This window comes from Paroedura picta, chromosome 6 (assembly GCF_049243985.1).
Source record: "Paroedura picta isolate Pp20150507F chromosome 6, Ppicta_v3.0, whole genome shotgun sequence".
Taxonomy (NCBI): domain Eukaryota; kingdom Metazoa; phylum Chordata; class Lepidosauria; order Squamata; family Gekkonidae; genus Paroedura; species Paroedura picta.
In genome coordinates, this window is record NC_135374.1 from 32,836,277 (window position 1) to 32,897,224 (window position 60,948).

The following is a 60,948-nucleotide window of genomic DNA, read 5'->3' on the forward strand; positions in this document are numbered from 1 at the left end:
TAAACTCTGCATTAGCAACTAGTGGATTTGAATTCAAAGCTGCATTCTGATATATTTCCCCTGATGATGCTAGACATTCAGTCATGTCCAACTCTTGGTGATCCTATAGCTCAGCTGTCTTCATTTCTCCTACAAATATAAATATCTAATAATAATACTTAGCATTTATATAGTGTTTTTCCAAGACTCAGAGCAGTTTTCCAATAATCTTTACAACAACCCTACATTGCAGAGAGGGATATGAGAGAGGCTTAAGCGTCTACACCAGTATAGCTTTGCGATGGCTCATTTAACATGGGCATGATGCTAATGTGATGCCATGCTTGTGGGAGCGCAGGGCTGGCACAACAAGACCAGAATAGGTGCCCCAAATAGGGGGTGTCAGAGGCACTTTGTGCATGGGGCAACAAGACTTATGGCACAACTGCATGCAGTTTCTCTTCAAAACTGGAGGTGGGGTAGCAGATAAGGGACAGGGTGGAGAGGGTAGCTGCTAAGATAACGCAGCCTCTTCCTGCAAGCAGGCAGTCTAGACAGCTCAGTGAATGATCAGCTCCTTCCTCACAATTAGTGAGCATGGCTCAAGGCAAACCAGTAAATGACTGAGCACCACTGATACCACATTTCCCTGTAGTTTCTGGGCGTCATGGGGTAGTTTGGGAGCACTTTCATACACATTGTGTGACTGCAGGGTGCAACTACAGCATTTCCAGAGTTGACTTTATTGTGGTTTCCAGAGTTGATTCTAGGAGATGAAAAGGCAATTAATGATAGAGGCAAATGAGGTAGAAAGCAGGTGAGTGACATCAGGATCCTCAAGGGGAAAAGGCCAATTATGATCCATCACAGATTATTTTAGCCTACATTTTATTCACCAAGGTCTTTGGACACAACTGACCGGTGGTGCAGTTTTACTGATTCCTTTGCCAGGATGGATGTTGGCATTGCTCCCTACCATTTTAGTGGACACCTGGCCAGACTATCCTTGCCAGATAAAGAATGGTTTGTGTGGCTTTTGCAGAAATGGAGATGGACCAAAGAAAGGAACTGAGTCTGGGATTGGCCACTCAGTCTGACTGAATCTGAGCCTCCTAAGATAACAGCTGGCTCACTTCACTGCACCATGGCTATTAATAGTCTATATTTTGACCTAATCAAGCAATAAAGACTGCAGTCTGAGAAAAGGCCCATGATCCATCTCTCCTTCCAACAGCCCAATCAGGTCTCTCCTCTCAGCATCAACCCCCCCTCCCCTTCTCCAACTGGGGGAGCAACATGTTTCCATTCCATCCTGGGTTCTCTCTTGTGCCACTTGGAAGTATGAATGCCTATTTTTCCAGGCTTCCCCATGGCCTGGCAAGGACACAAAAGTCTGCTTTTCTTTTCCATTTCACTCTTCCCCTATAGCTGTGCTCTCTTCCAGATGCCTCCTGCCCACTTGCTTGCTTCCTGTGTGTCATGGGATCTGTTGTACAATTCATACTCAGCATCACTTTCTCTCTTTGGATTTCTTGCCTAGAATTTTTGCTGGCTCACTTGGTTCCCTCCCCCACTTCATTGACAAGCAGCCTTCTTCAGACCCCCAAGCCATGAGCTGAGGGGAAGATTGCCCAAGGACCAACAGAATTGAGCCATCCCCCATGATCCCCCTTACCAGAAAATGGGGAGTAGTACCCTCCTCAGACTGCTCATTTTCTCTTACAGTGAACCATGGGGACAATGCTGAATGAGGGCCAGAAACAGGTAATTGGGCTGATGGTATTTGGTGTAGCATTTTGTGTAGAAAGGTACTGAAATATTGCTTTGCTTGCTTGTTTATAACTCTGCTTCTCCTCAATAAACTCTAACATTCAATTACAATTTTTGTTTTCCTTTCTCAGCCTCATTTGACGCTCTGCCACTTTTCATTTTGTTCCCAGACTTCTGGTCATGCAATATTCAATCCCCTGCAACAGAAGCTAGACCTGAGTGCTGTTTACATGGATTTACCCACGTAACCCACAGGTTTACCCATTGTTTTCCAAGCACATTTGGCAATACTGCACAGGCACAAAAATCGAGCATTGCAGTTGATCTGGCCATTGAAAATATGCAGAGGCAAAGAATGACAAGCGATTCAGAATGGCATATGCACTGGGGAAAAATTCAGTACTTTCATGTTTGAGTTTTTCAAATTCAGTACAACACGAATTAACCGAATCACTGATTCCATATATTGATTCAAGTTTGGCAGATTCAGGAAATTCAAACTGATTTGTCTGAATCAGTCTTCAGACAGCTGACCCTGGTGGAGAGAAGGCTCTCCGGGGATCAGCTGTTTGATGGCTCTGGAGGCCCTTTAAAGGCCTCCAGCTGAGTTGGGGTCTGCTGAGCCAGCATCAGAAGGTCAGGAAGAGTGGGTGAAATGGCTGACATGTCACCTCCATGCACCCCCCTGACCAATCCCTGCATGCAGCTGTCTCCAGGAGGGTTGGGGAGGCAGGGCAGAGGGTTCTCCCCAGTCTTAGAGGAGCAGCTCTTCAACAGGGTCTTTCTCTCCCACAGACCTTTCTGAGGCTGCAGAGATCCCACTCTCCACAGCTTCAGAGGGCTCTGCAGGGGGAACCTTTAAGGACCCTGCCAAAGAGATGATCCTTGGGATCAGTTGCTTGGTGTGGTCTTTCTCCCTTGCAATCAGATGAATCACAAATCAGCTGAATCAAGCCCAAATTAATTCAGGCTTCTCTAATTCGGCTGGTCATAACTGATGGGATAGGTGATTTGGCTCAAAAAGTACTTGTATCAGCCTTGATTTGAGTATTTTGGACTTATCTGAACCAAATCACCCATCTCTGTTTGGAAGCAAGTCCCACTGAGTTCCATAGGATTCAGCATTATAGCCTTAGTTCTTAAACTGAGCCAAAGCCACTATAACCTGCAGTGACCAAGTGGCTCCTTTGCAGGGGGAAGGCACATGGTGCTATGCTCAAAGAAATAAAAACTTTGCCAAGTAATAAGAAGGTGGTCCAATCAGGCATTGTGTATTATTGAGAGCCTTTGAGGAAGGCTCCCCTGACTATTGTGTTCCAGTCAATGTTTAAGCCAGATGCATTGCAAGGGCAAATATGGATGTGAATTTCTACAGAAGGGAAAATGAGATTCAAACTAGATCTAAAATGGGGCAAATAAATGTCACCTAGGTCTAGTTCAGCTTCGAAAAATGGCATGGCACGAGGCAAAAAAACCCTACAGTCCATTATGCTCCCAAACTTACTGGCCCCCTGAAGCTCTTCAAAGAGCAGTTCCTCACAGCTCCTGTGTGATGTCAAGGAAAGAGAGTTGAGGTAAAACCCAGGCTAGTAACTTCTCCTTTGAGCCTAACTTGAGGATCATCTGAAGTAAAAAGTTAGCAGTTTATCATCCAGTTCCCCTTCCCACTTTTCTTTTGTTCCTTGTGAAGATGAAAAAGGAGGGTTACGAGTATTTGAATATAATGTGGAGCTTGTCTTTCAGCCATCCTCACAATAGCCCTAAAAGGCAGGCCATTGTTATTCCCACATGGGGCGGGGGAGGCAGAGGCTGAGATGGGGAGTTTTCCCAGACTACCTAGTGGGTTCATTACTGGAGTGAGACTTAAACAAGACACTCCCCAGAGCACACTCTTGTTGCCACACTAAACCTACAGCGTTATCACTACAGCAGCCTGTGCAGAGCAGGTGGAACCATTCCTAAATGCCGCACGATGTTTCCTGTACTTTGCCAGCATCCAGTTCCCCCTGGCACCCAGAAACTCTCCAGTTGCCTATGACACAAGCAGCAGTTAGGACTTACCTCTCTACCTTGGCTCAAGCAAAATGATCAAAACTAAATTGTCATCACCAGGTGTGCCGGATGCAGATTGTTTCTAGAATGACTTTGGCTGGGTTCAGACTAGAAGGGCCTGCTCATGTGTCTCAGGGGCTGTGTTGCTAGTTGCAAACAAGGAGCCAATTTTTCAGGGATCAGTTCAACTCTTTGTGGACCATCCATGTTCGTTCAACAGGTTGCTTCACTAGATTCCTTCCTAGTGGTGCAGTACAGCATATTTCCATGGCCATCTCCACTGCCACGCCACCGAAAAAAGCAACTGCTAATGTGAAAGCATGGCCCTAACAGGCTCAGCAGCCAGTTTTCATTGTTTACAGTGGGGGGTTTCTTTCTGGCCATTTTCCTTGAAAGGTAAAATGTGTGCCCACACCAAGCCAGGAGGAGGAGGATTACAATAGGCAGGCGTATTGGATGTAGAGCCAAGTTGCAGTGTGGGGAATCAAGGTTGAAACCACTGGGATGGATCTTGAAGTCTTAAGCAAGTCACTATCTTGCAGACTAACCCACTTTAGGGGAAACAAGGTATAAACATTCAAATTCTAGCTAATAAAAAAAATAATAACGAAACCTTTCTAGCTCTCATTGGTTGTTTAGTATCACAGAGGAACTGACCTATCTTGACAGAGAAGAAGTCCCTTCCCTTTTGGTAACTGCATGATTTCTTCTTGCAGACCTTCATGGCTGGAATCCACTGTTGTGGGTGTTCTGGACCTGTAAGAATAGAGCAGTGACTTTAAAAGCCTGCAGACTTCACTTAAAAAAAAAATCCCAAGGCTCTCACAAGGTCATGGTCAGCATTATCTGGTTGTCTAGCAACCCCGTACATCAAAGCATGAAGATCAACTGAGACAGAGGGAAAATGGGAGACTTGTGGGTGGAAAGTGGTGTGAAAGGGGGTCAAAGTGGCATGGCGAAAGAAAGAAGAACGGAGGTGGGGCAGAGGTGATGGGAGGGAACAGCGGCAGGAAGATGGGGTGGGAAATAACATTGGAAGGAAGCAGGTGGCTTAACAACAGGAGAGAAATTGGAGGCCAGATGGGGTGGCAAGATTTCCCCTCCCCAATGAGCATTTAGAGTACTTTACCTCATTCCATCATTGGCTCTGAAATTCTCCTATTTTTTCCCACTACCAGTTTTCCTTCCCTTGTATTTTGGATTTCGTTGGTGTTGTTTCACTTACATAGAAATCTCTGAAACTATTCTTTAACCTGCTTATTTTCTTTATCACCCATAAAGGCTGACAATTGCTTAAAATCCATGCTGACTCAAGACAAACAGAACTGTTCTTGTTTTGCACACCTGGAGGAGGAGTCAACCATATATCCTTTAAGGCAGGATGTTCTTTCTGCATGTATTATTAAAGCGGAGGCTGATGCTAAAAGGGGATGGCACGGCTGCTGAGTCACTCTTCTGGTGCTGAATGTCTCCTAGGGCTCTTGGGAGTTCTGCTGAGTCATAGATTCTGCTCAGCCAAAGTTATTATGAGCAATGGGAGCAGCAACTGTACATTGTACCAAAAATCTGCATGGGTTCACCTTTCCACGGCTGATGTCACAGAGCAGCTTATCTCCTGGCATGGCTGGAAAAGCTTCATCTGCACCAAGACTGTGCTCAGTTCTGAACAGAATGTGCCATTTGCCTCCTGGCCAGGTATGGGAATGGCTGTTGGCAGCTTCTAACTGGTGTGATTCTCCTTTTTAAAAGAGAAATCCAAGCCGGGGGGAAGAAGCTCAGGGATATGTTTTTGTTCTCCCTGATGTGCGTGAGTGAAAGGTAGATATTAAAATGCATACAATGGTTACAGAGTTGGTTAGGAGTATGAAATATTTCACACCAAACATGATAAATTGGGGTCTGTCCTCAAGTTAATAAGCTATAAGGGCGTGCAATCCTATGACTATCCAGGAACTGCCTAGAGCAGAAACTAAGACCTTGAGCTGATGTGACAGGGACAGCCCCGGCTTACCTGAGGCTGCACCATTGCAGATGCGGTGAGCGGGGCCGGAAAAAGAATGAACGCGCACCTGGCCTCCGGAAGCCTGTCGAGGGCACAGGAATCCAGGGCACCAGGTGTGGCTGGCCAGCCCTTTCGCTGATGAGGGGGCAAGGAAGAAGGAACCGGGCAACCCGCTCATCTTTAAGGGGCTGCACATGCACCAGGCCCCCTTCTTCCAGCCAGCTGGTATCAACACTTTCCACCCACCCTCCCTGTGCTGGTTTCTTACATGTTGCAGTTATGCTTGTTTGTCACAGCTGGTGGTCTGGGCATGGGCGGAGCTGTTTTTGGTGGGCAGTCTAAGTCTGTGCAGACTGCCTGGAGTAGGAGTCTCCTTGAGAGATTGGTCAGATGCCAAGCAAGACCTACCCTGGTGGGGGTGGCCTGGAGACATGCGGTTCCAGGTAGTAGAGGGTTGCCACCTAGAGGCTTGCGCTCACTGGCAACCAGCAACTGCTGCCTTCCAGGAGGTTCCCAGATGACTGAGTGTGCCTTGACAGCACACTCCTCTGGGAGGAGAGGGCCAGACAGTCTGTTGACTGTCTAGAATGGGGAGGCCTCCTTAAGAGGCTGGACACATGCTGAGAAAGGCCTGCCTCAGAAGGCGCAGCCAGCCAGGCTCAGTGCCAGATGGCAGAAGGTGGCCACTCAGAGGCTCATGGCCATTGGCACCCAACAGCTGCTGTCCCTCCATCAAGGTGGTCCCCAGATGGTGCGGGTTGCTGGCTCGCTGCAAGAACCAATGGCCCAAGCAGTCTGCTGACTGCAAGAGGACAGTTATCCCCATGCTGCACCCTGCTCCTGCAAATAAATAAATCTGTAGTCTTGTTTTACTCTACTGACTGTCTCTGAGTGCTCTTTTGGCCCAAACCATAATGCATATGCTGGCGTAATGCTGCAAACCTCTGATGGTAGGACTCATGTCATGTGCGTACACCTGCTTGGCTGTATCTCCTACACACTTAGATGGAAATAGTTGATGGGAACTTGAGAGATAGGACAATATGCACAAAAAGGAGCACTTTGATGGGACAACTGGGACAACAAAGATATCGGCAACACTGTCGTTTCTGGAATTCCTACAGGTGTTCCACCTCAGGACCCAAACACTGACCTAGTCTTCCATTCCTCCATCTGGGAACATAGATATTAAATCCAGTACAAGCAAACATGTCCAGTGCAGAAGGCAATTCATGCAGCCATCCCGTTGGCACCAGTATGTTTTGGGAGCTAAATCCTTGGAAGTGTCCCTGCATGACAGTGTGTATAGAGAATATCAACATGCAGCAATGTCACCCGTCTCTTCCATTTTGAAAATTCATGTAAATGTGACCAATTGCAACCTGTTTGCAAGGTTTTTAATATACAATTATTTAAAGGTACACTCATCTGTCAGCCTTAATCCATTAGAATATCACTGGGAACTATCAATATTAATAAGCAATAAAAAGAATTCCAGTTTGTCATACATCATATAAATACTTCGCTTTTATGCAGTGTTTCAATGCTGACCGTGCTGTAACAGCAGCTGATATTATTATCCTAGCATGGTAGAAGTGTGGGTTGAGGCAAAGAGAAAGTGTCTTGCCTAAGGCTATGCAGTGATTTTGGGGCAGAGATAATTTTTGAACTGGCAGCCTCCCAAATCACTTTCTTACTCAGTACACTAGGGCAGGGGTATTCAACCTGTGGTCCTCCAGATGTCCATGGACTACAATTCCCATGAGCAAATGCTGGCAGGGGCTCATGGGAATTGTAGTCCATGGACATCTGGAGGGCCACAGGTTGACTACCCCTGCACTAGGGCACTTCTCATAACATGGCAGTTTTTCCATTCCTGCTCTTTCTTTAACTATGGCCCCACTGTTTCTGGGTCTGCCTGGGTCCTGTCAAACCAAACATGAGCTGGGAATTCTGTGCTGAAACCTTATTCTCAGATATGTGGGGCTCTGACTGGGACGGGGGTTACAGTGTGCAGGGAAAGGAGGTTTAGGATTTTCCCCCATATTGTTTTCTGACAAGGAATGGCCCTGGAAAGCTGCTATTTTCGCCACTGTAGAAATGCATAGATCATTTTACTAGTACACATGCAGCTAGAGATGCCAGTCTCCAGATGGGACATGGAGATCCCCTGGAATTACAGCTCTTCTCCAAACTACAGAGATCAATTCCCCAGGAGAAAACAGATGCTTGGACTGTACGGCATTGCACCCAACTGAAGTCCCTGTCCTCCCTAGGCTCCATCCCCAAATCTCCAGGAGTTTCCCACCCTTATTCTGACATCCCTAACCGCCATCACCTGCTGGTGGCCAAGGGGTACCTGGCTAGTCTATCATCAGTACAAGTTCCCTTAACAAGGCAAATAGCTGCTTCCCAGGCCCAAAACAGTCAGCCAGGAAAGCTCCATGAAAGATGGGGGAACTAAACCTGTCCCCTCTCCCCTCGGTGGTCCCAATTTTAATAGGGGGCCCCACACAACTACTAATTAAGTTTAAAAAATCCCTGGGACCTCTGTCTTTGGAGAAATGATATGATAGAACAAGGGGATTCCCCTACAAACCGTGTCATATGCAGTTTGGCCTGAATGTAAGTGTTTTGATCAGAGCAGCCTATCAACACTTCTTTAACCAGTATTTAATTAAATGGCCTCCCATTATTTTCCCGTTCAATCCTAGCTGTAGAAGCAAGGTGAGAAATTCATTCTAAGAACACCTTATACACAATCCTGTGCATTGAAAAGTGAGGGAGGACTGCAGTTAATGACTTTGGTGATTGGTTCTTATTATTGGAATGGGAGCCCATCATTGTGGACATCAAAATCTGTTCCCATGCCGAGGCACACTATCCAGACAGGAGCAAGTAGGAGATGGCTCCAAAACCTATTAACGTCTCTCTGTTCCTGTGTGATGCATCCAACTCAGCATGCATTACAATTGGGGAAAATGCAGCATTTATCAGTCAATTGGACTCAGTCTTATAGCCTTAGCTCAATATGCAGAGCCTTGGCCACACTCAGCTCTTGCTATCTGAAACGATCTTCAGCCTTCCACAAATAAGGCATACACAACTACTAATAAAGGCAGGAACAGGACATTTTTATTTGCAGGCAAGTGCATTAAATCCTTGGAAGTGCAAAGCATTTAGATTTTTAAAAGAAATATACTGACATTGATCTTCTCCAGCGTCTTTACGCAGTCCATAGTTAGGCATGCTGCAAGACTACTCTGTCCTGCTTCAATGGGACCTGCTCTCAAGGAAGTGTGCTGACAAATATCAGGCTGCGACCATATCTAGAGCAGTAGTTCTCAACCTTCCTAATGCTGCGACCCTTCAACACAGTTCCTCATGTTGTGGTGGCCCCCAATCATAAAATTATACAAGTGTTCTTTCACAGAAATTAAACCAAAACTGACCAATGACATGAAGATCCATTGTCCATGATTGTATATACATTGATTTTTTCCCTGGGATTTTTCAGTTCAGTTCTGCCTCTTGCCCCACCATGCTGATCTTGTGGCAACAGTGATGGCGCCTCCCTCGCCCCCCCCCCCCAAGCTGCTTGCCCTTCTGGGACCCCTGTGAAAAGGTTGTTCGACCCCCAAAGGGGTCCCAACCTCCAGGTTGAGAACCACTGATCTAGAGACTCCATATAGCAACCAGAGACCAAAGCAGGATGATTCTTATGGAGGGGGAAAAGGAAGAAATTATATATGAAGAAGGCTTATGTGGTCCAATGGTTAAAATATTGGATTTGTATTTGTCTTTATTTTATTACATTTGTATATCACTCTCCCCTGAGTCTCACCATGCACGTAGATCATGGCTTTTCTATCATTTCCCCCAACACAAAAAACTGAATAATGTCTTATTCATAGAAACATATCTCCAAAATCTTGTTGGTCTCTAAGGTGCAACTGGACTTGAATCTAGCTGTACAACTGCAGATCAACACCACTTCCCTCTGAAACTGTTTCATACTGTTGCTCTGGAGGGCCAACAAACTGGGCATATAGGTCAAGGCCTTCCCTGAAGCTACCTACAGATGTGGATCTTCCTTTTAGTCATCAAGGTTAACTAGTATCTATGAGGTGTAGCAGGAAAGCCACCTGTTATGAGAGTCCTCTGGGTTTATTCTGGCATGAAACCTAGTCGACAGCAGTGATAACAACACAGTCATGAAGATGCAAAATGAAGCAAGGATTGGTTTCAAATTCAGTAGTAGTGGGGTAATTGGGGAGAATCTGCATGCACATTATGTGCTAGAAACATTAAACTTTTGCCCACTGTTGGCTACTCTGAAATTTTTGCTGAAATCAATAGGATTTCTGTAGAGGTTTTGGACGACAAAACTGCCCTTTAGGTTGAGATAAAATGTATAACAGAGATACATGAGAGACTAGAGCAAATGGCCCTCCAGTGGGAGGCCTGTCCCATAAGGAAGCTCAACAAACTCATTAGTTTGTGGTGCTCAATATCTGAGCATCTCTAAGATTCTATACTACATAAAGTCTTATGGGTATTAGTGGGGGAGTCAACAAGATAGTGGGAATGAATGGCTGTGACTAATTACTTAAATGGCACTTCTAAACATAATTATGTAGCATTGAAAAACTAAATGTAGATATAAAGGACTCCATGCCGTGAAGGAGATAGTGACAAAGTGCATAGCTCCCGTCATTTCCATGGTTACCCAGGTGCACATGAAGTCAAAGCTCAGTCTAAAACAGAGGGGAATAGTCTTGTACTGCTTTCCCTGTTCATTACTCTCTTTGAATTGGTAGAAACCATAATAAAATCCACAGCATTTTCCACCTAGATCATCACACACCGAAAAGATAGCCTTGCATTTCAAGGGACAGCATAAAAATCCAGACATTCTTATATTTTTCCAAGATAATATTTCCCCTGCCTTTCATTGCATATTTTTAGTTATAAATTTGCAGGCAGGGAAATATTATAGGAAGACTAGGAATCGTAGAATCATAGAGTTGAAAGGGACCCCCTGGATCATCTAATCCAACCCCCTGCACCACGCAGGACACCCACAACCCTATCACTGACACTGTAACCTGTCACCTCCTTGAGCCTTCACAGAATCATCCTCTCCATCAGATGGCTATCCAGCCTCTGTTTAAAAATTTCCAAAGATGGAGAATTTACCACCTCCCAAGGAAGCCTGTTCCTCTGAGAAACCACTCTAACTGTCAGGAACTTCTTCCGGATGCTTAGATGGAATTTCTTTTGAATTAATTTCATCCCATTGGTTCTGGTCCGTCCCTCTGGGACAAGAGAGAACAACTCTGCTCCATCCTCCATATGGCGGCCTTTTAAATACTTGAAGATGGTTATCAGATCCCCTCTCAGTCGTCTCCTCTCCAGGCTAAACAGACCAAGCTCCACCAAACTTTCCTCATATGTCTTGGTCTCCAAACCCCTCACCATAAAGTTGGCTGAGGGAAAGATTCTGGCAACCAGCCACTCTTAAAAATAAATCTCGCTAATATTATCTGATATGTGGCAGTGTATGAAATTTCACATTCAGTATCTAACAAAATGTTTCAAAAACACCAAGTCCAATTTAAGGTAAAATTCCACATTCCAAATTTATATTCAAAATTCAGATCTGAAGACTGACTTTCCAGATTACAAATTTTTCCAAATTTTAACATTTTAGTTCAGCAACATATCTGAATATTCCACTTATTATTTTAATGTTTAATATTTTATTTAAAAGCCTTTATAATATTCTAATATTCATGTTCTGTAATGAAAATGTTGAAAATGTTGAATTCACTGCCAGGGGATGTAGTCATGGCCACAGCTTTAGAAGTGGGTTAGACAGATTTGTGCATGATAGGTCTATCCCTGGCTACTAGCAGCCCCAAGGAACTCCCTATCATGGGAACCTGTTGAAATGCGGTGCACTATTTGGCCCAAGGACTACTCAGAAGGGCTGGCCTTTCTACACTGCAAGGTCCTGGTCATATGCTTAGGAGAGCCACCTGGTTTCAGCTCAGGAATTGCAGACTCTACCAAGAAACCAGTTTAGACCGGTTTCACCTCTGAGAAGCTCAGGGGTCTTTGTTCCAAGTGGGACCACCCACTTCCCCTTCAGACTAAAAGAGGAGCTGAGCTTTTTGTGCTCAGAGACAGAGACAGACATTGCTTCTTTTTCTTGTTGTCTCTATTGTAGTTTGCTCTGCATTGAAATGGTTTTGTTTTATCAGAATGTAAGAACTGAACTGCTCTGTAACGTCTTAAATTCTGTGGCCCTAGTCTGGTGAGAGACCAGATTAGTCAGCATTATATATATTTATTATGTAAATGCAAACACGTAAACTTATTTTTAGCCTCTATCCAATGTTCCAGCATCTCCTTGAAGCTTCCTTCTGGATCTTAAGGTAAAAGCTTATACTGCACTCTCTCAAGGCAATTTCTGTTTCGTTCCTCCAAATATCTGGTAGCAGAGATTCCAACAATTAGTAACCAAAGAATGGTCCACTCTCAACAAGTGGTACCAGAGGATGGTCCCTATTACAACAGTACTGTTACATTCAGAGGCACTAAATCTCCAAATCCCAGAGCCAGGAGGCAGTATCAAAGGAAGAGGCCCTTGAAATGGGTCAACACCAGCAAACATTCAACAGTTTTGGCTCAGGATATTTGAAAGAGGACCTTTTATCATGGGTGACACAACTCTGAGAATCTTTTGGGGTCTTAAAGAAAATTGGTAGATGTCGCTGAATGGGCATTTTAATACTGGTCCCAAGCATAGAAACAGCTACCTGTCATGTTCTACCCAGATCTAAGGGCCATTTCGCACGGCTTCAAAATAGCACAATGGTTGCTAATTGGAAACGCTACTAATTTGCCATAACCCACGACGTCGTAGACAATCTGCAACAATCCTGAAACCGACCCGCAAAAAGCGCTTCGTTGTAGCGCTTTCAGGGGAATCCAGAAAAGTGGATTCACCCTCCGGATAGCGATACACTCCTGCAACCAATCTGCAACAATAGCGCTAAAGACCTGTGCGTTACCATTGTTGCGGGTTCTTCAAAGTCCCTCCTCCTGAGCCTGTCCTCCAAACTTCCGGCGAAGCGATCGCCATTTTTTTTTCTCCGAGCGAGCGGGGATAAACGCACCAGCGAGCCTCTTTCTGTTTAGAGGCTTCCCTGGCTTCAGTCCTTCACCTTTAGTCACTAAGCACAAACCACATAAAAGCCCGTTTGCTGAAATAAAGTCCCTTTATTTTTTACACATTAATTCAGCCGAAAATCGGGCCCGTGAGGGGGGGGGGGATTTTTTTTTTATCACTCGAGGCAGCGTGCCAACGATCATACAATCAAACGACAGCTCACATTAGGCAGCTGGATGGGTCTCTCCGTTGCAACGAATCTACCTAGATTCGTTGCTATGGGTCTGTTTTTTTAAAAAAAAAACCTTTCTTAAAGGGAAAGGGGCTGTTTGGGAGCATGCTAACGGCTGCCCATTGGCTGCTTGACGGCCAGGGGCGGGACGAGCTTGGCAATAGCGCTTCCTTTCTAGCGATTTCTGCCGAGACCGGAAGCCTGTGGGAAACGCTAAAAAACGCAACTGATTCCACTACAAAGGCAGGTATGCATAACGACGAATTCCACTATTTTAAATGGCGATTTTTCATTCCGCAAACAATTTGCAACAAAGATCCCCGTGCGAAAAGGCCCTAAGTCCTTGGGCCTTTTCAAAGGCTTTAAAGACTGGTCTATTTATTTGGGCTATTGGAGGATAATAGGTTTCGTTTTAGTTATGGTTTTGGCTGCTTCTCACTTCTTTCATTGTGCCTATGTCAATTGATTTTATCATATTTTAATTTTATTTTGTACCTCCAGTTGAGGACAATAAATGCCCAAACTCTTCTAAACAAAAAGGTAAAGAAAAAAGTCTCCTTGATCCAATCAGCCAGTGAGAGAGAGACACACACTGTACTACCTGTGGGAGATGCTGCAGTTTCAGTGCTGAGAAAAACCCCTCAACAAAAGAAGACAAGACAGAAGAGATGGGTTTTTTTATACACAGCTTCTCACTACCTGAAGGAGTCCCAAAGCAACTTACAAACACTTTCCCTTCCTCTCCCCACAACAGACACCCTGTGAGGTAGAAAGGTTAGAGAGAGCTCTAATAGAACTGCTCTGTGAAAACAGCCTTAAGAGAACTTCAGGGTTTGAGCAGATTGTTTGAGCAGATGATGTGTGGAGGCTATAAGCAGCAAATGAGAAAGGAAATAGAAAGTGTTTTTTGCACTGTATACTGAATTTCTGGTGGCACTAATAGAATTAGAGGGTGTATCTGTTTCTTTCACTGAGAAGGGAGGGCAAAGTGAGGCAGATGTCAGACTGTTTATGCAATGTCTGCTAGCACTAGGTGACATGAGATGTGGCAGCTGTTCTGCTGGCCACTTTCTCACTTGCGCACTTTTTGTCACCAGGCACACCATTTCTGAGCTACAGATGGCTAAATAAAATTCAAAGACATCCAACATTTTGGTATCTCACTCAGTCAGTTTCCTACAATTGTACACAGTCGTTTAAAAATAAAACATAGTCAAATGTGCTATCCCCCCCATGCAAATATTTCAGCCATTGTCTGCTCAGTGAACTGGAATTCTGTAGGACATAGGCTTAATTTTACAAACTATTGATAAGAAAATCTATGTCCAAACTATTTCACCACCCAGGTAAGGGTTCACTTGAAAGAACACTCCTCCATGCAGAAAATTCACCACATCAAGAAAATTAGCATGTCAGGGAGAAGGCTAGAGTAGATATTTTGTTTATTATTATTATTAATTTATCGTATGGCATGCGTGTTATGTAGCCAGGAGGTTCGAGGATTGTCTGGCAGCCAGGCAAGGGAGGAACTCTATCCAAATCTTTGGAAGGCCTCCCATCCAAATACTAGCCAGGGTTGGCCCTGCTACGTTTCTGAGAAATGACAGGATCACGCTTGCCTGGGCTAGCTATTTATTTGTTAATTTCTATACCACATTCCCTTGTAACTCAGGGTGGTTTGCAACATGGTCCAATATATATTGCTTTGATATAATATAATGGTTGAACACTCCAAAATTAGTCCCAGTAAATTGCATCAGTTAATGAACATTTAAACTGTAAACCATTTAAACATTTAACCATAATGCAACAACAGATTGGCTGGACTGTAGGTTACCTCATGATGTATCCAGTGGACATTTCTGATGGAAGGGGAGTCTGGAGGGCCCAGCAGGTGTTATCAGCTCACTGGCCCCAACCCAAACTTTGGTGAAAGAGCTCCATTTTACAGGCCCTGCAGAACTGTGCTAGCACCGGCAGGACCTGGGTCTCCTCAAGCAGCTCATTCTACCAAGTGGAAGGTATCCCCTGTGCAAGCACCGGGTCATGTCTGACCCTTGGGGTGACGCCCTCTAGCGTTTTCTTGGCAGACTCAATACAGGGTGGTTTGCCAGTGCCTTCCCCAGTCATTACCGTTTACCCCCCAGCAAGCTGGGTACTCATTTTACCGACCTCGGAAGGATGGAAGGCTGAGTCAACCTTGAGCCGGCTGCTGGGATCGACCTCCCAGCCTCATGGGCAGACAGCTTCAGACAGCATTTCTGCTGCCTTACCACTCTGCGCCACAAGAGGCTCTACCAAGTGGAAAGTGTACATCTATTCAGGCAAGGGTAGAACTTTCACATTGACATCCTAGTTTTCTGTATGGAGCAGGGCTGCCAAGCCTAGCTTGGGAAATTCCTAGAGATTTAGTGATGGATCCTGGGAGAACAGGGTTTGGGGAAGGGAGGCTCCTCAGTGGGGTATGATATCATAGAGATCATCCTCCAAAGCAGCCATTTTCTCCAGGGGCACTGATCTCTGTAGTCTGGAGATGAGTTGTAATTACAGGAAATATCCAGATGTACCCCACTTAGAGGTTAGCAAAGGAGGCTATATGGGATGCGAGACCATGAATTTCTGGAGATGAAGTGTGGAACTGCCATGTTATTTCTTGTGGTCTTATTATAAAGAGTTTTTCAACAAATGGAATTGGCAATAATGAGACGGAAACGAGAGAGAAGAATGTGTTCTGGAACTAGTAAAATTGTGCAGCTAACTGACTTGCTAGCAGATGCCATTCCGTTTCATTTTGTTCTATTCTGATTTATTCTATTCCTTCTAGTTATGGTCCCATTGCAGAGGTTTACTTAGGCCATTGTGCTTGTATTCTTTGATGTATTGTTTTCATGTAGAGACGCTGCATGAATAGTGAGATGCTGGATGTAATGTGTCTGGTTTTTCCTCCTCTTTGTGCATGCATCATTACAATCTATTTTTTTTAAAATGTTGGCATCAGTTGAATTTATTGAATATTTTCCCGCTTCCACTCCATTTCCCTTTGTACTTGCGTACTCCCTTTGTTGGTTTATTGCAGGAGGCGTATTTCTTTCTCTCTTTTTCCCTTATGATTATGGAGGACTATTAATCATGTCAGACTAGACCTAGAATCTGAAATTTGATGGCCAAGAAAAAATAGCTTGTTTCTCCTCCTGCCTCCTGATCAGTATTAGAAAATAACAAGAATGCAGAAGCACCTTAAAGACGTACAAAATTTGTGACAGGGTACGATCTTTCATGAGTCACTGCTCTTTTCGGCTGCTACAGAGGGACTAACATGGCTACTCATCTTGATCTGTCATCAGCGTTGTTCAACAAAGGATATTTTTTCCCACTGTGATAATTTAATTTGGGTGTGTATGTAAGCTTCTTTGCATACTTCATTTCTTTTAAAAAAATACAGACATCCTGAGTCCCAGAGGTAGCCTCAGTTGAACTTCAAAATGGTTTCTGTGTTCCACTTCTTGTTTCCAAAGACATGAAGCGATGAACATACAATGGTGCAGGCAGACTGTGGAGCTGCCTCTGGCACCCTAGTTGGCTTGCTCAGTTGAGCAGATAGCGAGGAGGCAGGGAAGAGCAGAGAAGGCAAAGACAGACAGACAGATAGCAGGTAGGCAGGCAGGCAGGCAGGCAGGCAGGCAGGCAGCAGAGTGGCAGAAGCAAAGTACATCACCCCAGTGAGGCAAACAACTGCAGGGCAGTGGAGCTGACTACTAGCATGGTCACATGTCAGGGGTTCATGGTAATTGTAGTCCATGGACATCTGGGAAACCCCTGCTCTGCCTCCCCATAGGTTGATAGCCCTACCTACCATTAATCCATCTCACAAGGGAGATATAAAAGAACATGCTTCATTCTTTAACCATGAACTACTGGCAAATGAGTTGAGGGATGAGCAAAGAGGTTATAAATTGTGAGGTGCATATTATGTATAATATGAAATATTTCCTTTCTTTTGGCACTGTGTCTTATTTGGGTAAGTGATAAAGAAAACACAAATTTGTTTTAACTTGGGTTAGGGTAATCATAGTCCCAAAAGAGAAAATAAAAAAAGACATTTTATTTCAATGGAAGGCTAATATCGAAGTATATGTGCTATTCTCAAAAGCCAAAATATACAAGCTAATCATGAATGCCCTTAAATGTGTGACTTATAGATGACAATTGCACATGGACACATTTTTAGATACTTGGAAACCGTTTATAGATGCTTTTCTTTAGACTTGCCACCATTGTTGTTTTGCTGTAGTTTTATTTATTTTCTGTTTGGGGGTTGTAATTTAAAAAATAACATACATTTAAGCCAGAGTACACACACTAATCATGAGTGCAATGAAAAAGGTCGATTTTGCAGGACTGCTTTCTGTTGCTCAGTGCTATGGTGGACATAAAAATGAAATGTGATGGGAACAGAAGTCGCCCAGACTATTCTGTAATTACTTGGGTTGGGGGAATCATTATTTCATTGGCAAGCAGGGCAGGTAGTGGAAAGACATTTCTTTAATTTAAAATGAGAAGGGGATGTGTGCAAAAGGATATATGTAAATAGATTTTTTTTTTAAGTTAAACCTATTCCTTTCCTTCTCCTTACCTCCTCGGTGCTTCTAGCGTTCCCCTTTTTCTCCAATTTACTTAACAGCAACTCAAACAGCCGTTACTCTGTTCAATGGGAATACATTTGGTGAGGCAGCAAGAACACAGATTCTGCAGGTTTTTTGCAGATTTTGCAATGCTATCCCCAACAGAGATCTTATGTAAAACACGAGCACTATCCCCATGCAAAGTAACTGCAATATACATCTCAGGATTTGGCAGGCTGGTTTTCTTACTTGATAACTCTTCATGAGTCAATCGCCCTGCAGCTGTTTCATGGGCTTCTGTAGGCAGGCCCCCTCTGTGTTTGGGCCACCGTTAGATGAGCCTTGGGAAAGCCACATGCTGAACATTCCTACAGGCTGCGCAACCTTTGTTTGATCGATTCAGCAGGTGAGCAATCTGGTGTTTGACTGCACAACTATGGAGACTGCCTGTTAACATAGAGTTTGTTGATGCCCATTGAGATCCATTATTTAGCACAATACTCAAGAGACACTGGGCAGAGCATCAGTGTAGCACCAGTTGCTACAAATATATGAGTCACAAATATACAAATACCAGTTAGTTTTTTTTAAATGCTAAATTGTAGATTTACACGAGGGCCTGTGAAATAAAGATTTAAATAAGCTGCAAAGCTTTGAATAAGGCTCAAGTTGGGATGATGGACTAGTATTACTATACCTTCTGCTATGTAACTTTTACTATAGAGATTCTAACTGAAAACCTACAAAGATGCCAGGGGTAGTCAACCTGTGGTCCGCTGGCAGGGGCTCATGAGAATTGTAGTCCATGGACATCTGGAGGACCACAGGTTGACTAGCACTACCTTATACCATCCAGCTCAGTATTACCTGCACTGACTGGCTGTAAAACTCAAAGTCTTCAGGCAGGAGCCCGGTGTTCACAGGTTATGCTGAATGCTTGTATGCTCCACAAGGCAAACAATTCTTGTGTTACAGTCAGCACATACACACTTGATACAAGCTCCACATTTATCCCGGTACTGGTTCCTGGTTTCAGTTGCTAAGTGAACAGGAATTGGATTTCTTAAAACTGGAGAGGATGGATGAATGATTGATTGATAGGTATTGCCTTTAAGTCACAGCTGATTTATGACAACTTTGTAGGGATTTTCAAGGCAAGAGATGTTCAGATAGTTTGTCACTGCCTACCTTCTGTGACCCAAGACTTCATTGGTGGTCTCCCATCCAAACATTGATACACAGTTTGTATATGCAGATTGTAGATGAGTTCCCTGTAACACCTGGGCCCACTCCACACATGTTCAATAATGAATTTTCAATGAACTGTAGAAGTAGATTTTCCTGTTCTACACAGGAAACTCCAGCTGTACAGGCATATAAGTGCATTATCCAATGTGTATAGGAATAGAGAAAGGTCTTTAATGGCACCTGCTACCTGAGTGATGTTAGCTGAGAAGAGGAATTGAATCTGAGACTATCTGTACTTAAAGCACATTCTATTAAACGGTGCCAATGACATATGTCTGTCAGTCCCATGGTGGGGAGTCTTCCAGTCCCAGCTCTTCTCTATTGCCATTGCTCTGGTGGGGAAATAAAATTTATAATGGCCATCTGACTTATGGTGTGATGTCACTCCCAGGAGAACCCTGGAAGTGATATCACCAAAAACTCATATATTACCATAGATGTTCCAGAAGTTAGGTACAGCATCACTTCCTGCCTTTTCCAGAAATGTTACACCAAAAGCCTGATGCCCCACCCATGTCTTCACCCTCCCCTCAGATTCCGACTTGGTTGCCTGGCAACCTTGTTATAACATCGCTATGAGGTCCATTCAAAGGCATTATTATCAGTGTTATTATTAACTGTTTTCCCCCTTTTATTTAAAAAAAATGTAGATTAGGCAGCTTTCCTCTCCACTGAAAGAACACCTCTTCAACATTTTAAAAACAATCTGTCTCCATACCTACATAGCTGGCATAGTCCCCCCCCCACTATCAAACATGAGTAATACAAGGAGATATCATCACCATACTTTTTCTGTAGGGGCCCACTGAACATTCCACAATAAACTACCCATTAACACAGATTAACAAAGAACAGCCTTATATTTGCATTTATATTTTGTATTTATACTACACTTTTCCATATAAATATCTACAAGGCAACATATGGGTGGGGACAGGAATCGATACAGCTATAAAATCATGACCACACACTACAAATACCAACAGCAAGCAGAACAACAGCAGCAGGAAGATTCAAAGAGGAGCAGGAAGATTCAAAGCCTTAAAATTCAGAGGTTGTTGATATGCCAGGATAGACCAATGAGTCAAAGTCATTCCTGCCTGACAGGTGCTTTCGGAGGTCTCAGGCTGTGACAGAGATATGCTACCTGAGGTGATTTGAAAGTGAACCCGCGATGCTTTATATGCAAAGTGAGTGCTCTGCCAGCCCCTGGAGCTGAAAATTATCTTCAAATTTGTTCTATGGGGCCACTTGACCAGAAATTTTGGCTACATCTCAGAAGCTTCCTGTTCCCAAATACTCATGAAAGTATCTTCCCAGCTATTTGCCCTCTGCTTTAGCATCTAGGGTTGTCAAACTCCAGGGCTGGAAATCCCCCAGAATTACAACTGATCTCCAGTGTGCAGAGAGATTTCCCTGAAAAAAAATGACTGCTTTGGAGGGTGGATTCTATGGAATTATATCCCACTGAGGTTCTTCCACAGTCCAAACCCCGCCCTCCCCTGACTCCACATCCCAAATGTCCAGGAGTCTTCTAACTCAGAGTTGACATCCCTAGCTAACATCCGTTCTCTTCTTAGTTCACAACATGAACTTCTTGGATCCTCTCCCTTATTAACATGGCCTCTCCTCCTCTTCAACCTCTGTCTGCTCAACTTCATTCCACCCCCTCATTCTTCAGCACCATCCTCTGTTCTTCCATGTTGGGTCAGTGCCGGAAAGCTGAAAAAACCCAGGTTCATTTGACCTGACCTATAAAAAGGCTTTGGCACCTTTTGTTATTATGAGAAATAACAGCTGCAAAATGCAAAACATGGGAGGGGAAGTGTCTGTTGTCCTTGATCCAGAAGGACTTGTAAGATTTCCTGTCCTGCAGGCACAGGATTTCATCAGAAGTCCGGAACAAAAAGGGCACAGGAGAGGGATGGGGTTTCTTTCCAAATATCTAGCAGACTGCAATTAGAGATAAACAACTCTGTCAGACCGATGAGCTCTTCATCCTTATTGTGTTGTGTCCAAACAAAGTTAAATAAGTATTATGCTGAAAGGGATATATTTGGGGCAACTATGTACTGAAACTTGGGAAAGGATTGTCCCCCCCCCCTTCCTCCAGGAGAACCTTCTGATCTTTTCCAACTTCCTTTCCTTTACAGGCCCTAATTTTTACAGTCCTCTTTCCCTGACACACCCCCATGCAGTTGGACATAACTATATGTTGTTGTTGTTGTTGTTGTTGTTGTTGTTGTTGTTGTTGTTGTTGTTGTTGTTGTTAGGTGCAAAGTCGTGTCCAACCCATCGCGACCCCATGGACAATGATCCTCCAGGCCTTCCTGTCCATAACTATATATGAGTGCCAAAACCACCTGTGGGCAAATCAGAAGTCTGTTTCCCACAAAAATCACATCACGTGGAAAACACAGTATACCTGAGTGTTTACATCATTCTCACTTACTTGCCTGGGAGCACTTCATGGAAAGGAAACTCCTGTCTGGCAGGAGCTGCACGTGTTCCCTCTCATCCCACCCTTAATATCAGTTCCAGAATCCTTTTTAGGCCTCTCTAGTCCATGGAGTCAATCGCTGAGGCTGATCTATGCTTGCTGCCTTCAGCTAGTGCAGTTTGTGTGGTTGGGGTGGGTAGTGGTTCGAGTATTTTCACTTCCTCCCCTCACCCAATGCCTGTGCCCTTTACAAAAATCACTTCTTTAAAATATTTTTTCTTTAATAGGGGCTGAGCTTCAAAACTATCTGTAATGCCCTTTTCCCCCTGTCTTTCTTTAACATAAAACTGTCAGCAGACTTTAGATATGCAAGAGGGCAGAGCACTAAGCTGCTTAAAGAATAAAATAGTTTTATTTAGAAAAAAAATAATTTTTGTATAGAAAGAGGAGGGGGGAGAGGGTGAGACCTAATAGTCTTACTGTTCTGTTCTGTTCATCCTGTCTGTTATGGAAGCAAGCAGGGAGGGAGTATGCTGAAAGGAGCTGGAAGTCTCCATATGAGCTAATCAGGACACAGGAGGAGACTAGTAGAAAAACATTAAAGGTAAAGGTAAAGGTATCCCCTGTGCAAGAACTGGGTAATGTCTGACCCTTCGGGTGACGCCCTCCAGCGTTTTCTTGGCAGACTCAATATGGGGTGGTTTGCAGTGCCTTCCCCAGTCATTACCATTTACCCCCCAGCAAGCTGGGTACTCATTTTACTGACCTCGGAAGGATGGAAGGCTGAGTCAACCTTGAGCCGGCTGCTGGGATTGAACTCCCTGCCTCATGGGCAAAGCTTCAGACTGCATGTCTGCTGCCTTATCACTCTGCATCACAAGAGGCTGTAGAAAAACATTAGGAAGTTCTTAATCTAACTATGCTAGGATTGTCAGGTCTACTGGCCAAGTTGGAGATCCCCCACTTTCTGAACATATCTTGCCCCCCCCCCAATACTCTTTCCAACTCACTGAAGCCTGGAAGAATGTTGCAATGTGCTGATGTCATGTTAGTGTCATGGGGGAGGAGGTGATGCTCTGGTTTGGGGGCAAAACTCTATGGTTTGAAACAAATTCTACTACAGAGTTTTGCCCCCAAGCCAAAGTGTCATCCCCCTCTCTGGCATCTCCGACATGCTGACATCACTTCCATCAAATACGTGAACGACAAGTGAACCCAAAGGACTGGTTTTGTTGTTCTAGCAATGAACTATCCAATCTTGATCATCATGCTGCATATATGCTGTGACACTGTTTACTAATTTGCTACTAATTTATCCTCTCCTTTTATCTGCACTCTTATGATTCTTGTTCCATTGTCTGAGGAAGTGTGCATGTACACAAAAGGTCACACCTTGAAGAAAACTTTATGGGTCTTAAAGGTGCCTTTGGTCTCAACTTTTGTTCAGTTATTCCAGCAATACTTTTGTCAACTCAAAGAGTTCCTGACTCCATGTTTTACCATGAGGAGAGGGCAGAATTACAGCCGAGGATATAATCCTGAATCGTGTTTCCTAATGAGGGTTCAGCCATGGCACAAGCGATACAGCCACAGTAAAGAATCTCTCAGAGCATGTGTACAGTGCTTTCCCACTGCTCTTAACTACATACATCCAGCCACAACACAACTGGCACTCAACCTTCCTATATTTTCGTGATTTTGTGATTAATTGTAACAATATATACTCCAATTTCTAAATCAGGATTCAAGAACAAATTATGCTTGCCATCAATTCAAACCTTCCTATGAATTCAAACACTGATATCTACTGAAAGAGCATAATTATAACTTTATGGGTACAGGATGAGGAGTTTAAATGTGAGAAAGCTATTAACTTGGTCAATGACTCAATTATGGCTTAGATGTTTGTGCCAAAGCCAAGACACAAAACTGTCACTTCCAGGATTTAGAGCTGGGTTTTTTTGTACCCATTTTTAATTCCCTGCTCATGAGGCTGGGAGTTCGATCCCAGCAGCCGGCTCAAGGTCGACTCAGCCTTCCATCCTTCCGAGGTCGGTAAAATGAGTACCCAGCTTCCTTGCTGGGGGGTAAACGGTAATGACTGGGGATGGTACTGGCAAACCACCCCGTATTGAGTCTGCCATGAAAACGCTGGAGGGCGTCACCCCAAGAGTCAGACATGACTTGGTGCTTGCACAGGGGATACCTTTACCTTTACCTTTTAATTCCCTGGAGGAGTCTCAAAGTGGCTTGCAGTTGCCTACCCTTCTTAATAAAAAATATACCCAAAGTGGAATCTGAATAAAACCATCCCATACAAAAAGGTTTCACTGGGCTCTCAAAAACTGTCCAGGCTCTTTAGCAGAGAGGAGTTCCACAATCGTTGAGTGGACTTTGAGAAAAGTTTTTCTAGCTGCACAAGTTTGGAATGTGTGAGAAATATTTAATTTTTTTTCTTTTTTTAGATATTTATACCCCACTTTTCTCCCACTTGGGGACCCAAAGTGGCTTACAAGATTATTCCTCTCTCTTCTATTTTATCCTCTCTGCAGTCTACACGTGAGGTGGGTTAGGCTGAGAATGCCTGACTGGCCCAAGGTCTCTCCAGTCCTGGGCATATTGGGGATCTGAACTTGGCTTCCCCAGAGTCTAGCTGGAAACTCTAATAAGGTTGCCAACAAGCCTTGAGAGAAATGGCCTGTCCCTTTAATAGAGGCTTAATGTGTGGAAATGGGGAAAGGAATCTTTTCCTGGCATAGGGTTAACTAAGGTCACCTTTAGCATACTATTAAGCTTAAAGGGACCAGGTAGGCTGGGGGTGTTCTAACCTTGACATGATTCTGGCTGTCTTCTTATGATGAGGATTTCAGCTGGTCGCAAACACCAAGCTGAAGTTCAGTGGAGGAGGCAGCCTTGCAAATACAGAGGTCACAAGAACATGATAAATTCTTATTTGGGTTATCACCTATCAGCAAAAGCCCCCAAGAAATTTTTATGATGAAACCAGAGTTCAGTGCATACAGTGCTAGGAAAGAAGAGAGATCATTAGATTATATGAGAACAAAATAAATACAGATACTACAAGACCCTGCAGCAAAGTAAACTGGATATCAATTTGTTGCATAAACAAACAGATGTGCTCATCTAATTAAATAGCTATATCCTTGGGTTTAAGCTTGCATATGTTTTAGCTATAGATGGTGAAGAAATGGATAAAATGGAGTGGGGCGTGGTGCAGTCCCGAAATGGGCTCATCTCCTAGCAACTACTGTGGATCTGGAATATTTCACATGATGCAATGAAATGGAACAGCCCACACCACATCATCCAAATGCTTCATTTATTTCTGTCGGGGCACAATTAGTAAGAACGACCACCAGCTACTTAATATGAATGCATAACATTTGTATAGCCGCTTTCTAAGTGTCCAAAGAACTCCACATATATTATTTCAGTAATCCTTATAGGCAGCTATTACTGGTTTCAGTAATAACCAGGTGGGAAGGCTTTGGTTGAGAGAGATAATGGCTTCCCTTGGCTTAAATCATAACTGACAGTGCAGTCCTACGTAGAGTTACAGCCTTCTAAACATATTGCAAGTGTCTTCTGTGAATACTTGTTTGAAAGTGCTAAACTGGCTCACTGTGTGTGTGTGTGTGTGTGTGTGTGTGTGTGTGTGTGTGCATGGTGTGTGTGCGCACATGCGCATACATGCCAGGTTTGCCAGCCATTGTCAACTGGTGGAAGTTAGGGGGGGTGACATGATGGGGAGCCATTGTCAACCGTGTTACAGCACTTTCAGGGGAAATCTCCAGAGATTTTGGTGATTCCTAGAGTGGAATGATGTCATTTCTGGGTTTTCTGCAGAAGTGATGTTACGCCATTAACCAACAACAGTTTTTGAACCTTCCCAGAATGAGTACTGATCTCTTGACTACATAGATCTTTTCTCCTGGGGAAAATGGCAGCTTTGGAGGGCAGACTCTATGGCAGGGATGTCAAACATAAGGCCTGGGGGGCTGGTACTGGCCTGTTCAGGACTCTTATTTGGCCTATGAGCCAATGGTGCAACACAGAGCATAGGAGGCTGCTCAGGAGGGGAAATAGGTGGAGCCACTCCAGTTGTCATTTCAGCACTGCAAAATAACTGGTCTGCAGTAATCAAGTGGCACTTAAGTGGCAACATTCATTTCAGTGGCAGCCTCAGAGGTAAGTTGGGAGCTGCTGCAGCCGCATTCATGCCAGCTCAGGGTTCCAAGGCATCATCACATGCCTCTCTGCTCTGCTGGTAGCTCCAAGGATGCTGTCCTGGATGGCCACAGAAATTGAAGTTTGCACATGGGGAGAAGATGACCCTTAGCAGGGGCCTGTTAGCAGCCAATGCCACTGTGTATTTGTATCCCCCCATGCAGCGGCTAGCCTTTGGCCCAAGAAGAGGGTGTTCCTCTCTGTAGATTTCTGTAGCCTAGAGATCAACTGTAGTTGTTTGAGATCTCCAGGCCTTACCTGGAGGCTAGCAATCCAAGCATTTGCTCATTGCTAGTAACTGAATGAATCTAGTGAGCCATTATCTTTTTTGTCCCTTTTGTACTTTCTGGCCACTGCAGATCTTTAAGGGAAAAGGGATTTAATATTTGGCTTAGATTTCTTCCAGAGAATGTCAGTTCAGAAGCCTTAACTACAGGAGAAGATAATTGAAAAATTATTCTGTGGGTTGTGAATCAGCCAAGTGCGAAAATTGTTCAGAGGATGCTCTGCTCAATGCAGCCTGGTGTTACAGCCTTGGTGCTTTTACCCAGCTGACAAGCAATTGGTGACTGAAAATATTCAGAAGACTGAAGCAGAGCAAATATTATCCCAATCTTCAAAAAAGAGAGGAGAGATAACCCAGGAAACTATAGGCCAGTGAGTCTGACCTCAGCTGCAGGGAAGATAATGGAGCAAATTTTAAAGGAGGCAATCAGCAATAATCTGAAAAACAATTTGTTGATCTGGGGAAGTCAGCATGGATGTGTCTCCTACAGGTCCTGCCAGAACAACCTGGTTTTCTTCTTTGACTGAGTGATGGGCTTATTGGATCATTGAAACTCCATGGATGTTGTTTACCTTGATTTCAGTAAGGCTTTTGACAAGGTTCCCCATGATGTTCTGATTGGGTAAACTGGAGGGCTGGCTAGAAAACTGCATCCAAAGAGTAGTTATTTCATCAGAGTGGAGGGGGGGCGGTGAGCAGCAGACTGCCACAGGCTCAGTATTAGGTCCAGTACTTTTCAACATCTTTATCAATGATCTGGACAAGGGGGTAGGGTGACTCCTCATTAAACTTGTGAATGACACCGAATTGGGAGGAGTAGTGAATACCCCAGAAGAGAACTGGAAAAGGGGACAAATGAGAACAAGATGCAATTCAATAAGGAAAAGTGTGGAGTTCTACATCTGGATCACAAAAATGAGAAGCATGCATACTGGATGGGAGATACACTTCTGGATAGGTTAGTGTGTGTGAATGTGATCTTGGGGTACTTGTGGACTGTAAGCTAAATATGAGCAAACAGTGCGATGCAGTGGTAAAGAAGGCCAATGCAGTCTTTGGCTGTATCAACAGAGGCATCACATCAAAAACACAAGATGTTCTAGTCCCACTATATACCACATTGGTCAGACCACACCTGTACTGTGTGCAGTGCTGGAGGCCTTACTTTTAAAAGGAAATGGACAAAATTCAGAGGACTCAGAGGAGAATGACGAGAATGATCCAGGGTCTGGGGACCAAGTCCTCTAAGGAAAAGCTGAGGGACTTGGGACTGTTCAGCCTGGAGAAGAGGAGGTTGAGAGGGAACATCATTGCTGTCTTTAAGTAGTAAAAAGGTTGTCACTTAGAGTAGCGGTCCCCAACCTTTTTCCAGTTGAGGACCTCCTCCGGGGTTGAGGGAAAGCTGCCGGCCCGGCTGCGCGCAGGGGTGCTAATGAGCATGTGTAGAATAGCCATGTATGTGCGTTTTCGCCAGCAGGGGCGCTAACGCACATGCGCAGCAGCTCTGCATGTGTGCATTAGCGTTCGCTGGCATGCCGGAGGCCGCACCTGCCTCTTCCCCCCATTCTCACAGCAAGAAGCTAGCCGGGCCGCGAGTGAAGCGGCTGCTTCACTCAGGGCCTGGCGAGCTTCTCGCAGCGGGGGGGGGGAGAGGCAGGTACGGTTACTGGCAGCCCGGCACCGAGGCCTTCGCGGCCCGCTACCGGGCCGCAGACCGGAGGTTGGCAACCCCTGACTTAGAGGACAGCAGGGAAAGGTTCCTGTTGGCAACAGAGGAAAGGACCCAGTAATGTGTTTAAGTTAAGTGGAGAACAACATCAGCTACAGATCAGGAAAAAAATTTCCACAGTCAGAGTAATTCAGCAATCGACTGCCTAAGGAGGTGGTGAGCTCCCCCGCACTGGCAGTCTTTTAGCAGTGACGGGACAGATACTTATCCTGGACGCTTTAAGCTGATCCTGCATTGAGCAGGAGTTGGACTAGATAGCCTGCATGTCCCTTTCCAACTCTATGATTTTATGATTCTATTCCAGTTTAGCCACTAAATTAAACTTTCGGTAAGGTGCGTGTGTATGTTTCTAAAAAAAGATCTGTATTTCTGTTTAGTCATCCATGATGCAACCCATTATTTAAACCAAAAGGGAGAGAGCAAGAAAGATATTGCATTGGGTAAAAAAGTACAGCTGAAGCTTGGAAGAGACCTTTGTGTTCTGCATTTGATTTATGGCTTGAGTGCAACAAACACAAAGACTTTTGCAGGGCGGTGTTTGATATTCTTTCCCAAAAAACAAACCTTGACACGTTCTACTGCCGAAGCAAACTCTGCACATTTTGTTCCTCTTTATCCAACATTGCATACTCCTCTCAGGAGAGTCAAGTTCCCAGACAGTGTTTTACAGGCACTGCTTCATTGTGAGCCCTGAACACTGTCACTGTTTTTCTGATATACTGGTTGAAGAGGGAAAGGGAGTTAAGCATTCAGATAATGCCTGGTCTGAAACGGCATCAGTTTTTTTCAAAAGCAGGCATCCTGCTCTTGGAGTTCTCCCCAAAGGCCTTTTTTGGCACAGCAACCAACTGCAAAACTCAAAATTGTGTTTTCTTTACTGCCGGTGGGTGTGCATAGTGTCTTCATTTTTATTTTGTTTTTGTTTCCAACATTTCATTGCATTCCATTGTATTAATTTCCTACATTAATGTTTCAGTTCTGTTTCTCGGGGGAGGGGGGAAACACATTTGTAGCTGAGATCATCTTGCTTTTCATTAAACTTAGATAATTAGCAGGAGTAGCACCCCTTTCCGGTCCATTTCCATAAGACATAAGGTCGCAGTTTTAGGGACAATCAACATCCTTGCTTGCAGAACAAGTGGAAGGAAGTCTGTGGGACCTTCAGGAGGCAGGAAGTCTTACAGGGCCAGTATAAGGAAGCAATTCGCACCCCAGAAACTGCAGACAAATAAGCATGGTAGCTACAGAGGCTAGCATTTGGCGCTTGAAAGAAAACAAATACTGAAATAACAGAACTTGTTGGCAATCAGTTTTCATATAGTTTCAGAGGGCAGCCATTTTGTTCATTAGTAGAACTGCTAGATTCAAGCCCAATAGCACTTTAGTGACTGACAAAATGTCCAGAATATAAGTTTTTGTACTGAGAGTCAAAGAAGCTTTGACTCCTGAAACCTCCTGCCCTGAAAATGTTGTTGGTCACTAACGTGCAACTGGCCTTGAATTTTACAGTTTAAAAATGTGCATGCTGTACAGAGTCACAGAAACAATCTGCTGAGGACTGCAGCTAAGACTCAAGAACTCGGTACACTTGCATGCATTGCAAATAACTGCAGTAACACATTGCCAGTGATTCTAACACACTTGCAGAGAACAGGAAATCAGCACTACAGACAGACTTCTATTAGCCTTTGAAAAAACCAAGGGGAAGCTCACAGACTAGCTAATGGCAATACTTTCACAAGCTTGCCAAAAAAATGGCAACTGAATCACACTTTCTCTCACACGAGTCTGTCACATAGCAGCTGTATAATTTGCAAAGTACTTGAAGGAACAAAACAGAACTGGCTCAGGCTGACTCCAGAAATCTTTCTCCAGGCCCCTAGTGATTGGTGGAAATAAATCCCTCTGCTTATTTGCTCTGCTTATTTGGAACGGTCCTTGTCTTTGCCTCCTGAATTCAGCTGAAACTCTTTAAACTTGATGGCAAGATGCAAAAGTAATGAGTTTTATCGAATACCCATTGCCTGCAGGAATGCAACGGGCGCTAGAAGCATGCGCAGTCAGAGGGGGCAGATGATGGCTAATGTACCGGAGGCTCTGGCAGTGCAGCGGTCAAGCGGGACGCAGCGCTGGTGGCCGTGGAATGTCGCCGGAGGTGGTCAGGCCACCATGCGCCGTTGGAGGAGGTAGGCTCACTGGCGGGTTGGGCGACATGCGCACTGGCGGTTGACCTGGCATGGCTGCTGGCGGGCAGGTCAAGCAACTGCAAACGCATGGAGCCTTGGGAGCACCCTCCTTGCTTGGCAGGAAGTGTCTGGCAGTGAGGCTGGCCTAGTGCCTCGTGGCCGGCTTCTGGAGGTGGGTGCTCCAGGGGCCGGCCCAATCCAGGTGTGCCTGGCTTTGCCGAGCATGGCCAGATTGGCCCATGCAGGCGGAAGTGCAGGCCGGGCACCCAGAGGTGACCTGGACAGCACTCTGCCCAGGCTGGCTTTTCCAAAACATTAGAGCCAGCCTGGGCAGGTTGGGATGGTTAGGATTACCAAAGTTGTTAATTTTCCAGTTTGTTCTGTTATGACTGTTAGAATTGTAGTAACGTAAAGGACTTTTGTTTCCTTTTTAACAGTTACTAAATGAAATTAAGCCTCTATCTCTGGCTTCGTACACCGTCCAAAAGGTTTCTCTCCAGCTTCTCTGCAGGTTTATGGGGTAGCTAGCTAGCTATTAGCCAACAGCCATCAAGCACTTTTCATGCATGTCTAAATACACATTTTCTTGGCAGCAATGGCAATTTAAATCCTGGGGAAAGTTGGGGAAAGAGTAATCATAATAGACAGCTGTGACAGCTGCAAATATGCAGATACATTTATTGCAATGTATTTAGAAGCTTGAATTCTCGACGTGACAATGTGAACCTCTAGAACTGCTTGTACAGCTCTGTGGATCGTTGCCTCATCTGCAAGCTCCATTGCGCATCCTGGTTGTGCATTGAAAATTTGTGTGGACAGCAGGACTGCAAATATTCTTGACAAAACTTTCATTTGGGACATGATGGCTTTCATTTGCAGAACGAGATCTTAATTCTTGAATAGGAACATTTCTTTTTTAAAAACCTGTGACAGTTGGTGCCCAGCCATGGTAGTATTCCAAAAGCTGCTCAGTGGATCTGCCCACCTCTGTAAATCCATGATCTGACTCGGCTAAAGGTTACTTTTTGAAGAACGGTACATCTCCTTTAGCATCCTCAAGTGAATGAATACAGAAGGATACCAGAGGGGTAAATTTAGAAGCATCTTGCTTGTGAAAGGATGACAGGGAGTTTAAATCATACTTCAGAATAATGGTTCTTGTTTGTTTTTTATGTTTCTGATGCTAACAATTCACAATGAAAATACACATCAACTCCTAACCTCGGGGGCATGGTTACAGAGCCTTCTGATAACTGCTTATGAAGTAACCACCCATTTTCCATTCTGAAATCCTATCTAGAAAGGAAGTTTGGCTATGACCCTAAAATGCTTAAGAAAATACCAAACAGTGTATATATTAACATAATGTCATGTTAGTTGGCAGTCTTTCTAGACTCATGACTTAAATCATTCTTTTCATTGCTATTCTAATAGTGCCATCCTAAGCCGAGTTACATCTGTCTAAGATTGTTCACTTCATTCTTTACAGATTGGTATGGTACACTTCAACTTCTCTGCAATAAAACAGGGTTTGTGTTGTTTATGTTTGTTTTTCAGAGACAATTGTGTCTGTGGAACAAAAAAGTTATTTTCACTGTATCTCTACCATGACATTGGCCCCAATACTGCACTAGAAGCATGCTAATTACACAAACATAATGAAGAAAAGAGACTCACTCTAGGGAGAATCATATCCTCTTGTTTCCCTAATTCTTTATGGCAGGAACAACAATATGTATTTTATGGGCCAAGGACTATTTCAACCTAGTCAGAGGTTGCATGAGAATTTTGTGATGTCACAAGTGTGGGACTGGCATATTATGAAAAACAAAAAGCATTTATTTATTTGTTTGTTTGCTGTCCTCCCTTGAGGTTCAGGGCAGTTTACATGAAACACAGGGGAACAGGAACAATAAATAAAACTCAGTAATCGTATCGGATGATTAAAAATAACAGCAATAGCAGAGTAAACAGTAATTAGTATCCTCGACATTTTAACAGTCCCATGGTTGGCTGGTTCAGGGTGTTTGCTTCATGGGAGGAAGGTTCAAGGGCCCAGTGGTGGACCTCAACCAAATGCCTGGTGAAAGAGCTCCCTTTTGCAGGCCCTGCGGAATTGTTCTAGCTCTATCAGTCTTGCAAATTGCACTTGAGCAAACAAGGACACATCTTGCATAGGAGGGCTGCATTCAACCCACATGCAGTATGCATCCTAAATATCACTCTAGTGGGTATGTGACCTTTCACAGAAAGACCCAGACTCCAAGATGTCACTGAACCAAATTAAGCTACTTAACCAGGGATGGAGAGGCCCACAAGCCTCTGAGAATGCTGCCTCTTCAACCTTTCTGGATCCTTGGATAGTAGCTATGAAATCTATCAGCTTGTTTGCTAGGAAACAGAGCTTTAACTAGGAGGGCAGGAGAGTGGATGGGTGAAAATTATTAGTGTTTTCATATTCAGACTAGTTAGCATGCATTAAGCATGGTTGCAACCATTTGTTTTGAATGTACAGTACTTACAATGGGTGATGGTTTATGGTTCCTCTTCACCGCTTGGTGTGTCTGTTGGGGACTAGTTGAGAACTGCATGGTAGACATGTCTTATTTGCGTATGCTTATGCACTGCCTGTTTATGCATCCTATGTTATCTGCTGCAGCCATATACATCTTTCTGGGGGTTCATGCCTTCTCCCATGTATTCATGTATCATGCATCATTCAAATTGCAGTTGGCTTTCATAGTGTATTATGCAAAAACGCCTTTCTATAAATCACTTAATACCTTGGAGCCTGTGTTTTTCTACCAATGGTTACATACCCACTGGGGTGACAGGAACCTGTAGATAGAAATAGACCTCACACTTAAGGAGATAAAATGAACAAGGAAGTATAGCAAAGAGCCTAAGGTCTTTGAGATCTGTTACAGAGGAGTTCATAACGATTGGCAAATCAACTTAATGTTTAAATATTAGGGCCTGTAGCCCGATTCAGAGGTTCTCAACATTAACTTTCTCAAAATATATTTTTGTCAATGTAACTCCAGTTAGCAATATGCATCTCAAAGCTTTAACAACTATATTGGCTTTGAAATACCTCTACTGTGAAAGAGATTAGCCCTTCCTTCAAGGATATCAAGGGAGACGTTTCTGTGTGGCTGGAACAACCAAATGGAGCATACAACAAGAAAGGAGGAATTGTGACCAATGTTGCCCATCTATAAAATGAAATCTACGCACATAAAAATATGTGTGTCAATAAATAACATGATTCAAATTTAATAGCCATATTTCTAGAATTAAATTCTTTCCTGCAATGCCACTAAAGCCATATTTACCAGTACCGCATGTTCATCATCCCTTCTGATACCTCTATGGTAGAAATAACAAATGTTGACACCCCCCCCTCCCTATGGTAGATTCCAAGGGAGAGATTAATTACATCTTCCTGTATACTTGCAGTCAATCTGCCCATTGTTTACAGCTTTACCTTCAAATTTAGAAGCAGGGACTTTTCTCATCTTGCTTGCTTCTGGCTAGAGAAAGGTCTCCAGCTATTTCAGTCCATTGCAGAAATGCCAAGAGACACAAGCCTTTTGACAGCCTCTTAAGTATTTGGCACGGGGAGTCCTGGCAGCATCCAGATCTTTTAGAGGACACCTGATGCTACCCATGTCTCCTAGGGATGCTTTCAGCAGCAAGCTTTACAACTCAAAAGTAGCTTTTGGTCTGCATGATTAATTCAGGTAAGGGGTTTTCTTTTCTTTTTTAATGACCTGTGCAATGTTCATTTCTGCAGGATTACCTCATAGGCTTTCTAACTGCCTGGAGAAAAACCTGTGCTGTTCATCTCACAGAAGCTTAAAAGTGCGTACTTTAACCAGGTGATATTATTTACCTTCAAGCCATGAAAAGTTTCAACAGCCTATTTCCACTCATTAACCCTCTGTTAAAGACACGGGGCATTTTTTCCCTCCAGGCACGCTGGCAATCCTAGTATCTCAACACAACTTAAACTCACTGAAGGTGTCTTTGTGAAGTCTGTTCTGGCATCAGGGCACAGGTCCTCGTGTATGGGTATGAAGTTCCAGAAGGAAGTCGTGGGCACAGTCTCACAGAGCACACAGCAGCAGTGCTACCAGCTCACACAGACTGCATCCCCCCTTCTGTCACACACAGGTTCAGTGGCACAGGCCAGCAGGCCCTCCTCATGCCTGGCCTTCTGTCCTGCTTCACAGCAGCACATCCACCTTATGCCTACCCAGCTGCATAAGCTAGTCTTCTCCTGCAGAGTTCCCTGCTCCAACCTTCTTATCCATGGTTGACAGCAATCCCTGGCTTGTTATGTTTTGTTGTTACCATTTCTCCTAGGGTTGCCACTTGCCAGCTCTGGGTTGGGAAATACCTGGAGATTTTGTTTGTGGAGCCTAGGGAAGGATTTCATCAGTGCACAGTGCACAGTGTCCAAAGCAACTGATCATCTGGAGATCACTGATAATAGACAGAGATCGCCAGGTGCCAGCTGGAGGTTGTGGATCCTGCTGAATCCGGATCAATTTGAACTCAGGTCTTCCTCTCCCCCCACCCCCCATTGAAACAGAAAAGTGTTCTGCAGAAGGGGAGCTCAGAAGAGGAGGGGGGAGCCAAGCACAGCAGGAGCCTCTTTCTTTCTTTTCTTGAACAAGGGTGGGGGAGGATTGGAGACAGCAGAGGAAGGGAGAAAAAAACCAAGAGGCAAATCTCTACCAAGAGTAGTTAGGGCTTCTGGAGCTTCTGCTGAGAAAAGTTAGGGCTTCCCTTTTAAGCCTGGAAACCAGGAACTGACACCCTGGCCAATCAGGGCTTCTCTACCACAGAGTTCAGGAACAAATTTGAAACAGGCAGAGCTCCATATGCTTTCTCAATCTGATTAAAATATTGAGGGTTATATCCACTCTAGGATATTGCAGGATAAAGGTAGGGTCACTCCGGATCAATCATGCTTGTTGCAGACAGAAAATTTAAATCAGACAAAATAAAAATGGAAATCACATTCAATGGAGATGGCAGGGAATGAATTAACCTGGGATTGGAATAAAAGCTCCATGCAGACTACACCCAGGTCTAGCTCAGCTATGTGACAGCTAGAGTTGTTTGGGTCTTTGTCCATGTGTCTTCTTTCCGATACTGCAACTTTGAAAATGCACATGACAGAGGATGAAGGAAAGAGCACACGTAATTCTTCAGCAGGCCAGCTGCTTCGGTTAGTCACTGTACTGTACTCAAATTACCAAAGTCTAAAATATATTCTTGGGGCATATCTGTACTTAAACTGGTTCAAAAGTTATCCACATTTCCCAGAAACCATTGGGAGTTGTAGCTCTAGATGTACAGGTGAAGGGGTATTTGCTTTGTTAAAATGTTAGTGTCCTTCCAGTCTGGGAGTTCAAGACAGAGCAGGGTTTGGACTAGATGGCCTGTATGGCCCCTTCCAACTCTATGATTCTACGATTCTATGATTCTATGACATTAAAATCATTAAAAACGATCAAAGGTAAAAGACTGCTAATACATAGCAGTAAAATAAAAAAACAATAACACTACAACTCCTTCAAGAGTCAAACATAAAACCCAACTAATCTTTGCAGCTGAGCTGTGTACAACTCTAGCATGAGAACATACATTCAGCCAGATTTTGTACTGCAAAGAGCAGAATATCTGTCCCCTATAAGGCACCTCATCTCATAATTTATTTACTTCAATCATTACAGAATCTAGTTGCTACAGCTGCCAATCCATTGCAATTCTGTGTTTTCTGGGATTTCTTCTCATCTTTCTTACAATTTTTCTGATTTCAATTGCCTTGCTAACAATATGATCCCCAGGTGCCTCCTGGAGATTGGCATCTCTATTTACAAAGCCATGAGAAGTTACTCTGGTCTCTGCTTCTCTGAGATGTATTCTGTGCTTTGGTTCCTGTTCCTGCATATTCTGCACCATCTGCACCTCCTCTTGGACCAGGTCTTTGCGCAGAGAAATCTCATTGGTCTCTGGCAGTATTGTCCCAGACAGCAGAACCTGGACTTGATAATGACTTGATAATCAGAAGAAGACATGCTGTGAAGAGGGAACAAGACAGAGAGTACATGCTTTGCAGTCATAAGAAGCCAGGTCCCTTCTCTGGCATTTCCACTTTAAAACATTTCAGGTAACAGGAAAGATCTTTCACCAAGTCATCAGACAGCTGCTCTGAGTAGGTAATACTGTTGACATACCCTGTACCTTTACCATTTGAGGCACCATGGGTAAATCATGACAGGGCCTTCTCAGTCATGGCACCTTGTGTGTGTCTGTGTGTCTCTACCGCATTTAAGATTGCATATTAAAATATTTTCTTTCCACAGATAAGGTAGCAAACAACTGCTGCTCTGCTGCATGTTGTTTGTTTTAAATGCTTATTCTTAGTTCTGCTTGTTTTATACTGATTTAAAGGGTGGTATACGTTTTACCACGATGTATCTTGTAATGTAACAGTGACCTATAAACAAAGAAAACAGCTTTTACCCATTCTATGAGTCAGAAGAGAGTAAGATGGCATGAGCCATGTGGATGGCCACATTGCCCTCTCTGTTATTTCTATCCCAAAAAACGGAGGAGGAAAAGAAGAGACTCCCACTTCCCCAGGGTTCTCTAGTAGGATCTGATAGTTTCCAGACTGGAGCTGAAAATGTGAGTCACCCCGAGCCCTGGGTGATGAATCACGGCCCATCCTTCCCTCCACCCTCTTTCTTCTCCCCTTGCAGAGAGTGGAAGTACAGAAGGAAAAGAAGGTCGGCCTGAGGACAGCATCGCCAGCTGCTTGGTGCTGTCAGGGAATTTCTCAGCCTCTCACTGTGTCAACACTCAGGCCGTGAATCCTTCACATTCTGCAGATGGCGAATGGCAAGCGGAGCAGAAACCCCACAAGGCAGGCGACAGAGGGTTATCTGCCCCCCCCACACACACACACCCACACACCGCCCTTCCTGCCCAAGCCATTTCTGACAGTTGTTGCCATGCTCTTCCCCGAAAATAAAGAGATACACATTAGGTAAGTTGATCACTTGTACTGGAGCTGTGTGGGGAAAAAAAAGTCAAGACAAGAACAGCTGGTTCGTCTTGAACTGACCAGCCATTCTGCCCAAAGGACTTGTCTGTCTCTGACCTCTGGGCTCTTGTCCTACAATGAAGCGTCTCTAAAAGGTGCACTTAGGAATGCAAATCCTCAGCATTCTGGAATGTGGAGAGCGAAGGCTTCATTCTGATGTGTTGCGGATGGGGACAGTTGTGTGATATCGCACACACCCAGCTTCCCATTGAAACTAGGCTCTCTCAGCCTCTTTGCGTTCCTTGTCCACACACCGCAGCCAGGTAGCCTGGCTGGGCACTGCATTTGTGTACTAACACAGCACGTGCAGCAGGAGTGCTTGGCCATGCCAAGTGTAAAGATGCCAAGCGTTTGCAAAGATACATGGGTAAATTCTTCTTTCTCACTAGCCTCCTGTTCATATCCAACCTAGAGGTTAGTAACTGGAGAACCCCTGGGCCGGAGCCATCCTCACTGTGGCTGTTTACATAGAGGCAAAGGAGGGAGAAAGCAGGATATAGGGGGAAAGGACTTTCCAGAGGTGAGGTGAGCTTGGTCCACCACCATCATGACATTCTCAGTATTTATGTTATTAAACCCAGGACTGACAGCTCTACTAGTCCCACTGTGCCATGACATTTCCTAGGCAGATCTTGGCATGAATAGGAAATCTTGATCTCGTTCTGAGAGCTGGCCACCGTCCTGTTCCCACTGAAGCAAAGTGATGGGTTATTTCAGAATGCACCTTCTTTTACAACAATAGCCAATAGCCAATAAAAACAAGGTCCACTAAAATCAATACTTGGGAATGAAGCTCTGAAATGTGCACAAGCAATTTGCAATGAAAATTCTGAGAATGCTCTGCTTTATTTTTGCGTACAGTTTTGTGATGCAGTGAGCTCTGACTCAGGAAAGCTTATGTTGGAATATAACCTGCCAATCTTTAAGACAACTCTGGACTAGTCACTTTGGGTTGGGAAATTTCTCAAAATTTGGGGGTAGATCCTGGGAAGGACAGGTTTGAGAACAGGAGGGATATCAGTGGAACCTATAGATTTCACACTCAAAAGCAGCCATTTCCTCCAGAGGAACTGACCCCTGTAGTCTGGAGATCAGTTGTAATTCCAGGGACTATCCAGACTCCAAGAGTCTCTTGTGGTGCAGAGTGGAATGGCAGCAGACATGCAGTCTGAAAGCTCTGCCCATGAGGCTGGGAGTTCAATCCCAGCAGCTGGCTCAAGGTTGACTCAGCCTTCCATCCTTCCGTGGTCAGTATAATGAGTACCCAGCTTGCTGGGGGGGGGGTAAAACAGTAATGACTGGAGAAGGCACTGGCAAACCACCCCGTATTGAGTCTGCCATGAAAATGCTAGAGGGCATCACCCCAAGGGTCAGACATGACCTTGTGCTTGCAAAGGCGATATCTTTACCTTTATCAAGACTCCATCTGGAGGTTGGCAACCATCTTCTGGCCCCCTGTTTTCTTTTGCTGCTATGGACAAACATAACTGGCCATCAGGAATGCTCATGCCTTGAACTGTTTACTTAGAGACAGACTGAATGCTGCCTTGCATGTTACATAGACACACACTTCTGCAAAGTGGGTGTTTCAAAGGGTGCCAGTGAAGAACTCTGACTGTGGGTCATATTTATAACCCACTTCACAGGAACAGAAATGATTGCAGGAAGCAGTGCAAAATCTGAGCCAAGAGCTCACAGCTGGGGCTAGAAATTATGCAAGGGAAAGCCCCAGTCGAGCTGTTAGGAAACAGTTAGGGACTTGGGAATTAAGATTTGGGGTTGCTGCATGAAATAATGGTAAAATGAGGATTTTGCACACTAACCACTTGTGCATCTAAGTATGCTGGGAGCACCCCATTATCTGAACTTGCCTACCCGCAAGCGTTCATTAATTAAAGTCTCTGAAGTATAGGGGAGGCTTGCCTTATGTGCTTCCCAACACCTACAAAGTCCTTTGTAACTTTCCCACAAAGTTCACAAGGTGCTTTAGAAAAATTAATGAACTGGCTTCGATGCAGTCCAATTCATGCCAGCCCAAACTGGCTCTGAGTCTACAGTGAATTGAAGCTCATTACAACCTATGCATGCCGCCAAGCAGTTGTCTGATTGTGCAGCTTTGTAGCCAGCTGAACAGAAAACAACGCTGAAAAGAGCAGGAGTGGAGGGGAATTACAGTAATCATTCTGCGTTTAAAATCGATCTGGCGACAAAACGGAAAAACTAGACAACTGCTTTGCTGTGCAGCCAACTCAGACTTGCTCAGGGCCGCGGCTACATGGTATTTGTATATGAGTCAGACAAGTGTTCCTTCGGGAGAGCTCCATATAGCCTGTCAACCAGTTCCAAGTATACTGTGGTTTTGTGGGCAAGAAAAGAACAATGCACAGGACTATTCCGAGCACTATGCTATAACAGGAGCATTGGATCATCATATTTCCAGGGACTTCACTCCTTGTCTGCATTCCACCATGTGCAGCATAAACCTCATCATAGAAGAAGAAAAAGAAGAGTTGGTCCCTACCCGAAGGAGGCTCAAAGCAGCTTACAGTCACCTTCCCATTCCTCTCCCCACAACAGACACCCTGTGGGGTGGGTGAGGCTGAGAGAGCGCTGATATCACTGCTCAGCCAAAACAGTTTTTCAGTGCCGTGGCGAGCCCAAGGTCACCCAGCTGGTTGCATGTGGGGGAGTGCAGAATCGAACCTGGCATGCCAGATTAGAAGTCCGCACTCCTAACCACTACACCAAACTGGCTGGTGGTGGTATCTAAGCAGACCTGCAAGTTGCCCTCTGAGCCCTATCTAAAACTAGGGAATACAAGTACATAGATGGTGCCCAATCCTCATGGGAGGATGTTCAGGCTGTTTAGACAAGTACAGTTTGCATATATGTTCAGTATTGCCCCTTGCCAAAAATATTTTTCAAGATTTAGGTTTGAATCCAGCCAGCTTTTTCACTAAGTCTTGCCCAGTTCCCCTCCTGTCCCACGTGACTTTTGTCCATGAGGGCCCCATGATCCCCAGGATGGCATTTTTGGGTGGTCAAGAGATCCCTCATTTTTTTTTCCACCAGCTGAAAAGTTGGCTGGATTCAACTGTTTTTTCTGACAAAAAAAAAAAACACTTGGCTTTTTTTTGTCGTATAATAACTTAGTTTACCTATGACCCTTGATTACCATACCCATGATTTTAATTTGGATTATTGCCTCTATCTTCTGTTCGAATAATCTTGCTCTGATTTGAGAGGGCCCCATCAAAGTTAACAAAAATATAAAGCCAGGTAAAGATCTCAGTTTGGTATACCAACAGAAATTCAGTCCCTCTTTTCCAGAAGATAAATCAAAAACGATCCTTGTATCAGCTAGAGCACGCATGCAGTAATAGCACAAAAACACAAGCTTCTAGCTGTGCCTTGTAGTAGTGCCTGCTGCCGCCTCATCTTTCTTCCTGTTCCATCCTGCCAGACTATACTGAGCAATGAAAAAAGACCTGCTTGCACTACCAGTTCAGATGGAAATACTGTGGGCCATTTCGCACGGCTTCAAAATAGCACAATGGTTGCTAATTGAAAACGCTACTAATTTGCCTTAACGCACGACGTCGCAGACAATCTGCAACACTCCTGAAACCAATCAGCAAAAAGCACTTCGTTGTAGCGCTTTCAGGGGAATCCAGAAAAGTGGATTCACCCTCCGGATAGAGATACACTCCTGCAACCAATCTGCAACACTAGCGCTAAAGACCTGTGCGTTACCATTGTTGCGGGTTCTTCAAAGTCCCTCCCCCTGGCTCTCTCTCCTCCGATCTTCCGGCGAAGCGATCACCATTTTTTTTTCTCCGAGCGAGCGGGGATAAACGCACCAGCGAGCCTCTTTCTGTTTAGAGGCTTCCCTGGCTTCAGTCCTTCACCTTTAGTCACTAAGCACAAACCACATAAAAGCCCGTTTGCTGAAATAAAGTCCCTTTATTTTTTACACATTAATTCAGCCGAAAATCGGGCCCGTGAGAGGGGGGGGGATTTTTTTTTTATCACTCGAGGCAGCGTGCCAACGATCATACAATCAAACGACAGCTCACATTAGGCAGCTGGATGGGTCTCTCCGTTGCAACGAATCTACCTAGATTCGTTGCTATGGGTCTGTTTTTTTTTTTTTTAAAACCTTTCTTAAAGGGAAAGGGGCTGTTTGGGAGCATGCTAACGGCTGCCCATTGGCTGCTTGACGGCCAGGGGCGGGACGAGCTTGGCAATAGCGCTTCCTTTCTAGCGATTTCTGCCGAGACCGGAAGCCTGTGGGAAACGCTAAAAAACGCAACTGATTCCACTACAAAGGCAGGTATGCATAACGACGAATTCCACTATTTTAAATGGCGATTTTTCATTCCGCAAACAATTTGCAACAAAGATCCCCGTGCGAAAAGGCCCTGTGATTTCAGCCATTGGCCTGCATTTTACCATCACCTCCATGGCCTATTTGTAAGTTTCCTTCAACCAGAGAAGCCTTCCACCATCTTGTGGCTCACCCTCCAGCTTAAGGCTCCTCCAGCACAAGGTAGGATACTGACCCCTGTCTCTAACTTCCCCGGCACCAGCAGCCGTTAGGTGGATAGGAAATTGGTTAGAGAACCGCACTCAAAGAGTTGTTGTCAATGGTGTTTCATCAGACTGGAGAGAGGTGAGTAGCGGGGTACCTCAGGGTTCGGTGCTCGGCCCGGTACTTTTTAACATATTTATTAATGATCTAGATGAGGGGGTGGAGGGACTACTCATCAAGTTTGCAGATGACACCAAATTGGGAGGACTGGCAAATACTCCGGAAGATAGAGATAGAGTTCAACGAGATCTGAACACAATGGAAAAATGGGCAAATGAGAACAAGATGCAATTTAATAAAGATAAGTGTAAAGTTCTGCATCTGGGTCAGAAAAATGAAAAGCATGCCTACTGGATGGGGGATACGCTTCTAGGTAGCACTGTGTGTGAACGAGACCTTGGGGTACTTGTGGATTGTAAACTAAACATGAGCAGGCAGTGTGATGCAGCGGTAAAAAAGGCAAATGCCATTTTGGGCTGTATCAACAGAGGCATCACATCAAAATCACAAGATGTCATAGTCCCATTGTATACGGCACTGGTCAGACCACACCTGGAGTACTGTGTGCAGTTCTGGAGGCCTCACTTCAAGAAGGACATCGATAAAATTGAAAGGGTACAGAGGAGAGCGACGAAGATGATCTGGGGCCAAGGGACCAAGCCCTATGAAGATAGGTTGAGGGACTTGGGAATGTTCAGCCTGGAGAAAAGGAGGTTGAAGGGGACATGATAGCCCTCTTTAAGTATTTGAAAGGTTGTCACTTGGAGGAGGGCAGGATGCTGTTTCTGCTGGCTGCAGAGGAGAGGACACGCAGTAATGGGTTTAAACTTCAAGTACAACGATATAGGCTAGATATCAGGAAAATGTTTTTCACAGTCAGAGTAGTTCAGCAGTGGAATAGGCTGCCTAAGGAGGTGGTGAGCGCCCCCTCACTGGAAGTCTTCAAGCAAAGGTTGGATACACACTTTTCTTGGATGCTTTAGGATGCTTAGGGCTAATCCTGCGTTGAGCAGGGGGTTGGACTAGATGGCCTGTATGGCCCCTTCCAACTCTATGATTCTATGATTCTATGATTCTATGATATGTTAAAGGCCCAAGAGAAAGGGTAGCACCTGGTAAGATATTCAAGAAGCATTTCATGTTAACAGATCCATTTCCCCATCAGCTTCCAGCTCCTTTTAGGGTCCTGCCTCAACCTTTTGTTTTTCGAAGCTTCCAGGAATACTCTCTGCACCCCACAGTACCAAAGAGTATACTTATGAAATTAGTAGGGGGTGGGGGTCGGGAAGGATGGAGATCCCTGAATTATGTTTTTAAGTTTGGATAGAATAATTCCCTGCCCTGTGGCTTTCAGAAGAAGATCCCCACTGTATCATCAAACCAAAGGTCTTTCATTCAAAGTGACCATCCTCAGGCTTCTAGGAAGACCTCCAGACACCCGGAATGATAAAACTGCCATGGAGAGGTAAACTGCCTCTGAATGAGGGAGTTCTATTTAACCATCATCACACATGCCCACCGCTGGGCCTCACCACCTCCCAGTCCCCTGCCGCAGTCTCCACAACAGTCTAAACTACTGAGAGGGACATCTCGGTTCCCGTCCACTGGCTCTCCAGCATGTGGTGGAGGCCTTCCTCAGACCCACTTGTCTCACAGGGTTCCTGTTGTGGAGAAAGGAAGGGAAGGAGATTGTAAGCCACTTTGAGATAAACCACTCCTTAAGATAGAGAAAAGTGGGATATGAACTTCTAGTTCTTTTTCCACTCCTGTTTGGGATTCCAAAGGCACCCTTGTCAGCACTATGTGCTCCATCCCTGACCTGAAATAGCCTGAGGCATTTCCTCTATTACTACTGCAGCTACACAAGCTGAGAATGAATCAGGATGACCCTCCACAAGTCCTTATAAACCCTAGCTTATGATCATATTTTTAAGATCCATGTCTTATGCTGGAAGCTGGACAGGCAGGATACTGACACTACTTGTGGATATTCCAAACACAGAAGCAGGAAGATAGTAGCAAGACTTAAGACAGGAGTGCCAGGCCTTGCAAAAGAGTATCACAGGATGCCAGTGTGGTGCAAGTGGTCGGACTGCCAGACTAGGAAAACCTGAGTTCTTCGAATCCTGACTCAGTTGTGCATCTCGTTCGGGGATTTTGTGCCAGCCTCACCGACTTCACTGTTGTGTTATGGGGAGAAATCAGAGAACTGTGTACACAGTCCTCAGGTCCTGAGAGGAAGGGCAGGATAAATGTGGGAGAGAGAATTAGCCAGCACTGTGATTCAGCTCACAGAGTACCTTTTACTCGAGCCCTCTGAGTTTCAGGCAGCCAGACTTTGAACTTCTGACAGCCTGGCAGACCTATCATATGAGCTGTGAAGCTGGGGATCCCCCTCCTCTCGGGAAGATATTTTACAGAACTCTTATCAGTCTAGACGGAGAGATTCCGTGAGATCTACTGTAAATGGGAGGAAAACTAACATAGTTCCAGCCTGGGCATGCCCTTCCACTGTCATTGATGGGTCCACTAATGCATAGAGGATGAGTTTCTTTCTTTGCGGCATATCGGTATCTGGACCCATTAATGGTTGACAGGAGTTGCATGCTGAACTCTGACTTTTGGCATGCTAAATATAGAAAGGATGCACTCTGCAAAGGTTATATTTAGCTTTGCTGCACCAGCGGGGGGAGGGGGGGAGGTGACGCAGAAGAACTGCAGCCCAGGAAGTGGGGCGGAGCAGCAGCAGCAGCAGCAGCACAGAGCTGTCAGGCAGGGGCAGCAGAAGCCCGAGTGTTAGAAACTTCCATACGCAGCCCAACTTACAGTGTAGAGTTGCCCCTCTGGAAAGGCCTATTTCTAGATGATTTTAGCATGCTGCCTCTTGGAAGACACTTCTCTGATGTATAATGACTGGAATTCCAGTCCTCAGGCAGCTATAGTGCTTTGTTCTGGCAATCCAACTGCAAGAGCACTGGGAATTTGCATGACTGTTGCTATGCTCACAGCTGTTCCATTCAGTGTTTGTCTGCAGGGATCCTATGTATAAAGCAGATGGTGTGAAATTAGGGTTGCCAGGTCCCCCTAGGCATGAGCGGGGAATGGGTGGGGGGGAGGTAGAGCTGCCAGTTCCAAGCTGGGGAATTCCTGGACATTCAGGGATGGAGCCTGGGGAGGACTGGAACCTCAGTGGGGTACAGTGCCAGAAAGCCCACCCTCCAAAGCATCCATTTACTCCAGGAGAATGGATCTGTGTAGTCTGGAGATGAGCTGTAATTTCAGAGGATCCCCTGGTCCCACCTGGAGGCCAGCATCCCTAGGTGTGATGCAGTAGTTAGGTTGTAGGGCTCAGATCTGGCAGATCCAGGTTCAAATCCCTCCTCTGCCATGGAAGCTTGCTGGCTGTCCTTGAGCCACTTACACTCTCTCAGCCTGACTTTCCTCACAAGGTTGTTCTGAAGATAAAATGAAAGGGAGGAGAACACTGTAAGCCATTTTGCATCTCCACTAGGGAGAAATGTGAGGTATAACTATTACACGGCCCAAGCATACAGGCTACATAGAATACAGTCCTAAAGACACTTTCCTAGGAGTAAGCCACATCTGCTGATGGTGGCACCCACTTGGGTGTTGCAGTTTCCCAGGATTATAATCCTGGGGGACTTCAATGTCCACATGGATTCGCCATTCCCAGGACCTGGTGTCGGCCATGGTGACACTGGGATTCTCGCAATTTGTTGCCAGTCCCACCCATCAGGCTGGCCATACCCTTGATCTGATATTTGGCTCAGGGGTAGAGGTGGATCTGGTGGTGAGTAACATCTTCCCATGGTCAGACCCCCATGCTCTGAAGGCCTGGCTGAGGATGTCACCCCATCCCCATTTTGGCAATGGGTGTATTTTAGCCCACCCATGGAGACTTATGGAACCCAAAGGATTCCTGAATACTCTGCAGGACCCAATGCCCTCTGGTAACCTGTGGGTGGCTTTGGTGAAGGACTAGCAGTCCCACCTTACAGCCGCCATTGACAAGATCGCTCCTAGGCTCCCTCTCCGCCTTCTCCTCAGGCAGGCCCCATGGTATGCCCAGGGGCTTCGTGAGATGAAAAGGGAAGTGAGATGGCTAGAGTGAGTGTGGCGGAAAACTTACGATGAAGCAGCGAGAACATCCCACCACGTGCTTATGGGATGGGGTTGAAAGTGGCAAAACACGAGTTTTATGTCATTGAAATCACACCCACAAGCTCTCACCTGGCACAATTATTTTGGGTAGTTTGGACTTTTACCATCCTCAAGGAAGGGCACCAGAATAATAGTGAATTGGATTTGAGCTGTGAGGCATTAGTGAGATTGTAAACTGGAAGCTCTGTGGTCATCTCAGGGGATGATGTTTGATGGCTCCAGGAGGCTCTCTTTATCTAAAGTGGACAAGTTGCTGAGCTCAGTGAGGGCGATCACTTGCCATCTGGCCCCCTGTCCATCTTGGGTATTCAAACTGGATGACCAACGAATAGGAGGCCCTTTGAGGGACAGTCTCAACCTCTCCTTGTCATCTGGAGAGTTTCCCGAGGAGCTAAAGGGGACAGTGGTGCACCTTCTCTTGAAGAAATCATTGCTGGATCCATGAGACCCCACCAGCTACTGCCCATTCTCACATTTAGTTTCTGGGCAAGATAATTGAAAGGGCCACCATGGAACAGCTCCTGGCATTCTTGGAGGAAATGTCAGTCCTTGACCTACACCAGTCAGGCTTCCGTCCACAGGGTGGAGACCATGCTGGTTGCCTTGATGGATGATCTCCAGTGCCAGCTGGATCGAAGCAGTTTGACTATCCTTATGCTTCTAGATTTGTTGGCCGCATTTGGTGTGGTCGACCATGAGTTGTTAGCACACCACCTCACCAGGACGGGGATTAGGGGAATGGTCTTACAGTGGCTAGACTCCTTCCACCAGAATCGGATGCAGAGAGTGACAGTGGGGGTTATCACATCTCTTTGGCCTCTCTTGTGGGGTGCCACAGGGGGCAATACTCTCCCCTCACTTTATTTAACATCTATATGTGCCCTCTAACCCAGCTGGTCTGGAGCTTCAGGCTGGGATATCACCAGTATGGGGTTGACACCCAGCTCTATCTCCTGATGGATGGATGGCCAGACTCCCCCCCAAAACATTTGCCAGATGTTTGGAAGCAGTGTCTGGATGGCTCAAGCAGAGTCATCTGAAACTCAACCCCTCCAAGATGGAGGTCCTGTGGCTGGGTGGAAGAGGAAAGAAAGAATGCATCTCTCTCCCTCGACTCTACCTAAGCATAAATCAAGCAATGCATGCATGAAGTGGACTGGGTGTAATTTCATCACATTGGAACTTTGTTGCAATGCAGTTCCATCCTTCCCCACATACAGATTGCCTCTGCAGCGCAGCTCCAGGGAGCAGGCTCCCTTGCCGGCCCTGCAGAAACGGGCTTTAGAAAAATTCCTTTGAAAAAAGGGCGGGGGAGGAGGACGGAACTGACTCTCAGGGGTGGGTGGGTAGTTGAGAAGGCAGGGAAAGGGACAGCCCAAGTTTTCCCTTCCTCACAGAATGCTGGCATAGTTGTGCCAGCCCTGGGAAAGCCCCAGGAGGGAGACAACATCATCAGGAAGCCCGAATAGAACCCGTGAACAAACAGAGGGTGAACTGAGGAAATGACGTGCGGAAATGGTCACAGTTTGGCCACTCCTGAGCTAAAGGTTCACTCACTCAAATCCCTCTTGTACTTGGTAAGTAAATAACTATGTGCCCTTTGGTGGTAAAAAAAAACCTCCCTCACTTTGCCCCCTTGTTTAGATCATTGCCAGTCTGATCACAATGAGAAAATAATGCTCTCATGCAAGGAACTCTGGCCTCTCTGGAGTGCTTTTCGGTCCCTTTGAATCCACAGAAGAGAGAAACCTTTTAATCCTTGGCATTCTGCCTGTCCAAAGCCTTACTCCCAGTATATCTTGACATATGTTTTTTCCTTGCAGCTTTGGGTAAATTCCAAATAACTTTGCACTCTGTAGTCCCTGGCAATAAAATCAATCTAGTTATTTTAATTGTCAGCTTAGTCAAAGACATTCTCATTTGACACACCGTGGCTAGCTCTGACCACCTAACTTTCAAGCAGAGGACGTCTAACAATCATTGGTCAGCCAGAAACATTAACTAAAGTGTCTTTTTTTCCAGTGAGAGAGTTTGTGTGTTGCAATCCAAGGACATTCTCATTCTCTCTCTCTCTCTCTCTCTCTCTCTCTCTCTCTCTCTCTCTCTCTCTCTCTCTCTCTCTCTCTCTCTCTCTCTCTCTCTCTCCCCCTGTAAAAGACTCGGGAAAAATGCAACGTCCAGGTAATGCAGTGAAGCTTTACTAATGGGCTAGAGAGCTTAGGTATTAATTGCACTGAGGAATAGAAAAGAGTGCGCACAGAACACCCAGGCAAAGTGCAACTGATAGCAGCAAGCCTGAGTCAAAGTCAGCTCTGAGCCATGAGCCCCTTGCATAATTGGTTTATGTAAGCAGTTAATCATGCTGCCAATATTGGGATGATGGGATGTCAGGTGATCTGCTCAGTGGCTGGTTTCTCAAAGGAGAGATTCCAAATCTCAAGTGTTCCTGGAACTGATAGTCCCTGACTAGGAATTCCTACCTTTTAACCCTAGAAGACCAAGGAGAAGACACTGCAGATTAGCACTCCTTTCAGATTAACATTGTATACTTTAGGAAACTGAAACAAGCTTCACCTGTCCTTATAATGAGAGCCAATATGGCACAATGGTTAAGAGCAGCGGTCTCTAATCTGGAGAACCAGGCTTGCTTCCCACACCTCTTCCACATGCAGCCAGCTGAGTGATCTTGGGCCAATCGCAATTCTCTTAGAACTTTCTCAGCCTCTCCTACCTCACAGATGTCTGTTATGTGGGGATCAATGGAAAGGTGTCCGTAAACCACTTTGTGACTCCCTTGGGTAATGAACAGTGTGGTACAAAAATGAACTCTTCTTGTTCTTCAACAGAAATAGTCCCCATTTTACAGCACAGATATTTTTCTTCATCTCTTTGCTGCTTGATTCCAACCAATAAGGGATCCCATAATGGATCTGCTATTTCCATGGCTCCCAGTAGCTAATCAGCTCTGCTATCCAATTACACTCCGAACATAATAAAGAGGAAAACGTCCCCGCTGCTGAGACAGCCAGATGGTCCTGTTACATTGTGTTGGTAGTTTTGTTGCTCAGCTATGCGGCATGGCTAGCTGCTGGATATTGGCCCAGCTGTCTTGGGATCTATAAAGGATCTATTCCTTCTCCCTCCTGACATCCATCTCACATAGGGGTAGCTACTTTTGACCCTTTTCTCAGGGCCCTATGAAAGACTGCTGGGGAAGAGGGTGTTTTTCAGAGTGCAAAGGCATTGATGAAAAAGACCCATCATTTGGCTCAGTCCAAAATGATTGCTTGGATCACTTTATACTTCCAATGGCAGAAATCAGTACAGGATGTGCTATATCAGAGAAAATGAATTCAATGTCTAGCATGCAACAGTGTATCTAGGTACAGCAGCCAGGGCATATGATCTGGGTGCCCTACTTGATGGGGTGCTACTGGGTTATTTCAGGCCCTCGCAGGCAGTGGAAGCCATGCATCCCAACCAGTCCATGTCCCTGACGTCTGTTGTGGTGGATGTAGGACACGTTGGTGGCATGTGTGCCAAATGTTGCAGATCCAAGGCTGGGCAAGGTGGCCATTCACAATGGTGCAATGCCCAACAACTACCCAGTGTGAACTCCCATGGTCTTCTCTCTGGATTGATGGCTGTTTGTGCCCCCATCCTGTTGTTTGACTGTTGCCACCCCCAGAGTAGCAGCGGTGTGGGTTGGTCCTGATGGCCACCAGTTCCCAATCCCACCTTCCCAACATCAGGGACAAGCCAAGGGACTTGCAGCTTGAGGCAGTTGGCCCTTCTGCCTCTGCTCTTGATGGGAGCAGTGGGGTGTTGGATGCTGGCGTGGGTCCAGTTCTCAGGCAGGCATTTCTCTGTGGAGGCCCTGCCTCCTGCATCACCAAGCAGGTGACAAGCAGGACAGGTACGCCACTGCCAGCAGGCAGAGAAGACACTTCAGCATTATGAAAAATAATGACTGGTGTGAGAATAGAGGATTTATAGTGTTCAATTTTGTTGATAGGTATGTTGAAAATAATCACCAGAGCTAAACCTTAGGACAGGCTTTCTCAACCAGGGCTTCTTGAAACCCTGTGGTTTCTCGAATGGGTGGGAGTTAATTAATTATTTTTATTTGTTAACCATTTATCGGGTGATACGACCATATACGGTCACATCCACCCACTTCACCATTCTCAAAATGGCCAATGATGGGCCTAGAGGGGGTGGGAAGGGGATGTGTCCCAAGTGAGCCTGGACTCAGCTATGTTTCCCAACCACCTTCCACATGATCACACCACTTCTGGGGTTTTGCGAAGCCTGAAGAATGTTCCAGGGGTTTCTCAATGGTAAGAAGTAGAGAAAGGCTGCCTTAGGAGGTTGTGTTTGTGTGTGTGTTTCCTGTCAAGGCTCAGCTGACTTATGGCAACTCCTGGGGGTTTTCAAGGCAACTGACATTCAGGGGTGGCTTCCCATTACCTGCCTCTGCATAGTGTCCCTGGTATTCTTTAGCATTCTCCCATTGCAATAGGGTGCACTTAGTCAAACTGAGCTCTGGTCGTTCTCTCTCTCTCTCTCTCTCTCTCTCTCTCTCTCTCTCTCTCTCTCTCTCTCTCTCTCTCTCTCTGACCAGTAAACATTTTTTCAGAAGTCTTCTGTTTCATGGTAACATCTATGTATGTTAGTGGGAGATTCAATATGATATGTGGAATCTGGAATAACTTGTTTCCTCTTTTCCAAATGCTGAGGATATGCTTCGCATGTAGATGTTTCAGTGCTGCTTGTGGTAAGATTTCCTTCCACTTTAAGAAGGGTTTGGTCTGCATGGCCTAGCTAGAACTGATTGTAACTGTGCTCTCTCTCACAGGCATATGCAATAAATGAAGCTCAATAAATAAAGCTCAATACAGACAGGTTCTTAGGAGTTAACGAAGGAAGAGGAGAATTTACTTGTGCTTTGTGCTGAGATTTCACTTTCTAGTAGACCAACTCTGGGAGTTAATTTTTGTCCATGATTGAAGATGTTATCCCATCACTGTGGCCAGCACACACTGCACAGAAGTCACCACTTCTTCTCTGGGTCATCTTTTCTGGCTCATTAGTTTCCTGCCTGGTCTCAACTAACCTCCAAGACCTAATTCTAAGGCAGGTCATCGAGGTGCTGAATTTTGTTATCTTACTTTTGTTTGAACTTCTGGCTCTTTCCAAAGAAAGGTTGTAGAGTAAGGTCAAGGCAGTCAGTTTGAAGGCGGATTAAACTAGCATAGCATGTAAAGAATACAGGTGCTTGCACATAAATGTTATCTTATAAGGGGGTTTTGTTTCCAGCTACTGCTGAATGTTTGATTAATATGAAAAGAAGACGGGGTGCTCAAGGCGAGCTCTTAATTTTATTGCTATGTTTGATATGTAAAAAAAATCCACCTTGGAATAAAATGGAATATCTGTTCGACATAATATATTTCTGGTAAGGCTTTGGAGGAGGAGCATGTCTCATGGCTTAGGTGCCACTCAGCGCTTAGCACCCACTCAGGGTGGCTGTCCTGCCCCTGAGGGCCTTGTCCTCCAACCAGCTTGCCTGTCTGTCCAGTGACCAGCCAATCTCTTTCCATCCCCCACCCCTGACCACTTGCCACTGAGTCTCAGAGGCTGCAGATCCCTGCCGTGTGAGAGCTGCCCCTGCTGGTGAGCTCCCTAACAGCCGCCTGAAGCCTTTCCAGGTTCTGGGGGGAGGGGAAGGCTGTCTGCCTCAAAGGGTTATTGCAAGGATTAAGACAGGGAAGGGAGCATATACAGTACACTAAAATCCTTGGAATGGAGGGGCGGATTAAAAAAATCAAACCACAATGTGTTCATCTATAAAATATATAATAACAAAGAAACATATCCACAAGAACCAGGCAAGACTTAGAATGCTTAAAAGGAAGACAAGCATTACGCTCACTTTGTTTGTGTGAAAACAAATTGTAATACTTGTTGGGATAAATAAACACTGAGCACCTTAGATGATACAAATGTGCTAAAAATATCATTTCTCCCTCATTTGGAAGCACAAAGGCCACGAAGAGAAAAGAATCTTCCCTTCTCCTGCAACAAGACTGTTCCTGGGCAGAATCATACACTTGTTAAGATGCACATATTAATGGGGAAAAATACTGCAGTGATAAAAACACAATAGGCAATACAATTGCCCCCACCCCACCCCCAAAGTGCTAGAAAACACACAAACACACATTTGGCTCGTACATCATGGTCAGTCTGAGATAAGAGGAGACAGGACTAGATTTGGAAAAGCTCCTTGCTCCACCCAAGGTGATGGTCTGAATGCTCAAAAGAAGGAAAGTGGCTGAACCTGAATGACCTGAAATTGACACTCCTTGCCATCCCTTTCACCCACAAGATCAGGCGGAGCATGAAGATGAGCACGGTCCAGTCCTGCTTCTCCTGGGGATGAGTGTCACAGTGTGGGGTGCCCCCGGGAGTGAGTGACATTGAGGAAGGAGCTGGAACTGGGGAAGGGCTGTGCTTCAGTGACAGACTGTCAGCTTGCCAGAAAGGTCATTTCAAAAGGGTGTGTCCAAGACAATTTCTTCCCTGTAGATTCTGCATAGGCAAGGCTTTGTGTGTGTGTGTGTGTGTGTGTGTGATGGGGGCCCTCACCAGTACAGAGCACTCACGCCTTTTGCGGGGAGGGATATTCTTCCCTGAGGCTGAACTGATAGAAATTAATGCTTTTGTAATCAATAAATCTAGATACTCACAGGAGCTGCAGAACACAACTTCTTTATTTTGCAACCTTGCTCCAACTAACTTAGGAAAATGAAAGCAAGGAAAAAGAATAAATTGAGGGGTGGAGTTTCCCTCTACTCCTAATAAGGTTTCAGTTATCTATTATCTAGTTTACTACAAGTGCACTCTTATATATGAACACTGGTGCCATTTAAAACAAAAAAAGCAAAGCACTGTGGACAGGAGATACAAGTATAGCTCAAAGTCAGTGTACTGTTATAGATGTATTTAATGCGCTGTTAAAGTAAGTTTTGTTGTAAAACCAACAACTCAATGAAAAACTGACACATACAATCTGTTTCTTCCAACTCTACTGAGCATTGCTAAGTCTCACCCTTTCAACCAAGGCAGTGAAACTTCCCTTGGGATGCCTCACTCACTGAGTGATCACATGATCCCTACTGCAATCACAGGATGCCTTCAGCAAACCTAACAGTACAACATTTATATGTACAACACATTTATATTAATCTGCTGGAAGATGCTGTCAGCCAAGTGTAAGTACAAACGAACACTCTCAAAAGAGCACAGCTGCACTTGAATATACTGAAGGAGCAGAGGGGAAAATAAATTACTTGCTGATACTGTTACTCGAGGGGGGGGGGGCTTGAAGCAGAAGATGAGAGGTACCCGTTGGGCCATTTTTTAAACTAGCACTTTGTTACTTTCACCCCAGCCAAGGACCTGATTTGGTGAATTAAATATTAATTTTAAAAACCTCAAGTACATAAGAATAAAAGAAGCACTAAATGGCTCTTCCTTAATGGATGACTGGATTCCATTGAAAAAACATGAGTTCAGAAACTTTATTTCCAATCAACTCTTATCAAGACTTATGAGTGGCTGTTGATAGATGAACATCTGTTGCATCTAGATTCGGGTGGGTAGCCGTGTTTTGTTGCACCTCTTCAGCGAGTGGCGGCTCCAAGTCTAGTTGTAGCAGATGTGGCTTTGTGTCCAGATGTGAGTCTGCGTCTAGATGCTTCAGATTTTGATCTTTGCTTCAAGCCGTTGATGGCCTTCTTAACCCACCTGAGATTATGTGGCACACAAATTCGAACTCCATCTCTGTTTATAAATCTACAAGAGGAGAAGAGGAACGTCACTATGTTTCCCCTTTGTTTTTGATTAAAGAAGTTCTGCACAAAATAGAAAGAATGCTGAGCGGTTTTTAGAATCTTGAAGGCCTTTGACAGGATGGGATCTCTAAGGAACAGGGAAGGGATTAGTTGAAATGATATATATTTGCAGCATCAAGGAGGCTGTAGAAGGATATGGCGGGCAGTTAAGCATCCCATCCTCTTTGTGAACGCCTCTTCTGCACATTTTCACCTCCGTTCTTTGCAGCAATTCAATAGTGGACCCCCCCGCTCATTTCCAGACCTTCAATCCAGAATCTTCAAAGCTGGATTTAAATTAGTCAGCAGAATTTGACTAAAGAAGTAAAGATGATGGTTTGGATAACTTAGAAAAACCTCACTTATGTGTGAAGATGTCTGTTATTATATCTCCAATATAACTGCTTAATTGGCCAGCCAAATGAAGTGAAAAGAAAGACCTCATACGGGACAAGAGAAGACTTCCAGGGCTAACTATGGCCTGAGTTTTCATTGGATGTCACCATCAGTTCTAAGAATCTTCTATTGTGGCACTTCAGGTCTGGCCTTTGTTTTGGGGGGAGTTCACCTCTTGAGGATATCAATTTCACATGCTGACTCACTTGCTCCTAGGTGGATAGGTTTTTATGAAAACTTGGTTTTATTATCTATTTAAAACTATTCCACTGTCAGTTAATTCTAATGGCATCCCGATGAATGCTGCTTGCTTATGCCCCCCCCCCCACTCAAAGCTTATGGCAATCAGTGCTGCCGTGCCTGTTTTTTCACCGCCTGCACAACTCCTGAGCCTCACCAACTTCCCTTGAATGTGTACTAAAGCTAGATTTCAGTTGATGCCGCCCAACACCAAGGGAGTCCCTCTTTAACTTCCTTTGGACGTACAGTCAGTAAGCAGCTGGCTTGGAGGAACTCCTTTTACTGTTAGGTGCCTCAGGGCACTTGTCAGACTTTCCTACCTATATTACAGCAACTCACTATCCCTGTCAATCTAGTTAGGGTCTCACCAGTCATACAGTTGGGCTTCTTTAACAAAAACCTTTTCACAACCTTGGTAAAATGGTGAAAAAGAAGTCCCATCAAAGCCTGTCAGATGGATCCCCACCACCACCAATTCCTGCTTACCCTCCGAGAGTGTTCTGCTAAGTCCATCCTGCCATACCCAGAGGTGGGAATGAATGGGAATGCCAAGCAAAAGCCTTGCTACCATAAGTAGAACCTGCTAAAGTATGGCTCCACTACCCATCCCACCAGCAGCATTGCCTTTCCTTCATGGATGAATGGCTAGAGTATATGCCTTGTCTGTCCTTCCATTGGAGGAAGGTGTGGCCAAAACCATCCCTTGCTCCTACTGAGGGCAAAGAGTATGAATGCCACATACAACCATCACACAACTAGCTGATGTTCACTCGATTTGTAGGATAGACTTCACTAGATACTTACATCACAGCTTTAACTGGAGACTCTTGCTCTTCATAGCTACTAATGTTATTGATTCTTATAACTTTGGTGTGCAAGCTTATACATTGGCTCCGTGGCATCATCTGAGAATCAAGGCTTCCTAGAAAACAAGAATTACGTCTTATGTTTGAGTGATCCCAAGTATTAACAGTGGAAGGATTTTATTGTTGTTAGAACATGTGCAGTTAGAATCATAGAATCATAGAAACATAGAGTTGGAAGGGGTCACACAGGCCATCTAGTCCAACCCCCTGCTCAATGCAGGTTCAGCCCAAAGCATCCTAAAGCAGTTCTTACACCCCTAGAGGCAGGGTTATCAACCTCAAGGTGGATCCTTTAGCTCTCCCAGAATCACAACTGATCTCCAGACATCAGTTCCCCTGGAGGAAATGGCAGAGGGCTGACTCTATGGTCTGTGTCCTACAATGACACTACAGTTTTGGTCAATCCTCATCATCATCTCCAGCTGACCTTGGCTTTTTTCATGATTCCCACCATAGCTTTTTTCTTGGTCAAAGGGGATTATCCACCCCCCTTTCACCTATAGAAAAGCTATCTGGATACAACCCCATATTTTGCTGATTATTCCCAAGTGGGAAATAGTAGAACTATGCCCTACACTAAAACTGTGCTCATAATTTTGTTTCTTCCTCCTGTTTTTATCACAGCTTTCCCTTAAGGAGCTCCCTCTATTTCAGCCTCACAAAAAAAAATAATTGAGATAGATTAAGCTGAGTTATATTGATGGGCCCAAAGTCATACAGTGAGCTTCAAAGGAGATTTGACCCTAGGTCTCTCCTTTTCCAATTTGGCCTCAGCCCACTGTGTTGCCAGAAGACAATGCAGATGCCAAGAACAAAATGCAGTTAAGAAAAAGAACCAAATTTGAGTCCAGTGGCACCTTCGAGACCAACAATTTTTTTTTCAAGGTATAAGATTTAGTGTGCCTGCACGCATAAGTTTATACTTCGAATAAAACTTTGTTGCTCTTAAAGGTACCACTAGGCTCAAACTTGGTTTTGCTGCTTCAAACCAACACGGCTACCCACTTGCAATTAAGAAAAGTTTTGTAGGAGTTGGATCTTATATGCTGCTTTTCTCTACCCAAAAGAGTCTCAAAGTGGCTTACAAACGCCTTCCCTTTCCTCTTCCCACGACAGACATCCTGTGAAGTAGGCAAGGCTGAGAGAGCCCTGATATTACTGCTCAGTCAGAACAGCTTTATCTGTGCTCTGGTGAGCCCAAGGTCACCCAGCTGGCTGCATGTGGAGGAGCAGGGAATCAAACTCGGCTTGCCAGATTAGAAGTCTGCACTCTTAACCACTGCACCAGGCTGGTTTATCTTCTGCTTTGGATGGCTATGATTAGATACCCTGAATTCCCCAGTACAAAAGGGGGATTATGATAAGATCAGGCTGCTCCCCCCCCCCACACACACACACACACACGTCACTCCGTGGTCAGAACTATATTCTGGACTATGTTGGCCCCGTTAATATTCTTTCCCCTTTTTTGACATTAGCATTATTGGCTGCGTGATTCATTATGGGGTAATGTTTTATGCTGCTATCTTTTAGTGATTTGAATGTTATTATTGATTAATTAGGGCTAGAGCTCTATTGTTAGATTGTTTTATTTGTTTTATGATGTATGGGGTTTTTTATTCATTATATGTAAACCACCACAAGCCAGCATTGCTGGGAGTGGCGAAATATAAATATAAATAAATAAATGAGGATTTAAGTCATAGGAATGTGCATGCAGGTTTAAACTGGAAATGATGGATTTCACGCATCTCCTTCTTTTGTTTTTTGAAGGGAAATTATAGCTATGTGGGGACCCAATTTAGACCGGAGACACACCAGAAGGGGAGTGTGTGGTGAGGGGCTTCCCTTCTGTCCCTCCACAGTTTTACTGATCAAAATTCCCTTTCCTGAAGGGACTTCAGCCGAAGAAGCCTTGTGCTCGCTTATTCGTTGCTTTCGACGGTTTATTGGGGGGGGGGGAATGGCGATCGCGTTTCCAGAAGCTGAGGGGGTGAGAGCAAGGGAGGGACATTCGTTCTACCGCTATTTTGAGAACGCACATGTCTTTTGCTGATGTGTTGCAGATTGTGCTCAGAAGTCAATTGCTTCTTTTGGGAGGAATCCACTTTTCTGGATTCCCCCCGAAGCACTATAAAATTCCAAATGTTGCTGGAGTTTGGTGGGAGTTTTGCAGTTTGCTGACGATGTCATGCGGAACGCTAAAATAATAGCGTTAACAAACTGTAAGACTTCAGCTACAGTTAAGTTGTGCGGAATAGACCTGTAATTAGCTGTTTAAACAGGGAAGAAATAGAGATCCCTGTGTTTTACTCATGATGTGTTTTTAAATGGCTATAGTATCACAAGAAGCCCAGTTCAGGCAGCCACATAACCAGAAGAGAGTACTATCACCTCCTCATGTCTCCAAACTTGAATTAGCAAACCTCCTGCCCCTGCCACCATAGGGGTAATTGCGCTTTAAAATAACTTAGGAAGATCCAGTCATCGGCCTGTCTTTGTTACAAAAGCAATGGCTTTCACAAAGCTCTTTCCTACATGCAGCCTCCTACAGATTCCAAGTATATCTGGAAAGCAAGAAGACACCCGCTGCTAACCTTTCTGTGTGCAAAAATTCACTTGGGATCCTCCTGCAAGTGGGACATGAAGGAACACCATGCCAATTGAAGCCATGCGCCCATCAGACATAATTTGCAGATTCCATACTGGAAGCTCTGTTCTCAAGTGATTGGAGTGAGGCGTGTAGTGCAGGAAGAAGGGTCTTCTGCTTTCCCCTTGTTTTACCAGCCTAAAACAACCCTGGGGGTGCTTTTTGCCCTATTGGCAGTGACACATGTAGCCCACTAGCTGCCAGTTGGGCAAATTGTGTCCCAAGGTAATTTTGGGTCAAGGAACGCAGTGTGGTGGCAAAGGCAGAAGTCTACTCTGTTCCCAATCCCAATTGGGGTCCACACCTGGGAAGATCCCAGTGGAAAATTCATAGCTGACCCTTGACTACCTGAGGCACACACATGTAAAAACATAACATGTGTGTGAGGCCCTGAGTTTATCCTCTGGATATTCTGCTCAAGTTTAAAGTTGGTCTCTGGCCCAAGGAGCTTGCCTCTGACAAAAATATCTCTTCCATCTGACAAAAATATCTCTTCCACCTGACAAAAATCTCTTCTATCTGAGGAATGAGCCAACTGGAGTAGAAAGATACAAGCCTCAGGTTTCATTTGCACCTAAAAACAGCAAATCAGGTACTTTATTGGCATTGAAAACATACCTCTGACAGTGCCTCCACTGAAGTTGTCAAGGAATGATAGGGTCAGAAGGGCTACCATATAGAGCTTCATTGCTGATCTATTCCCTCGATGTGATGGACGAGCATAAGATCAGCTAAGGCCCCCTTCTCTACTTATAAATCTCAGTGGACACTTCCTCCGCAAGAAGTGTAATGGTGAGGATGACTGGGGGAAAATCTGAGACGCTATCAGTCCATTCATTTTAACTGAGAGGGGAGGAAAATCCCCCCTCTTCTCTGCTCGCCCCTCATCGTCTGCTTTTTCCTGCCACAATGTGGTTACATTTTTAGCACTCTACAACTTGGTTTTATTTTAGGCTACAAATGAAAGTTCTTTCTGTGCAGTGGAAACCTGCAGTGGTTCTATAGTCTCGTCGCTACGCTCTAGGCCTATGGAGTCAATATGACCAAATCATATTGGTCGTAAAGGTTGGAGAGGACTTCAAAGATCAGTCATTTTGACCTTTCTGCCCATATTACGGCAACAGTCACTATTATTAGCTATGAAAATGTCCAGCCAATTTCGCTATATTGATTTCCAGTGAAGAAGACTTTCTAATTACCTAGACAGATTGTACATTCTGGTTCTAATATGTACTGGCTTCTGCTCAAAAAAACACTGCACAGATAATCGATTGATCATAGATAACATTCCTTTGAACCTTAAGAGGCGGTTGCAATTTCTGCTGCTTCACCACTACCACCCACAATACCAACCCCCGAAAACAAAATTTCAAGGGAGAGCTCATTGGGCTGCAGCTGGAAGCGGGAATCAATGGAAATAATCAAACCCTCTTTTAAAAAAAATACTTGTCTACAGGACTACATCACTAGATGCAGGCTAGCATCCCTATGTTCACTCACAACACAATGAGATGTTGGAAAAAGCAATATCTGGTGCAAAAAGAAGACCCTGCAGGAGGCAGCAAGAAGACAGATAGGACAGAGAGGTCAGCACCTTCTCTCCTGTTAGTGTCATTCCTTGTCTTTCTCCAGGTTATTACTCTTGGGGCAATTTCCTCCTTCTCGGAAATGCCACACTCAGTCTTTCTTGCTCAGCGAGATATGTAGTTAGGAACTATCTCTGTCTCTCGCCTTTCCTATCAAATATGTTAATGCCTTTAAAAACCTTTTCTCTACTCTTTAATCAGGTTGGGCACTGTTGCTGTGTAAATTACTCTAACAGAAAACAGAACCTATCCCGGGCTATATTAAACAATTTCACAATGAATACAAATAAACATTTCTTATCTCTTCTTTTTTATATATATATGTATATAAGCACAACCAGAACGGCCTCCAGATTGAACCGTTTTCAATTGGGTTTTCCTCAGTGGTTGTTTTTCTAAAATATAAAAGCATATAATTAATACAGGCTTATCAACCATTTTTACAAAACAGAAGAGAACATATTTAACTGAACACAGTCATTATTCTAGTCTGCAATAGTGCATACCTCCTATAATTCTTATAAACATACAGTCATTGTTTCTTTAAGTATCCTTATATATATGTATAAATCAAAAGCCAACTTTTTGGTTATTATCGTAAAAATTATAAAAATTATAAAAATTATACTAAAGGGCCAAGTCTTACCAACTTTTTGTATAGTTAATGAAGTCCTGCAAAAGGATCTAAAATAAAATAACACTGCTTTAAAATTTATAGATTTATAAATCTATTATCATTTGAAAATATTGTTTGAAAATATTAATCCTAAATAATAATCTCTTACCAAGTTTTCCTTTTAAATTATATATATGTGGCCTTTGGCTCCCAGGTTTTTTTTTTTTTTCGTGGTGTAAATTACTCTGCCAGCAAGAGGCACCCACTATAGTGGCATGAACCACTGCCAGGAACAGAATGATGGTCATAGGGGTTCTAGTTCTCTGCTTAGCCAATATGCTCAGCAGGTGATCTTAGCCAGTCACTGACTTCATCTAGCCTACCTCACAGAGTTGTGATGATAAAATGGGGTGGCTTCCAAAAGTAATGTAAGTGTCTTTATTTACAAGATGGAGGTAAGGGCCCAACAGACTTCTTCAGGGCTCCTCACTGCTTTACAGCCTCCCCCCAGTCCCAATCACAGAGGGTCACATCAAGAAATCATTAACCACCAGTCCATTTACATATTTTATCTCCATATTTGTTTGGTAGTTATGGAAGAGATCCTTCCACTAAAAATCAGGGGTACTTTAGAAGATGAAGCAAGCAGTTATGAAATTAACTGAAGCTCTGGACACTCCAAACCATCTCAAATACACAAAATGAGAAACTTCATTTGCTTACACCTGACCAACCAACTTTCAAATCATGTTATGCATTTGTTTACTTAATTTCAACCCTACCTTTCGCCCAGCGAAGACCCAAAGCAACTGCTACCATTCACCTCTCC

At 44.6% G+C, this 60,948-nt stretch overlaps 1 protein-coding gene and 1 long non-coding RNA gene across 2 annotated transcripts; one reads left to right on the forward strand and one right to left on the reverse strand.

Annotated features, from left to right (window-relative positions):
• Positions 1-26,884: 26,884 nt before the first annotated feature.
• On the forward strand, positions 26,885-36,975 carry LOC143840652 (uncharacterized). The gene is made up of 4 exons (XR_013232285.1): positions 26,885-27,014; positions 29,816-29,971; positions 33,768-33,835; positions 36,751-36,975. It is a non-coding gene; the product is annotated as an uncharacterized LOC143840652 (long non-coding RNA).
• A 14,746-nt stretch (positions 36,976-51,721) lies between these two features.
• Positions 51,722-59,808, reverse strand: LOC143839681 (lymphotactin-like). The gene is made up of 3 exons (XM_077342029.1): positions 58,536-59,808; positions 55,206-55,323; positions 51,722-53,727 (listed from the first exon to the last, which is right to left on the reverse strand). Exons 1-3 carry the CDS (start codon positions 58,603-58,605, stop codon positions 53,556-53,558), a joined length of 360 nt encoding a protein of 119 aa, XP_077198144.1. The 5' UTR covers positions 58,606-59,808; the 3' UTR covers positions 51,722-53,555.
• Positions 59,809-60,948: the final 1,140 nt, after the last annotated feature.

Bases quoted from the DNA above. Each gene is read 5' to 3' on its own strand.
- LOC143839681 (XM_077342029.1), bottom strand. From the start codon at position 58,605: ATGAAGCTCTATATGGTAGCCCTTCTGACCCTATCATTCCTTGACAAC. The intron at 55,324-58,535 runs GTATGTTTTCAA...CTTGTTTTCTAG, and splicing joins CAGTGGAGGCACTGTCAGAG to GAAGCCTTGATTCTCAGATG. The intron at 53,728-55,205 runs GTAAGTATCTAG...CTCCTCTTGTAG, and splicing joins TCTCCAGTTAAAGCTGTGAT to ATTTATAAACAGAGATGGAG.